The 66,368-nt window shown below is 34.8% G+C and overlaps 1 protein-coding gene across 1 annotated transcript; it reads right to left on the bottom strand.

The window, feature by feature from the left end:
- Window positions 1–6,276: 6,276 nt before the first annotated feature.
- On the bottom strand, window positions 6,277–59,463 carry RIF1 (replication timing regulatory factor 1). The gene is made up of 36 exons (XM_054562661.1): window positions 59,378–59,463; window positions 59,096–59,209; window positions 58,272–58,350; window positions 55,322–55,418; window positions 53,639–53,766; window positions 53,452–53,546; window positions 52,425–52,614; window positions 50,812–50,904; window positions 44,987–45,125; window positions 42,811–42,962; window positions 41,442–41,553; window positions 40,605–40,778; window positions 39,869–39,979; window positions 39,170–39,232; window positions 38,845–38,945; window positions 36,857–36,943; window positions 36,188–36,261; window positions 35,561–35,741; window positions 34,212–34,319; window positions 33,696–33,845; window positions 26,909–27,008; window positions 23,598–23,862; window positions 22,775–22,817; window positions 21,631–21,833; window positions 20,913–21,012; window positions 19,061–19,180; window positions 17,938–18,089; window positions 17,495–17,575; window positions 17,363–17,417; window positions 13,775–17,002; window positions 10,407–10,553; window positions 10,048–10,125; window positions 9,842–9,957; window positions 9,097–9,250; window positions 7,123–7,228; window positions 6,277–6,655 (listed from the first exon to the last, which is right to left on the bottom strand). Exons 1-36 carry the CDS (start codon window positions 59,401–59,403, stop codon window positions 6,441–6,443), a joined length of 7,437 nt encoding a protein of 2,478 aa, XP_054418636.1. The 5' UTR covers window positions 59,404–59,463; the 3' UTR covers window positions 6,277–6,440.
- Window positions 59,464–66,368: the final 6,905 nt, after the last annotated feature.

Here is a 66,368-nt window from a genome sequence, read left to right as displayed (position 1 = left end):
AGATAAAGTCAAAAGGGGGGGCCCTAATCTAGTGGAACTGGTCCCTTTATAAAAGGGAAATTTGGACAAATACAGAGAGCATCATGCAAAGATGAAGGCAGAGCTTGGAGTGACGCATCTGTATGCCAGGAAAGCCATATTGCCACCAAACCAGCAAAAGCTAGGGGAGATTCATGTTAGCCTTCTTCACAGCTTTAAATAACCACCTTTTATCAGAGTTCTGGCCTCCAGAACTGAGACAATAAATTTGTTGTTTAAGACACTTAGTTTTTTGTGGCAATAATAAATATGGTATCTTTCAACATCACCAAGTCTATTTCTTTTTATTATAAAATATGGATTTAAAAGTGTAGAACTCATAAAACTGAGTAAAACAGAAAACCTATAGTTATAAATAGGCTAAAAAGGGAGGCAAGAATGAATAGTTCATGTATTTGCAGTGGGATACAATATTCACTTTAAGTTGGTATTTGGGTTATGCTATTCGTTTCAGGTCTCAGTTAAAAAAAATAAAAAATAAAAACCCAAACCAAGCAAACACGTACCAGAATGGTTTAGTTTTTATAGTTTTATTTCAAATTAAAGTGCATTTCTTTAAAATATTTCAACATCCAGTTTCAATTGGCAAGGGGTAACAGTCAAGTCTCAACAGGTTATGAAAAGTTTTACTGTGAATGTAAGCTTTCCCCTCCCTCAACCCATTAATAATGAACTTGAAAATACACTATTAGTAAAGGGCATCTGCTGCAAACATTGCATAAAGCATCACACAGAGAAAACTGAGTGCACCCTTATTTCTGATCTACTAGTGTAGTTAACTGAGGAATGAACAGGTACTTCTGTGAAGTTTCAACTTATAAATTCTTTGACTCACCAAATGTAAATACTTTCTGAATGCAAAACTAAGCTTAGAAAGTTTATCAAGTCATGAGAGCAAAAATGTTATAGGGCTAATAAATGTCTGATTTGGCTTCTCTTGTCTTTCTCTAAGTGCGTATTAGTCAAGTCTATCCACAGGAGGTAGTGTTCAGATTAAAAGTAATCCAATTACCAACACAGAAAGCAAACTGTGACTTAACCAATTACTGCCAGATGCCTTCCTCTGACACATCAAGGTCCCTTGATATCCATGGCAAACACATTGACTATATTTTAAGAGTTTAAGGAAAAGAAAAAGTGCTCCTAAAAAGTATCTCCTAAAGAGATACTAATATCTCTTTAGAATATGTGTATTTGAGCAATAGTAAGACATAAATAGAATCAGGGGAATTCAATTAATTTTATAAGTAAAATCTGAATAACAGCAACAGAAATTAAGGAATTAAGAAAGCAAAATCCCCTTTCTACCAGATAGAAGCAAGTAACCAAACTGACTACATGCCATGTATGAACGAAACTATGAAACTTCAGGAACCGGCAAACTTTATATAAGGGCCAGAGAGTCAATGTTAGGTAATACAGGCTAGTCTGTCAGACGACTCAACTCACTGTAGCAGGAAAGCCACCAAAGATAATTCATGTAAAAACCACAGCTGTATCCCAATAAAACCTTATTTACAAACACTGTAATTTTAACTTCAAATATTTTCATGTCCCACAAAAATATTCTTCTAATTTTTTTCAGCCACTTAGAAAATGTAAAAACCATTCTTAGCTCCTAAGATTTACTTAAAAAAACAAAACAAAACAAAAAACCAAACAGGTGTCAGGCTGTATTTATCATCATCTGCTCTATAAAAAATGTACTAGATAAGACTGCCATCTTTGTTTTTATATTCAAAACTGATTGCATTCTTAATCCCACTTTTCTATTTCAAAGTTCCCATTCTATAAAAATATTCTTTAGATATTTATTATTCAAAATAACTGTTACACTCTATTCCACGACACTGGTTTGAAGGTGAACTTCCTAGTTACATGCATTTTACCCATTTAAAAAATAATGCGAGTCTTTTCTTGAAAATTTTACCATTTATCAGTGCATCAGTCTCTACCAGCATATAAACTGGTTGTCTAATAAGCTTATTTTTACCCACAATTATAAATCAGTACACTGTGGCCTAAAGATAATGTTTATTCTGCTGTAAGGACAAAAGCTAGGTAGGTTTTTCTTTGCTGTGACATCAATTTAAAATACTGCCTTCAATTGTGCCATGAGATAAACAAAGATTATCTTTCATTCTAACAGTGTATTTCAAGGGAATAAGCATTTACAGCTTGGCACTTCATATTTGGTTTTAACTGTTCTTTGGTGAAAGGTTTGGTATATAAAGGAAAAAATGGTTAGGATCATACTGAAAATGTAACATTCTATTCCAAGAACATAATAAAAACACTCATAATTCTGTCAGACCACCATTCCACCAAATGTCCATACATCTTCAAATCCACGTGACTCAGACTTGAGTGGGTACTTTCAAAAAGCAACATACAAAGCCTGGCATATAACAGGCATATTAATTGGGCCACCAGAAACCACAAAGCCAAGATTTGTTTTGCAGATCAAGCAGTCAATAAATTTTGATTAATACATTACTTAACTTCTGGCTATTTAAAGTGCTTTGGATGAGGGTAGCTCTTACCAAAAAAGAAAAAAGAGTATTTACATATGTAAAGGAAATACAATGTAACAAAATGCAAAGAAAAACTCGCTTTTAGAAAATATAATTATTCAACTGTCTTTCAAACTCCATTTTACAGTGAAATAGGAGTTTCAACCATGTAACAGCAAAGTCACTAGAGGTCTTCAGTACAATGACAAGGTAGTCTGTTACACATGACTTATTTTGGCATTGCTAGCTTTACTGCCAAATTAATCCTAGGGGTAGTCTGTTGTCAATGTTTATGAATAAAATAATGAAGTCCCATAACTTAGAAGGCAAGATTCATTTAGAGACAAAATGTCACAGTATTTTAAAATTTACCTTTATATTAAAAAAAAAAAAACAGAACACAATCCACACATACTCATAAAACTCATTGTCAAAACTGCTTAATAAGGTTCTTTGTAACAGTAAATACTTAACTATCTGCTTACTTCAAAACATAAATCTTCCGTATTAAAAAAAGGCTCAAAATGAGGCAAAGTTCTACCTTTCACTTTTCTTTACAATTTAAACTTTCAATTGAAGTGTTCAAGACCAGTCTACATCTCCAATTCATAAATTTGAAAAAGTTATTTTTTTTTTTAGAAGACTAGCTTTTACTTTTTGTGGCAATAATTCTAAGGACTTAAATCTGCTTGGGCTATCAAAATCTAACTCACAGCTTGAAGCTTCTTCAGTCTACCTACTATAAGTGCAAGTTTGTAGACACCAGTATTTTGTATGGGTCACGTGAAAAGTTTTTAGAAATGAATCATCAGGCTCTGCCACAGGTCTACTGCATCAGAATCACCATTTTCACACATACATGCAACTATGAGAGGTACTGTGTTAAAAGTCAAAACTTTACTGTTCATATAAAAAAAACAAGACCTTTCTAAGGCTTGGGAATAAACTGGACATGGGTTGTACTAATGAGCAAACAGCTCCTCCCTTGAGTATTAGCCTTAACCTAATAATGTTAACAACCGATCCCCCTAAAAAATCAATAATGAAGAATATGAGATGGAACCTAGGCCTTTCTTACTGGATTATCAAGTCAAAATTGGAAGACATGGCATTGAAGGAAAACATGACCCAACCCTCTTAACTCCTTTTCTGTGCAATTTCAACTAAGCCAGCTTTTTAAACAGCACTTATTTTTAGTTTTACTCCTTAAAAATTCTACTTGTATATTTTATTCATATACCTCCCATGCTCCCCTGAATTTTTTGCCCTGCTGCTTTTATTTTAGGCAATATATAATCTAACTTTCTTAGCAGTCATGTGATTCTTTACTATATGACAGAAACCCTGACTACCTTCAAGCAGTAAAAAAAATAAAAATTAAAATAAAAAAAATCCATGGGCAATGCCATGAATTCCCATGCTCCTAGTGCTCAGATTTAAATCTTATTTTTTACCATATTATCCAAAAGCATTATTACTTAACCTGACTAATCCCTTTCTATATGGGATTACAGCAAAAGCCACATACCACTCAACAATGGCTTTCAAACTTGTTCAAACAGCAAAGAATCTTTAATGGGCTCACTGAAATACTAAAAATTTAAATCCACTTATGAACTCCATTTTGGAACATAAAAAGTTATGCTTCTACACGCAACTAGATTCTTTTAATAAATGCACAATAAGAAATCACATCGGAGTGTTAATAATATGTCATTTGTTTTATTAACCATTCGAAAATATTTGAAAAAGCTGATTTCACTTTAATAGTGAAACAACACAATGGAGCTAATCAAGGAACATTAGTGCATTTTGCTATTCAGGAATCATTCAGGGAAAAGTTTGCAGAAAATCTTAAGGCAAGAATATTAAAAGTAAGATTCCTCAAAGATACCTTTATGTCAATGACAAAGACTTAGCTAACAGATTTTTGCCCTCAAATATTTTAAAATATATCCTTGTTGAATCACAACTAAAACGTTTTTTTTAAATTAATACCTGCGCTTGTATCAAATTCAGTGATTAAATAAATGGTAATCATTTTGGTCCTGTTTTCTGCTATACTGTTCACCTCCCCAATACCTTCATTCCACCAGCAAGTAAGTTAGGTTCACACAAACAGTAAAATATGCAGTCATGAAGAAATTCTGACTCCTCTAAACACACACACCCACACCTGTCCACTAAAAACCTGTATGCCTCTTCACTGTCATACATTATTTGTGAAATATTAGACAATATAAGCCACAATTATAATTCTGTTAAAAATATTCTTATTTCTTCAAGCTACAATCCTTAGTTCAGTGGTCCCAGAATTTCTTTTAAAACCATCCTTGGTGTATAATTATCAAAGTTAGATGCAAAAATATTTGCAATGATAATGGATTTGCAGTTACAAAATGCCCTAACTTTTATTGTGGCTGGCTGGTGGTCCCCTTCTGAATATAGAAGCTAATTTAGACACAAGGATTAAACTTTCTATAACTTAAAGAATGTGTGCCTGTTCAAGTAGGGGCTAGTTCTGAATCAAGTGTGAAACTGAAATTGCTCACTCATTCTATTCAGAGAATGAATGAGAGATATTGTCATTATTTAAAAAGTCAAAACAAATGAGGGAAGTCAGGAACTAATGTAATCAGTAAAATTTATGAATGTTTTAATTATATACACCCTATTTTTTAAAACTAGGCAAAACATACATATTTCAAAGGAGTTTTAGATTTCTTCCAAGTTTGCTTTAGGTGCAGGTGAAAAGAGCAGATAAACTCTAGATTTCTTATAGTCCATGTTGTAATGAAAATATTCTAATTCTCCATTAAAAAGAAATGCAATAAGGCATGCTTTCTAGTGGCTCATACCCTCTTCCAAACCAAAAGGGAAAAAAAGTATAGATAGAAATAGCAAAACTGTCATGTAACACTCTCTTATTTCTATAACTTGACTCATTCTGTTTACTTTAGAAAATAAACTCATGTTTTAACTAAGACTATTAACTAAGTACAAAACTATCTGCTGTTTTATTTGTAAATACAGAATCCTACAAACATCTGCAGCAAGTCCATGAAATACTTCTACTGCCCATACTGATATATCAGTACTTAATATATACAAAATATGTCTCTATTAAACAAAACAAAGGTATTCACAAGAAGTTACAGGAAAAAAAAAGCACAATTAATGAATGCTGAAATTTATAAATTAAAACCATTGTAATTTATACAGAATGTACAAATAGTCATGTATTTTAAAATGAATACTATTTCTCATATGAGTACATTTTCACAGGCAAATGCTGCTGTACAAATATTTGCTAACGCAAATAAATGACTATCTTAGTAAATTCGACTCCAATACTTTAACCCAAAAGCTGAAACTTTCGGTATTTTTTTAAAGTTGTCCAAAGTTGACATCTGTGAAAATATTTTAATTCTTTTACATCACATATAAGGTGTTTTACCAAGAACAAGTTTTTAAACCTCAGGCACAACAGATTTAAATTAAAAAAAAAAAAAAAAAAAAACAAGTATAAACGCCTTTTATCAGTTCAGGAAAAGAAAATTCAAGTTTACTTCAACTAAGGTCTACATAAAATGTGTCATCAGAATATGCTCGAGTTTAAGTGAAATAAATGTATTCTTGTTTCTAGTTTTTCACATTTCAGTAAGATTATTTAAATTTTTGAAGAACTATGCATAGCAGCCAAGAAAATACATAATACAGAAATGACCTTACATAATGAATTTACATAAGTCATTGCCCTTCAGGTTCTAAAATGTTACCAATTTTGCAAATGTTGAGTCTGAAATTGTGCTACATTTCAAAACTTATTTTATGAATCAAGAAATTCAGTGATATTAAAAAAAAAGCCTTCAATTTTCTCTTAAAATATTAAATAGCATTATCATGGGCTGGTGACCTCCAGCGTGACTGAAGATTTTTTATTATAGAGTTTGCCATGCTACCAAGTTTCTCGTGCATTTCAAATAACTGGCTTCCTGAGTAATTATGGAGATCCTCTGAATCCAGCTGAAGAGCAAGTGCACTAACCTGTGCCACAAGATTTTTAGATATTGGAGTTTCTAAAGCAACAGGATCAATTAAATCTGAAAGAGGATAAAAAAGCACAATTAGATCTATTTCAGATAAAACTTAAAATGTCTATTATCTCCTTTCAAGTTAATAAAAAGTTTAAGTGCCTAGGATTCAAATTAAAAGTTCAGGCTGAGGTATGCACCTGTTCCTCAAGAAAACAAGCAACAGGAATATCTAACAGCTTGTTCTGTGCCACTGAAGAAATTGCCAGACTACTTCATTTTTATTAAAACCATGACCAGAACACAATATTTAGTGCACACACTTATTTTAGACCTCAATGGAGTTGACAATTAGAAAAAAAGCAACAAGATTTTACTTGAAGTAAAATGAATCATTTCTTCATATAGTTGGTAACTAGCACAAAAAAGAAAAACTTCTGTAATTCACAAGATACGATCTAATTAAAACTAAAAGCATAACAAAGTAATTCAAGAAAATCTTGTAAATAAATTTGTCCCACTTCACTAAAATATACCTGAGGCAAGTCTTTCTTCATCAGAAGAGAGAGGTTTATTTTCAGTTCCATTTGTTTTTTCAGAAATATCAAAAACTGGAATCTCTTCTAATCCACGAGACTTCACCTTGATTATACATTTAGAACAATAAAAAAGAAAATCAACAAATTCAAAGTTACTTTTAATAGGACTAACAATAGTATTAATACTGGAATAGAAATGACAGCTCATCACATTATTATTAGCTTATTATTAGCTAATATTGCCACGAAACTATGTTCTACTTAGAACTACAAAAAACTACATGTGATCCTTTAAAACTATGTTCAGTGAAAGCCAGTCACAACAGACCACAGGTTATATGGCCCCACTTTTATAAAATGTCCACAACAGGCAGATCTTTAGAGGAAAAAGATTAGCAGTTGCCTAGGCGTTGGAAATGAGGATGTTAATAGCTAAGGGTTTCTCTCTGGAGGGATAAAAATGTTCTAAAAGTAGACCACAGTAGTGGTTGTATAACTCTGTAAATATTCTTTAAGAAACATTACTTAATTGTGTGTTGGGGGCGGGGGGGGGCAGTGAAGTTTTACAGTATGTGGATGTCTCAATAAAGCAGCTTTTAAAAATTTAATTCTTAGAGACAATTCGCTGGGCCCATGAACCACCAAATATATTTCAGAAACTATATTCTTGATCTATGAAACTGAAAATTACTAATATAGTTTTTGGGTTTTTTCAAAAACCAAAAATAAATTAATATTAAAACTAGCACTTTCAAGTCTTCAGTAGTTAGCAAACTCCAGTCTCAAAAATTCTAATATACAATGCTGGTTTTCACCTTTAATAGGCCACATTTTTCATTTACTCACAATTTTCCATATTAATGGATCCATAAAGGATCTCTGAATTGGTTTCAGGAGTCTGTGATCTCTTCTGAAATGATATACATTTTCCATATACATTTTTATAAGGGGAAGAATCTTGGCTTTCATGACTATGACACAAAATGTTTATGTGCAGAAAGGTCATAGAAAGAACAATTTAAAAAAATAAAAAATTAAAGTTGTGCTGGATATCAAAATCAAAATACTATTAATTACAAATCTGCAAAATTTTTGTAAATGTTTAGATTTTAACACTGGTGTTTTAAGAAGAGCATGAACAAGAGAAGGTGACAGAATAGAATTCAAGGAGTCAAGAGGTGCACTGCACAAGACTAGTTCAAAATAAATGAGCCAAACTTTTCTGTGGAATTATAAAGTGATCTTTTAACTTACTCCTGACTGTGAAGGAAAAGAATAAAAGGTGCCCTGAAATGGGCTTTTTAAGCATACGTATAGTTTAAGTACAAACTTATGTAATTGTATTATTGCTAGGTCATTTTCAGTCATGCACTTAGCTAACAGGGATACATTCTTAGAAATGCGTTTGACAATTTTGTTGTTGTGAGAACATCAGAGTGCACTCACACACCTAGATGGTACAGCCTACTATACAAGTAAGCTATATGGTTAGTCTATTGCTCCCAAGCTACAAGCCTATACAGCATATTACTGTACTGTAGAAAACAGTAAGATTAAATCAAGCATAAGCAAAATGATGCAACTAAGAGATACAGTCAAGTTAACATGGCAAACTGTTTCACTTTTTTTTTGGCATAAGTAGAAAGTACAGTCTGAAATAACATCAAAGTTTAGTGAAATAAATACATATATTCAATAACAGTTACACATGATCAAATACTATGACTGTACATAACAGCATGTGCTACATTTTTATATGACTGGCAGTGCAGTGTTTGTTCCCACCAGCATCATCAGAAACATGTGAGTAATGCATTTGCACTATTATGTCAATAGGTGATAGGAATTTTTCAGTTCCATTATAATCTTATGGGACCATGATTTATATGCAGTCTGTTGTTGACCACAACACTGATATGTGACATAAGGTTGTATTTATACATGATTTATAGCTGACATCTAAGTTTTTACCTGTTGCTCATGATATACTCTGAGAGCCTTTTTTACATTGGACACTTTTGGAGAACGGATAGGAAGAGTTTTTATTTCAGATGCTGTAAGAGTACTCAAATCACCAATTGTTCTTATATTCTTGGCTCTAATGAGTTGTCCCAGTCCTCTTGCCCTTGGACAGACAATGAGAAAAAGGTAGAATGTCATTGTTGTTTTATATTTATCCTATTTGTGAGGTCTTACCTACTTGGATTTCCTGATTTAAGTTCAATCATAAATCAATTTATATAGGCTTACCTAACCCACTGTGAGTAAAGGCACATGTACATTTAATTCAAAACAAAAAATTTTCATCTGATGTATATGCCTGGTTAAGCAACAGCATTGGAATCAGACTAAGCCTAGTATGTGCCTAATGCTTCACTAACATTATGACTGTGTGACTTCGGTGGATTAAGCTTTGTAAAGTTCATCTTAGAAACTGGAAATACTACTACTCTTATAGGGTTTATATTATGATTAAATAAGGTAATGTATACAAGTACCTGGTGAATAAGCACACAATTTATCTTAGCCATTATGACAAATGCTTCTCTTATTGTTCTAGCTGGCCCATCTTCACACCTGAAATTTTATTTATTTCTAAAATGTGTGTAAAAGTGCATATAAGTCAATCCTAAATATGAGAACCTTCATCATTTAAAAGGTCTTCTTAAATAGGATGCATCTTCAAGAAAAAGCTAGAGTCTAAATTACCACTTACCACATGTTTGATGTAATCTGAGGTAAAATGATGTCAACTGGTGCCATACAGTTCACTAAAGCTGGGTAAATACTTTCTGTTGGGCATGGTATGGATTCTTTAGCCATTTCTGTAATCTTAGAATAAATTTCAAAATCCATTAAATTGAGATTGCCTCACTTAAACATAAAAAGAAAAAGTTGCATGAAAACTAAAGCACTTCTTACTAAACACTTCTTTGAGCTCTTAAATTTAGGGCTACGTGATCCTGGGAACAGAAATCCTTTGCTTGAAGTAGTATTATTCTAGATAGAAGAAAGGAGAGAAAACAAACTCAGAACCCTAGATAACTATAATTTTACAACTTTATTTTCATGACTTAAGACTGTAACAATTTAGTATTTTCAGAAAATCTAAAATGGAATAAAGTACATTATCAATTACTTGCTGGATCACCATTACCTCTTACCACCTATTGTCTGCTTACCAAGTAGCAGACAAAAAAACAATATATCCAAACAAGTTTTCTTAGTTAATTTTAAGACAAACTATGCAATGCAATTCTATGCATACATGTACAGCTTACCTTAGACTGCGCAGTAGGTGAAGTTTTAACACTTTTTACTATGGGAGAACTATTTGAAGAATGAGCCCTAACAACAGAACATCGTCTATCAATGTCATCTGCCAATCCTGCTTGATATATTGGATCTGCAAATGAGACACGGCGAACCTAAAAAAACAGGTCATGTTTTTATTTAACAAAATTAAAGTTTTTAAAGAGAATACCATCAATTCTATTATCAGGTTACCTAAAAATAAAATGTAGGTTTAGAACCTTAATTTATTTCTCTAGAAACCAACTACACATAGCTGTAATTCTTCCCAGTGACTGCTGTCTGTGACAAACTATCTGTGAAAGCAGGTCATTCCAATAATCTATGTTCTAGAACAACAAAGAGTGAAACAGGACAGGAGTAGAAACTTAATGGAAGTGCATGTGGCAGCTAAAATAGTATAATCCAATTCTACTAATTTTATGGGCTTAACTATTAACTACAATGAATATAAAGAATAAGTAAAGAGGTAGACCCAGTATTAACTAGTCTCTGGTATATCTTAATCTCTGTTCGGAATTCTTTGAGGGTTCCACACTCACAGCAATTGGGTGGCAATTTTTGTTTCTTAGCTCCATCTTGAAGTCATTTTAGTCTCTTCTACCTCTTACAATATGTTCACTCATTCAGCCAGTTGATATAAATATGCAACGGAGCACTTAAATTGTTAAATACATATATAAATGTTTCCTAGTCTTGATTCCCCCCAAAGCGGGCAGATTCTGTACGTATCTGCTATAGAAAACTACAATAAGAGCCCTGGCTGGTATAGCTCAGTGGCTCAAGCATGGGCCTGGGAACCAAAGGGTCTCCTCCAGTTTGATTCCCAGTTAGGGGCACGTGAGAGGCAACTATACACTGATGTTTCTCTCCCTCTCTTTCTCCTTTGCTTCCCGTCTCTCAAATACATAAGACAAATGTATTTGAAAAAATAAATTAAAATAAAATTAAAAAAAAAAATTCTCAACAAAAAATAAAATCTTTAAAAAGAGAAAACTACAGTATGTTATATTGTTGCCTAAATAAAAATGAAATATGATACTATCAAACAAAACATAACTAATTTATATTAACAATCTAAAACTCAACAAATCCTCGCTTATACAATCAATCTACGACAAAGGAAATAAGGATATACAATGGGGTAAAAGACAGTCTCTTCAATAAATGATGTTGGAAAAACTAAACAGGTACACATAAAAAAAAGGAAAAGAAATTGGACCACTTTCTTACACCACACACAAAAATAAACTTAAAATAGGTTACAGACTTAAATGCATGAACTGAAACAAAAAATTTCTAGAACTAGAGGCAGTAAACTCTTTGACATCAGTCTTAGCAATACATTTTTGGTCATATCTCCTCTGGCAAATGCAACCACGGCAAAACTAATCAAACAGGACTACATTAAACTAGAAACTTTCTGCATAGTGAAGAAAACCACCAACAAAACAAAAAGACAGCCTACTAAATGGGAGAAGAATAGTTGTACATAATATACCTGATAAGGAGGTCTATATATAAAATATATAAAGGAATTCATGCAATTTAACACTAGAAAAACAAATAATCCAATTAAAAAATGGGCAGAGTCCTGAACAGACATTTCTCCAGAAGGCATTCAGATGGCCAACAGGCTTCTAAGACACTCAACATCACTAATTACTAGGGAAATGAAAGTCAAAACCACAATGTGATAGCACCTCACACCTGCCAGAACGACTACCCCCCCCACTCACCCACACACAAAAGACAAATAACAAGTGCTGGTGGCAGGGAGGCAGGGGAGAGGGATGTGGAGAAAAGGGAACCCTTATAATGCTGTTGGTGGGATTGTAAATTGGTGCAGGCACCATGGATAACAGTACGGAGATTCCTCAAAAAATTAAAATAGAGCTGCCATATAACCCAGCAATTCCACCTTTGGGTATTTCCTGAAGAAAACAAAAACGTTAATCCAAAAGATATATGCACTCTTATGATTACTGTAGCATTATTTACGATGGTCAACACCTAGATGACCATCAACAGAAGAATGGGTAAAAGATGTGATCTACACATAAAATGGAATATACCTTCAACAACATGGATGGATTTGAGGGTATTATGCTAAGTGAGACAGGGAAAGACAAACAGCATATGATTTCACTTATCTGTGAAATCTAAAATAACAAAACAAAAACATACCCATGGTAACAGAGAACAAACTAATGAGTGAGAAAAGGGGGGTGGATGAATAGGAAACTTTAAAAAAATTTTAGTATGAATAAAGAATGTTGGGTACTTTATAGGACTGATAAAAACACCAGTGGGCCCAAGCTTGGGGAAGGCATAGGAAATAAAACAAAGTATAATGAAGACATCAATGTCAATGCACTGCATCTTCATAAACTTGTCAAGAACTTCCATGGCCTATGTAATTAAACTTAAGATACTTTAAAAAAAATAGTAAGTGGTAGGCCACCAAATCAAACCAAACCAAACCAACAAAATACTCAAAAGAGGTTATATCTTTCCAAGGACTAATCTCTGAATTCTTAGTATAAAAATTTTTGGTATGTCCTGGGAATTCTTCACAATATGCTTGCTAAAGGCAAAATTATCAGTATCATTGATCTATATATATGTTTGTATGTATGACCAATTTCTTCTACTGTAAATGATACTCAATTTAAGATGGTGGCGTTTGTAAATGCAGTACTTGCATCCTCCCACAATCACATCAAAAATACTAAATTACAGAACAACCATCATTCAGAACCACCTGAAATCTAGCTGAATGGAAACTCTACAACTAAGAATATAAAGCAAGCACATCAAGACTGGTATTTACGAGTTCAGTGAAGGAGGAAAAATAATTATAAATGAAATTACACCCAAAACTTGATGAATACACAGCCTAATTTTTTTTTTAAATTAGATAAGGTCTGGAAGTTAGTTTATATAAACACCGGAATGTTGAAACACCATAATCTTCTAGTATACACAAGGGCTAACTAAAACTGCTTTTACCAGATTCTAAATCCACTTCTCCAAATACAATGGTATGAGGAGCAAGAAGAAATCATGAGAAATTCTCATCAATTTTGAGAATGGTAAACAATGTTCATAGTTGCATAAAGATATTTAGTATCCTGAAATAATGGAATACCTAAGGACTTCAGTCTCCTTTTCTGAATACTTGTCCTTCTATCTGCTCTTTTCCCTAGCCATTATGGTAAATATTCAAAGCAAGTGGTCATATAAGTCTAATGTTCTGTCATTCACCAGATGGTACTATGTAGCCAAAATATTCCAATTAAACATGGGTTATTAATATTCAGCCTCAAACCCCTACCTTGTGAACAGGCGATGAGATCTCATCTTCTTGGGGTCTTTTTAGTCCTCTCTTTAAAATGCTGCTGGATGGAGATGCCGAAGGAGACCAGAAACAGCGTGTGTGCATGCTACTAGGACTGTTAGTTGCTGACAAAAGTAAAGGATCAAATTCGCTTAATTTCTGAGGAGATGTATTATTGTCTTCTGGTATCAGTTCAGAGATGGCTCTTTCAGATGTCAGAGATTGTGATGTTTCCTTCGCTTTCTCTGTAGTATGGTGAACTTCCTGTAAAATTTCACCATCATTTCCCACTTTCATTTGACTGTCATCTAATTTTGTTTCTTCAGGTTTATTAAGTACAATGTTTGTTTCAATTTTATTAGAGTTAACCTTTCCTTCTTCAGTGCTTGTCTCAAGGGTGTTAGGAACAAAGTTGTCACTTTCTACATTCAATCTGTTTGTTCTGGCTTCTATAGGCTTTGATGTTTCTGAGGTCAAGTCCCTATTCTCCATTTCACTAACATGGTCAGTTTCAGCATTTACCTCACCAACCACTCTTTCTTCACTGTTTTCCATTTCAGCTTTCATTTCTTCAAGTGAGCCCGGATCGGGTTCATCATTTCCTCCATCGGGTCCTCCAACTGCTGTTTGTTCAGAAACCTCTACCTGAGCTCTTGCTTTTACAGGCATGGCACTATCAGGATGACCAATAGCTGGATTAAATTCCTCACTTACTGTTTCTTCAGCATTCAGTACTTCAGCTGCATCTGCTTCAGGTCCATCACTTCTTTTACTCTTTTCCTCTGTTGCCTCTTCCTCAAAAATATCGGTTTTGGCATTCTTTTGTTCACAGATGCTAGTTTCTGATCTATTATCACATTCCACATCCAATTCCATAGCTTCTACTTCTTCTGAACTGAATGCTGCTTTTACTTTACATGCATCTGCTTCAACGTTAACAATGTTTTCTGTACTTATGTCCTTTTCTTTGGTCTCCAAGGTAGAACATTCCAGTGAATCATCTTTGGAATCACCTAAACATGGGTCAACAGTTTTACATTTTTTATTGGATGGCTCTTGGCTTTCAATAGATACTGCTTCCTTGGAATTTGTATCACAGGCTTCTTCTTTAAAACTTATTATTTCAGAAGGAATAGAGTCCTGAATATTATTTTCTTCCAACTCAGTTTCATGTATATTCAATGAATCATTAATAGTATCATTCTCCTCCTTGAGACCCAAATGAAAATTCACACTATGATGCTCATCTAAAAGTTTAGCCTCAGAGTATACATCAGCTTTGTAAGTCTGTGATACAGTCAGGCTTGTTTGCACATCTACCTTTTTGGTTTCACTGACCTTTACATTGTAATTTTCTGTATTAGTTAACCCAAGGGGTGACTTTTCTTGAGGCTGTGATTTTTCTCCACAGCAATCACAACCTTTAGATCTTCTGACCCTCCTACTTCTCTTGTGTCGGCACTCAGGTTTTTGAAAAGTTTTCTCAGAGGCCAAAGAAATGTCTATTGTCCCTATTTTTGAGCATTCCTCTACACTGTTATTTTCTATGGAATCTCGCTTATGTAATCTCTTATTGGCATTTCTAGTCCTTAGATTTAATTCTGATGGAGAATTTGAAAAGGAATGTTCTGCACATTTGTTGGTTTTACTTTTTCCTTCATAAGTATTTGATATATCACAAACTTGCAATAAATCAGAAGGTAGAATAGTATCTTGAAGATCTGTTTTACTTTCCTCTTTTTCACAAATCTGAGATTTTATATTTGTGTCCACCTCAGAATTTGCTTTACAATCATGTGTCTGATTTTCAATTTTTATACATTCCTGTTTTTCCATTTTCTCCTCTTTGTCTTCAATGTCAACACTATCGCTGCTTTTGTTTTTCCATTTTCCAGATCTCTTCTTTCTAGAACCTTCTTCCTTTGCCTCAGAACTATCAGATTCGGAGTTTTCAATGCTGGAAAGTAAGCCCTGGGATGCTCTTCTTGTTTGATACCGTGTTCGTCCCCTTACCGGTTTCTCAAAGGACTTATCTGCAATGTCCTGGGCAACATCTCCCTCAGATTTAATATTCTCAAGGTCTGGCTTTCTTTTATTTTTGTCAATGTCAACATTAGTGCTGGTTTCCCCAAAAGTCTTCTCATGTAAAGTATCTTTCTCAATTAAATTTTCCTGTACAGTTTGTTCAGAAATCAGTTTTTGCTTAGGTAACACATCATCTTTTACATGTAGTGGACTCTTCTGAAGAGTCTTTTCTTCTTCCTTACGTCTTTCCTTTTTTTGGTGATTATTTTCTTTATCTTGGCTATCTGTGGTAGCCTCTGCTATTTCTGAACGTCGCCTTAACGATCGTCTAAGGGTTTTCTGATTCGGAGTTACCTGAACATGACTATCTTCATTTACCATTTGATCTGATGGTATTATGGCTGGGGGTGTATTTTCTTTGGATTCCAAATTACTTCCTAAGGTTTTCTCCCCTACAGTAGTGTTTTCTAATACAGCACTTTCTAGTGTTGTTGGTTTAAGCATTGCATCCTCACGTTCCACTGCTGATTCAGGGACATAAGCCTGATTATCTAACACACTTTCTGTTTGATTAAGCAAACCAGCTGGGTTATTTTCTAAGGCTACCATGCCTTCAATAGATTCCTGAGTATTTTTCTCCTTATCAGATCTCATTAAGAGCTTAGACCTTGCATTCTCTGTTTGTTCAGCTTTACTTGACCTTAGGCCTGTTCGCTTATTTCCATGCACTATTTTTTCACAGTCAGATTTTGAAAGAGCCACTTCTCTTTTCTTTGATTTTAGTGGAATGTCTGTTTTAGTCATGCCTTCCTGGTTATTTTTCACCATAACAGCTGATGACATATTATTCAAGGGGGACAGACTAAAAGGTCTATTTTCTGAACCATCAAACTTTTCCAACGTAATGAAGTTTTGCCTTCGACTTGTAGGCTGTGGCAGAGTTCCAGAAATGGTAGCCTTAGAAACTGAGCTGACACCAAAAGTGTTTTCTGCACTAGATACACATTCAGTTGACATATTCTTTGAGGAAATTAAAGCTTTTTTCCTGGCATCGTTATTACTACTTAGTATTCCTAGACTGGTTTCCTCAACAGAACCACACTCATTATTTGAAAGGGAAGTCTTTTCAAGATGTTCTTCCATACCACACTTTTCTGTAGCATCTTGAGTAATGACAATGTCACTCTTCATTTGTTCCTCCTGCACAGAAATGTATATATATATATAGATTAATCTGCATACAAGTCTGACTTTCTGGGAAAATTTTAGTGAGAAACCTCAGTAATTTAAAAGGCAACCACACACTTTCAATATTTTGCAAATATTCCAAAGGTGGTGGTAGATGTCCATTAATTTGTTTCTAATTGTAAATAGTCAATAAAGCTAAATACATTTAAACACCCTTGCCCCTTTGCCCCCGGCCCAATGACTACAATTCTGCAAACATCTGCTAATAGGAGCTAAAGAGATTAAGCAGTAAATCTTAAAATGAATACAAGAGACTCCATAATGGAAGAAGAGTGATATGAAAAACCCTGAAATATGAAATACCAAATATACCTTAAGTATCATCTTGGAATCTTCCTTTGATTTTTCAGCTAAACCAGGAATTTCCCTGAAATGGATAAATATAAATTAGAATAGTTTTTAAAAACTTTAAAAACCAGTTACTTCAGCTGCTTCCATACTTACATAGATTCTTCCTGACTATACTGAGAAAATAATGCATCTTGTGAAATATCCAAATTATTATACATGGCAGGAATATCACACCTGAAAAAGATTTTATAAGTTCAATATCTGAAATTCTTACAATTAGAAATCAAAACCACAATTCTATATCTAGTTTTGAAGAACAATGAAATATTAAGGCTTAGATGCTTATTTTCCACGAAACTATCTTCATTACCTCCTCCCACACTACGTCAATAGAGGAGTTAAGTTTAGAAACATTTGGTGCATTACTAGGATGACTTATACATAATGAAATATAGTTATGTACAGTGTATCCTCTCAGTATTAAAATATAGTACAGTATACACAGTATCTTTGCTCTAAAGACTAAGTTATAGTTTGCTGCATGACATCCAAGTGTGATTACAAAATACCCAATTCAAGATAACAGGACTACAAACCTCTTCGTTTTGAGTACTTCTTTCTGATGTTCAGTTAGTATTCTTTCCTTTGCTTCTTTTCCTTCTGGAGGTATAAACACAAACTCAGTAGACTTTTCTTCTTCCAAAGGCATTTCACTCCTTGCTTTGGGGGATGAAGATTCTAGTTTCAACTGCAAATTTTAAAAAAGTAAATGTACATTTGAGTTGCCAAATTATTTTTCCAATACTTCAATAAATCTCTCTTCCAACACTTTGTAAGGTTTTTGATAATGAGAAGTTTGAAGTTTAAACCCATACAATAATTCCTGGTTAATAACAATTAGTAATTGTCACTCCCTTTCATTGTACCTCTAACACTCAGAAAATAAAAATTATTACACTTTAAAAAGCAGCCAAGTGTGTGCTTACCAACAAAGCATGGGTAAATGTTTTTCAGGCCAACACAAAGAAATCAAGTTGTTTGACAAGAGTGTATCTGTGGCTCTCAAGGTGAACCATGAACGGAGCCGAGTTTCAGTTGCCAAAATAATATGCCCTACATACTAGTAACAATAGTATTATAATGTTATTTTTACATATTTTCAGCATGGTTATTTTCATTCTACTTTACCATTGCTACAAGACTCCACTGGAATTTTCCTTAAAATAACTTTTACTTTTCCAGGACCATGACCTCAAGATTCTAGAATATCCTTTATTAAGAGGTCATGGAAAAGAGAATTATTGTCCAAAAATCAGTTAAATGGCAACTAGCAAGAAAGTTTTAAGTTTGAGGCTAAAAACAGATTTTTTTTACCTAGGCATTCTGTTCTTACTCAATAACAGAAGTTCCAAAATATTTTTTCTCTTATGTTAACTATGTTATAGTTATTCATACTTACTTTAATTCCATCTCCAAGAGGCTGCTATTTAGTGGATGCTAAGTATTATGCAGACATAATTTTACTAAGAAGAAATCATCTCCCAAAACTTCTAGATTACCATGTCATCCTAGCATTAGGTCTTTTTGGACCAAACTCAGATTCTCCTGCAATCTCATCTTTTATTACACTTTAATAGTTTTCTTCCAGTTAGAAGTTGTGCGTTTTCAAGCTATCACATACTTTAAAAGTTCTATGAAATAAACTTTGGAAAAACCTACATTGGCTGGTGATTTCATCTTTTCCTTTGTACTCTTTGGTTGTGTCAAAAAAGAATCTCTTCTTCCACTTGACTTTCTTTCCATGCCACTTATCTTCACATTTAATTGTGAATTTTCTGTCTGTTTTAGGACAAATAAAACACCATTTCATTAAGTGAAACTGTTCTATTTTATTTATCCATTTATCCAAAATGGATAAATATCCAAAATGGAATGTTTTAAAAATTCCATTTTGATAAAATACTCAATTCAAATTTCTTTTGAAATTATTCAACCCTCGTAAAATCATGTGAAAGAAAGGAATGCACTAATTCAGTAACAGCACACAGGTTTGGTATCTCCATCTTATACAATAGCTGTTTTGCACCACTTAATTTTTATGAATTCTGAAAATAAGATATACCACATAAATACTACAAAAATAAATCTAATTACTAGATTCAAACCCCCTCCTATTGCTGGAAATAGTTCTATAAGAAAAATCAAAGTCATAAAACTTTAGAAATTAAACAATAAGGCATGCAGAACATGATTGACAGGGAATCACACCCTGGCTGCTGTGGCTCAATGGGTTGAGTGCTGGCCTGCAAACCAAAATGTTGCTGTTTTGATTCCCAGTCAGGGCACATGTCTGGGTTGTGGGCCAGGTCCACAGCGGGGGACACACAAGAGGCAACCAACAGTTGTTTCTGTTGCTCATCGATGTTCCTCTCCCTCCCTTTCCCTCTTCTCTAGAAATAAATATACCCTTAAAAAGAAAAGAAAGGAAAATTTACAGGGAATCAGCAATAGAGTGGCTAAAGCTGAGAATCAAATCAGCAATTTGGAACATAAGGAAGCAAAAAACCATCAATCAGAACAGCAATAAGAAAAAAGAATCCAAAAAATGAGGATAATGTAAGGATACTCTGGGACAACTTCAAGCATATCACATTCGCATCATTGGGGTGCAGGAAGGAGAAGAAAAAGAGCAAGAAATGGGAAACCTATTTGGAAAAAATAACGGAAAACTTCCCTAACTTGGTGAAGGAAATAGACATACAAGCCCAGGAAGCAGAGTCCCAAACAAGATGAACCCAAAGAGGCCCATACCAAGAAACATCATAATTAAAATGCCAAAGGTTACATAAAATGAGAGATCTTAAAAGCATCAAGAAAAAAGCAGTCTGTCACCTACAAGGGAGCTGTCATACGATTGTCAGCTTATTTCTCAAAAGAAACTTCGCAGGTGAGAAAGGATTGGCAAGTAATATTCAAAGTGATGAAAAGCAAGGACCTACCACCTATATTACTCTACCCAGCAAAGCTATCATTTAGAATCTAAGGACAGACAAAGAGCTTCCCAGACAAGAAAAGAGTTCATCACCACCAAACCAGCATTATGTGAAATGTTAAGAGTTTTCTTTAAGATCAAAAATATGAACAATAAAATGGCAATATATATCTATCAAAACAAAATAAACAAGCAAAACAGAAACAGAATCACAGATACAGAGAGAGTTTTGATGGTTGCCAGATGGGCGGGGGATTAGGGGATGAGTGAAAAAGGTGAAGCAATTAGTAAGTACAAATTAGTAGTTATAGAATAGTCATGGGGATATAAAATACAGAATAGGGAATGGAGTAGCTAAGGGACACATATATATTTACCCAGGGACAGGGACAATAGTGGGGGGATTGCCTGAGGGAGTGCGGAGCCTCGGTGGAGGGGGACAAAGGGGGAAAACTGGGACAACTGTAATAGCATAAATCACAACATGTAATTTAAAAAAACTGTATCAAAACCCAATAAACAAACTAATCAAACATCATTCAAAAGTAAAACAAAAAACACCAAACTTACTGAACTTACTGTATCTGAATATGGTCCACTGGATTCCTCCAAAATTTCAACATTTTCCAAACCAGGCAACAAAAGCAAAATTTTTTGTTTGGTTTGTCTTAATACTGGTCTTAAAAAAAAAAACAAATACAAAACCCCATAAATATAGACAGACAGACAGACAGACAGCCACACACACACACCCCCCACCCCCCCCTTGAGTCAAGTAGTACAGCTAAGTATAGATTATGTTAACAAGAACACTTTAATTATAATCTTAAAGTGGCAAATTATATCCAGCTTAAAGACTACTTCTTACTCTACAAATTGGGAGAAATTGCTAGCAATATTTACACTTTTTGCTAAATACTTCAATTTCCAAATTTTCTTTTTAAAAAGCTTTTTAAAATTTCCAAACTTTTATTGTAGAAAATGTCAAACAAATATATATTACGTTAGGAACCCATGTGCACATCACCTAGATTTAATAGCTATCAATTTCTTGCCTTTTGTCTTTTTTTTGTTAAGTATAATTTCAAATTAGTTTTCATGTTCCTAAAACCAACAGATTATGACTCTAAAAACCAAACAGTCTAATGTTTAATAATTTCCATGTATTCCACAAAACAATTTTTTTACTAAGGAATCTCCTGCATTAATTCCTCATAAAACATTTATGTTTAAACCAAAAAATGAATTTACATGATCACAACAGAGTAACTATATAAGAGTTTTGTGGTTAGCATACTTTAACTCTTCAGGATAAATCAACATCGTCGCTTTAGCAAATGTGGCATTCCAAAACTGAGCACTCTGTTTTCGAATCTGTTTATTCTTGTGCAAAAACATTATGCATAATAATGGGGAGATCTGTTCAAGAAGTTCACTGTCGTAAGTTCCAGTGTAGCTGAAGTGTAGACAAGTAATAATTTCTCCCAGTAGCTTTTCTAACTGGGAGAAAGAGAAAGTTTATTAGGGTAATGCCTGGCAATGTTACATTTAAAACAAAAGAAAAAAAACCATGAAGTATACTAAATATAAAAACTCACAAAACATATGACTGTTTCAATTTTTAAAATTCAAACGGCTTTAAAAAACTCCCATCCATCACCTTAAATGTGCTCATTATAAGGTGATAAATTATCATGTGAGTTTGCTTTGATTATTAATAGCATAACCTTATTTCAAAGCTTATTTTCCATTAACAGAAATAAATTTTCACATCATTTAAAATAGATTAATAGTGTATATACAGTTGTACATATAGAGCATTGAAACCCATTACCCATATATAAAGAGACTAAGATAGGAGTGGATGACTTATACAAACTTAAAGCAACATTATTAAAATCCTTCTTTAAAATAACTATCCTTTGAAAAAAGTAAAAATTTTTTTGTGAACCAGCACTAAGACAAAGTGGTTGAGAGGATACAGATCAGTGCTTCTCAAACTATGGTCCTTGGATCAGCAGCAACAACATGACTTGGGAACTTGTAACACAAATTCCCAGGCACCAATCAACACCTGGGCTAAAGCCTAGAATTTGTGTTTTAACAAGCCTTCCAGTTAGTTCTGGAACAGGTGCAAGTTTGAAGGCCACTGGGAGAAAGCATATGGATTTCAGAGCTGGGAAAGAAGTCCAGAGAGCCTGAATTCTGGCAGGCCCAGGTTCTTCATTTGCAAACTCTGTGAAAATAGCATATTTTAAGCAAACAAAAATAAACTATCTTTGGACTGTTTCTATGTCATGTTATTCAATGTGCATTAAAGTTGAAGTATAATAATAATCCCCTTTAAAATAAGCAGAATTATATTTAAGGAAGACAATTATTTAAACTCTAACACTTTTCTCACCATAAAAGCATGTTTATGGATAATTGTTGATTTTTACCTTATTGTTCATACAACTATACACTTTAGGAACTTCATCAAGCCTGTGAAGAAAAAAAGCACGCAATATCATTTATGTTTCAGAAAAGTTAAACCTAGAAGTATCATAATGCAGCCATAAATATGAGACATGCCTGTACAGTGATAAAGTTTGCTATAAAGAATACTGATGAATCTTTAAAACTGCTTTTAAAAAGTGTATTATTTATGATTTTTAGTTTTTAGGCATTATTTCAATTAAATGTAAATTAATACAAATTTGGAATTTTACCTCCCAAAATTCCAAATAATTTCACTTCTATGATCTTGTTCTGCAGAAATATTGGCAATGTTTTTTTGTACAAATATGTTCAACTGCCAGAAAAGGCTAAAAAAAAAACCATGTATGCCCACCAACAGGTATATGGGTAAAGTTTCATAAAACCCTATGCAACAGACATTAAAAAGAATGAGATTCTTAGGTGTATGGTGCAGGCAAGATGCATATAATATACTGAGTACACAACACATACTTCACTGCAAAGTAGCATGTCAAATATGCCTTCAGATACATCATACATTTAATAGGTATGCTTGTTTGTATTAACAAATCTAAAAAGATACGCACTAAATCAAAAAGGGGTTTGGACATGTAATATAAAAGGACTACTACCTCCTATCTATGTATGATTTCAACTATTTTTTTAAACAAACGCAAGGTTTAATGTTATTCTCTCCACAAGACCGCAAAAAATTATTAAAAAGCTCATAGAAAAATAACAAGTTTGCTACTTAGATCTAAATGATATACATATATTTCAAAGCCATTAAGCCCAAATACTTACTTTGAGTTTTTGTAAAATAATGCCAGAGGCCTTGTTAAAGTTGCAAATATTTTTCGAATCATAGAGGGCAAAGAAATATGTCCAAGTACATTGGAAAGAATGCCAGTGATTGAGTTGCCAACAGCGACGAGAGTATCAGAATGTACTTCCTTGAGGCTCAGAGTGTGAAAAGAATAGATGACTCTCACAATAAGTTTAATTAAAGAAGCCAATTTTCCCAGAGGCTCCTTCTTCTTTTTGGACCAATCCAAAGGTCTCTTCAGTGCTAAGATAAAATAGAATTAAAAACTGAAGCACTTTTAAAAGTGTCACTGTCCCTCTTTACATCAAACATTTAAATGACAGATACATCTAGTATACTTGCTTCTGAAGTAATATCCACAAATCTTTAAATTATATATATACCAGTAACAGATAAATACCACTACAACACCACCTTTAAAAGAAAATTAACAGATAAAAGGAAACGGGGCAGGTCTGTAATAAAAATTCTGGAAAAAAATGCATCTTTTTTCTCTTAGACATTATAAAATGCATTTCAAATTTTAATTTATAGTCTCAGAATTTCAACAACTAATTTGAAAGAAAGTACTAAATTATATGATAGGTCCCAAAATTTGAAGTCATTTTGGAAAATAAACAAAATTTTCCTTAGAAATTGTTTTCTGGCTTACTTACAATAGTATACACTGAACTAACACTGAACAAATTAGAGATCCAAATTCTCAAAAGAATTTTTAAAAAGGCCCAGATTTAAAGAAAAAAATGTTGTCTTAAAAGCACTATCCAACTTTCCTTAGTAGCCTTAGACTACATTCCTCTTAATGTACCTAACCTAGATGGATAAACTTGTCAAGGAAATCAAACTCATTCAAAAATTACCTTGTTTCCCTCAAAGAATCCATTCTTTAAAGGTAAGATATATTAGAGATTTAAGGGAAAACTAATTCAGTGTTTGTTAATTAAAATATCATGAAAAAACAAGTGCTGCTACTAAAAGGAAGTCAATATTCCTCCCCTAAAAACTACTTCCCAGATATAAATATAAATTGGAAAGGCTACCCAAGAATTCTTGGACAGGATACTGAGGCTGAGCAGAAAGCCTGTGAGTCAGGAGGCTGGTTACATACAAGAAACTGATTAAACAGTAAATATATTGAAGGTGATAGAGGTCAGAATTCTATTAGAGAAGGGAGGTAAATAAATAAAAGGGCAAGATTGAAATAAACCATTAGATACTTGACAGTAACTGAAAGTATATCAAGAGAAACAGGTAATTAGTGCGTGGTTCACAAACACACCTTATTTCTTCCACTTCTGTCTAGTGAGAAGATTCAGAAGCAGTGAACTTTAGTAGCAATAAACAGAGTTCCTAAATGTCATTCTCAGCTAAAAGGAACCATGTTCCTTGGAGAATATAAACTCTCACTTTGGGAATTATCATAGTGTTTCAGGCAAAAAGTATCAATGAATGATAAACTTATGGCTGTAAGTTTGCTGAGGAACAGGATATTTACCTATCTTAAAGATCTGCCACAAACATTTATTTACTATTTTTATAATGGAAAACCTGGCAGATGCCATCTTAACCAAATAGTAAATGTTCACATTAACAGTAATGGGACAAACTAGGATTGTGTGCCTGCCATAATGCACTGGAAAAAACTACAGCATTACACTTGCGTTGTATCCCAGTGAAGAAATGAATGACACTAGAATCTAATCTTGAGGAAATAGTGACAAACCCAGACTGAGGAATTCTCATGAAGTAAACAGCCACTGCTCTTCACTTTTGAAGGTCATGAAAGACAAGACACAGTAATTGTTTCACATTGAGAACTTGTCTACAACTACTTTGAAATGGTTCAAGTGGAAAAAAAAAAAAAAAAGAATGAATAAAACGTATACATGGGGAAAAACAGGAAAAAAACACACAATCAACTGTAGACTAAGGAGTCTAAGTGCCAGTGTATAATTCTTGTATAAAACAAATTAATACAAAACAAGTTATCAAAAACCAAAAATGATCCTGACACATCCATGAATATTCTCTTTCAACTATTTTTACTCCTCCCTCCACCCCCGCCAGCCACATCTTCTGCTGGCAGATTTTAGAAATCGCCTCCAGTTTCCATGTATTTAATAAATAGCAAGAACACCTCTTTCATGACAAGTGAAAAAGACGAACTTGTAATGTGGATTTAATTCTACCTTTTCAGAATTAACAAAATACATAAAATTGTGTCCACATGGGGATTACCATCATGGCCTTATCAAACGCCAGTGGCTTAAAAAATAATGTCGGATATTTGTTATACAATCTTTTAATAGTTATGGTATTGAGACACAGTTTTATTTTTGTAACACACTGAGATAATCAATTAGGTCCTGTTCAGCCCAAGAGGAGTGCTGAAACAAAAAATTTAAGTACATCTATAACCTGTTTCTGTGGCACTCAGGCTGAAATGCTATGACTTATACTTTAGACACTTACCATGTTTCTCTATATTGCTATTTATTAAAAACTGAAACATCAAAAAAATTCTAAAAATATTCTATATTCTAAAGCTATTCACATTAATTCATCAGGGATAGATCTTATTAAAGAAAAATTCTGTTCCCCATCTTTAGTCAAGAAAAGTAGTATCTTTATAAACATCACTGGAAGGTTATTTTCTATATAGTATGCACATACACATTGGTGGAAACATTTAATTTCAAAGAATCAATTATGTTAAAACAGCTCAGTATTTATTACAACATGATTTAGGATTGACCAACGTATGCTGTTTGAAAAAGCATAACACTAAGTCAATTGTCCAACTCTAACTAAAATGTAAAAACTAAGCTAAATTTTTAGAATCATTTTAATTTTTCCATAAACCATAACCAATTAACCACTGCCATGCTTTCTACTCAATTTAATGTCAGCTCAATGACTATTTCCAATCAAGCTACCACATAGGAACATTTTAAACAAATATCAAAGTTTCTTGTCCAGAACAGTCCTAGTACCCAATGGAGTAAGTAAAATCACTTGTATTATTAGGCAACGTCTAAACAACATATTTATCTTTCTGAGTTATAAAAAGGAGTAAAGACATTGTGCGTGTGCGTGAGAGAGAGAGAGAGAGAGAGGAAAAAACATAATGAGTGCACTTTTCAGCTCCTAGCACAGGAACTGATGTGGTTATAAAATGTCAAAAGTAGATAAATGAAGGGAAAAAAACATTAAGATTTGCCATAACAGTTGAGACAGGCATGTTTACAAAATAGTTGGGTGAGCAAATAAAGGTAAAGAAAATACTTACATTTAACTCTGGATTGAATTTTAATATCATACGGTGAGAAGTCGATGCAATCAACCATTACAGTAATAATATGAATGGTTCTATCCAAAAATAATAAATTCTAGGGAAGAATATTTAAAAAGTATTATATTAGAATGTTTCAATTATTGGCATAGTTTTCAAAATAGTAAGCATCAAAAAAATATATAAAAGACTTTTACTCCCATCTATATTTAATAACACAAAATGTGGCTGATACCATATAATCTACCTTAAGATTATTATTATGAATATTTCCAAGTTAACTGTTACGTCAAATACTATACTTTTGTTTCCCAATATACAGAGAAAATAATTTAGCTTTAAGATGCCCATAAAACTCAGCATGCGAACTAATAAATTGAGAATGGAAGAGCTACCTTCATAATTAGATTCTTTATCAAATTCCTTTTGAAAATTATGTCTTCACTAAACCCAGAAAAACAAAACAAAACAAAGTTCAGAAAGTTGTTAAGCTTCCTCATATCCTTTCCACATCTTCCTCCTCCTCTAATTCAAATGAATTAAAAATAAACCTATAAGCCTTGGCTGGTGTGGCTCAGTAGACTGCCAGCCTGCGAATCAAAGGGTTGTTAGGTCAGTTCCCAGTCTAAGGCACATAACTCGGTTGTGGGCCAGGTTCCTGGGGGGCTGAGGGGAGGGGGTGGCACACAACCATACACTGATGTTTCTCTCTTTCTTCCCTCCCCTCTCTAAAAATAAGTAAAATCTTTTTAAAAAATTAAAGTAAAAAAAGTAAACAAACAAAAAAACAAAACCAAAAACCCCCCAAAACACCCCCCCATAAAAGTATCAGAGAATTTTGTGGATATTTATTTAAAGGCACGGGTCAAGTGAGGATGTGGGGACTGGTTTTAGGGGAAGGCTAAAAACAGAAGGAAATCTCAGTACTGTAAATCAACAAACACCTCAAAAATAGCTTTCCTAGCAGAACGTGAATAATGGAAGACACCCTGAGGGCTCAGTGAAAAAACAAAACAAAACAAATAACCTAGCTATTAAAAACACAAATGGTTGCCCTGGCTGGGTGGCTCAGTCAGCTGCACCATCGTCCTAAACATGAAAAAGCTTGCAAGGTCGATCCCTGGTCCAGGCATATTCCTAGGTTGTGGGTGTGATCCCCCATCGGGACATATATGGGTGGCAACCAGTCAATGATTCTCTCTCACATCGATGTTTCTAGCTCTCTCCCCTTTCCTTTCTCTCTAAAATCAGAAAATATATCCTTGGATGAGGATAAAAAAAACAAAAACAAACCCCATAAACCCCACAAATGGTTAATTAAAAGACTACTAAAATTAAAAATCTATAAAACAGTTTATTCTTCCTTTATTTCTCCATTACCTTCCACTAGTCTATTTCACTGGACTAATTCACATGTCTGCCCTCAAAGATATCTTCCCCCAATGGTTGTTAAGGGACAGGAGGAGAAAGACAGTGCCCAATTACCCTGTGAAAACCATGTGGAATATCAGTCCAAATGACAATTTACACACTTATATAGAAAAGGTGCTTCCTTTCTTGTTCACAGTGACAAGGTAAAGAATGTCTGTAGCTATAATTTGCTATCAAAGCCAGAAAACAGAGGCTCTCTCTTGGATTAGAAAACACACTGAAACTACCAACATTATTCAATATTAATACTCCTATTGACGAATATGCAAAATCATGACAAACAGTCCTGAAAGGAATGTTAAATACCAACAGAACTAACCATTAAGAAAAGGGCTAAGATGAGAAAGAGGAAACTAATATCCCCCAAAGTCAGAGGAAATCCTATTTACTTAAAAACATTAAATGTAAAACAAAAACATTATAAAATGTCTGAACATTTAAGTTGCAAAGGAAGGAATACACGGAGATCAAGCTCCCAAAAAGCAGTACCAAAAGCAAAACACAAACACATGTAGAAAAAGAAAAGGGATAGAAGATAAACCCAAAAGGTCTAAAAACCACATAAAATGGTATTCAAAAGGAAGGACTGAGGAGTACCACTAAAGCAAGACTTTCCCGAGATGACACAGCTCTTAAGATAAGAAGGGCCAGGAAGACCCAGGCTGGCAGGGGACTAAGTGGAAGGTATACTAACTACTTCCCAGGACCAATTTGGAATTACAACTAAGCTGCATAGAAACCATCCAGAATAACCAACTTGAACACTAGTTGGAAAGAAGCCTTATAGCCAAGGATAGACAGAAGAAACCACTTCACAACAACATGATTGGTATTGAGTGTAGAGGAGGCAGGAGAGGGCTTGCTGGGCTCCCATGGGCAGCAGATGGAGATCCAGAGGATATTTCAGCCACTGCAGGATTCCCCTGAGAAGTGTGGGGTCTAAATCCAAAGCTGGGCTCCCCAGCCTGCACCACCAGAGCCAAAAAGGAACCTAGCTAACACTGAGCTATGAAAAGCAGCGGGGTTTCTGTCCAACAAAGACAGACACGTGGAGATGCAGAGAGCCTCTTAAAGGGCCAATCCACAAAATTTCGTTTGTAGCCACTACCCTGGCTCAGGCACAGGGAGGGCAAAGTGGACCAGAGACCCAAGAGGAGAGTCTGGGACTGGTAGCTCTGGGGGGAAAACTGAAGGAACAGTTGCCAGGATCCCTATGCTGAGCCATTCCTCATACTGCAGGGGCCATCTCTCTCAGGCAGAGGACTCCTCTCCAAGTGGCATCAGCCTGAGGGGAAGCAGTAACTCCACCTGCAGGAATTACTCTGCCCTACCCTGTGGCGCTTAAGCTGGACTGCTGATTACATCTTGATTAGTTCAGAGACTGATCAGTTTAGCTAGTGATACGTTTAACAGCTAAGGTGGAAACCACAAAGTAGCAGCTAAAATGCAAAGACAAACAGACCTTCAAGTGAAAGAACAAGAGAATCATTCAGAAGAGCTAGATGAATGTAAAGGTAAGCAATTTATCAGAGTTTAGAGTAATCATTATAAGAATACCCAAAAGCATGAAAAAAGACACAGAAACCATAAAAAGGACCAGTCAGAAAAAAATAATACAATATCTGAAATAAATAATACACTGGAAGGAATAAACAGTAGGTTAGATGAAGCAGAGGACCACATCAGTGATTTGGGAGACAAAGTAGAAAAAAACATCTAGGCAGAGAAGCAAAATGAAAAAATTAAAAGAGAGCTTAAGAAATATTTGGGATACGATGAAGCATAACAACATGTGCACCATAGGAATACCAGGAGAGAGCGTGTAAGAGATCAAGAAGCTATTTCAAGAAATAATGATCAAAACCTTCCCTAATCTGATGAAGGGAAAAAGACACACAAGCCCAGGGCTCTCAGAGAGTCCCAAACAAGTTGGACCCAAAGATGCCTACTTCAGGCCATATTATAATTAAAATGACATGGTTTAAAGACAAGGGAAAGAATCCTAAAAGCTGCAAAAGAAAAGCAGGGAGTTACTTACAAGGTAGCACAAATTATAGTGCCATCTGGTTAACTCAACAGAAACATTTCAGGCCAAAAGGGAGTGATGTGAAATATTCAAGGTGATGAAAAGGACCTACAACCAAGGTTACTTTACCCAGCAAGGCTATCTTTTAAAATCAAAGGAAAAATAAAGAGGTTCCCAGACAAGAGAAAGCTAAAGCAGTTTAACACCAAACAAGTACAGCAACAAAATATTAAAGCAGGGGTGTCCAATCTTTTGGTAACTCTGGACCACACTGGAAGAAGAGTTGTCTTGGGCCATACATTAAATACAGAAAAACAGTAACGAAAGGTGAGGAGTGTAAAATAGGTTCATGCGTGATTTTTGTGGTATCTGCCACCACAGATAAGCAAAAAAGTCCTCACATAATACCCTAATTACACAGCGGCCCTTTCGATAATCTTCTAAATTGTCAAGCAGGTCCCAAGTTGTGATCAATATAGAAAATATGCATATCTAAGTGATAAAACTAAGTAATGTTTTAAGCAAATTTATGACTTGGTGTTGGGCCACATTCATAGCTATCCAGGGCCACATGAAGCCCACACACCGCGGGATGGACACCTCTGTGTTAATTGACTTGGTTTAAGAAGAAAAAGTGAAAGAAAAAAGACCAGAGGAAGGAAATAAAGATCCGAGCAGAAATAAATGAAATAGTCTAAAAAAAAGATTCAAAAGATCAATGCATCCAAGAGTTGGTTCTTTGAAAAAAATAAAGATTGACAAAACTTTAACCAGACTCATCAAGAAGAAATGAGACAGGACCCAAATAAATAAAATCAGAAATGAAAGAGGAGGAATACCAACACCAAAGAAATAAAAAGGACTGTAAGAAAATATGAACAATTATATGCCAACAAACTGGACAACCTGGATGAAATGGATGAATTCCTAGAAACATACACTCTTCCAAAACTCAATCAGGAAGAATCAGAGAATATGAATGAATAAAGAAACTTCATACAGTGAAACTGTAGCAGTAATCAATAAACTCCCCCAAAACAAAAGCCTTGAACCAGATGGCTTCACAGGGGAATTTTAACAAACATTAAGAGAAGAACTCTGCTTCTCACACTATTTCCTAAAATTCCAGAGGAGGAAAAGTTCCAAACTCATTTACAAGGCTAGCAGTATCCTAATTCCAAAACTAGATAAACACAATAAAGAAAGAAAATTATAGACCAATATCTCTGATGAACATAGACGCTAAATGTTTAGCAAATCAAATACAGTTATGCATCAAGAAGATCATACACCATGATCAAGTGAGATTTATTCTGGGAATGCAAGGTTGGTATATCATTTGCAAATCAATAAATGTGATTCACCACATAAACAAAATGCAGATAAAGCATTTGATAAAATCCAGCACCCATTTATGATAACTCTCAGCAAAGTGGGAGTAGAAGGGGCACCCCTAAACATAATAAAGGCCATATATGACAAAACTTACTGCCAGCATCATACTGAATGGGCAAAAACTATGAACATTTCCGTTAAGACCAAGAACAAGACAGTGATATCCACATTAATCTCTTATTCATTATAGTACTGGAAGTCCCAGACACAGCAATCAGACAAGAAATAAAAGGCATCCAAATTGGAAATAAAGTAGTAAAACCGTCTTTATTTGCCAATGACATGATTCTGTACATAGAGAGCCCCAAAGATCACCAAGACTATTAGAACTGGCATATGAATTCAAACCATCCCATTCACGATTGCTTCAAAAAGAATACAATATCTAGGAATAAACCTAACCAAGAACATAAAAGACCTGTACTTGGAAAATTATAAGACACTGAAGAAAAACATTGAAGATACAAGTAAGTGGAAACACATACCATGTTCATGGATAGGAAGAATTAACATCATTAAAAATGTCCATACTACCCAAAGCAATCTATAGATGTAACGCAATTCCTATCAAGATTTCAATGACATATTTCACAGAACTCGGAAAAATATTTCAAAAATTTATATGGAACTACAAAAAGCCATGCATAGCAAAGCGATCCTGAGAAAGATCAACGAAGTTGGAGGAATTGTGCTACCTAATAACCAACTGTACTATAAAAGGCCATAGTAATCAAAATAACAGAATAGAGTCCAGAAATAAACCCACACCTATAGTTAATTAATATTGGAAAGAGGATGTAAATACTACAATTGGTAGAAGACAGTTTATCCAGTAAATGGTGATGGGAAAATTGAACAGATATATGCAGAGAAATGAAACTAGACCACCTTTTTACTGAACACAGAATAAATTAAAAATGTATCAAAGACTTGAATGTTAGACCTGAAACCATAAAAATCCTGGAAGAAAACACAGGCAGCAAAATCTCGCGTATTGCTCATAGAAATTTTTTATCTGATATATCTCCTTAGACAAGAGAAAAAGGGAAAAAATAAACAAATGGGACTACATCAATCTGAAAAGTTTTTGCACAGCAAAGGAAGTTGTCAATACAATAAAAGACAACCCCGAGAATAGGAGAACAAATTCACTGATACATCTAATAAGGTGTTAATATCCAAAATTTACAAGGTACTTCCAAAACTCAACACCAAGAAAAAAAACCAAACCACCCCAATTAAAAAATGGGCAAAGAACCTGAGTAAACACTTCTCTGAAGAGGACATACGGATGGTCAATAGACATATGAAAAGATGCTCAATGTCACTAATCATCAGAGAAATGCAAATTAAAACCACAATGAGACACCATCTCACAGCTATCAGAATGGCTATCATCAATAAGTCAACAAACAAGAAGCACTGGAGAGGATGTGGAGACAGGGGAACCTTCTTGCACTCCTGGTGGGAATGCAGGCTGGTGTAGCCAGCATGGAAAACCGTGTGCAGATACCTCAAAAAATTAAAAATGGATCTTCCCTTTGACCCTGCAATCCCACTTCTGGGAATATATCCAAAGGAACTCAAAAATCTAATTCAAAAGAACATAAGCACCCCTCTGTTCACTGCAGTGTTATTTATAATCACCAAGACACAGAAGCAGCCCAGTGTCCATCAATAGATAGGTAGATAAAACAACTATGGGGCATTTACACAATGGAATACTACTTGGCTTTAAAAAAGAAAATTTTACCCTTTGCAACGGCATGGATGCACCTGCAGAACATTATGCTCAGTAAATAAGCCAATAAGAGAAAGAAAAACACCATATGATTTCACCCGTATGAGGAATTTAATGAACAAATGAACCAGCCATTTACGTGAAAATAATCCTTTAAATTCAAAAATAGGTCAGTATCAGGATAAACTCACTGAACGGTCTTCATCTTCCAAACAGGCCATTATCTTGGAAGAAAGCTCCTCACAGCACAAATTCTCTTCTGCAGTTGCCACTAAAGCAGCACAGCGGGCAAACGCTCTATACAATTCTGACCAAGTTCTAAGCAAGATCTTCATGGTGGCCTAACAATAATAGTAAAGTAAGTAAGTAAGTAAGTAAGTAAATAAATAAAGTATTTACATGTCAGACACCTAATAGAATACATCTGTAACATTTTAAAAAGCACTAACATTAAAGTGTCATGAAAGAAACTAGTGCATAGTAATAAGTTTGCCCCCCCACAGTGTTCTAATAGAAGAATTGTAATAATGCTACAATACCAGCAACTATGAAGGGTTAAAAGGAACTCTCTTCACCATTTTCCTTTCCCCTATATTGTCATGAGAAAGTCTTATTTTAGGAAAAATTACTGGAGAAGTTCATTATAATGTGTGACATGTTTTCAGAAAAATGCAAATTCCTTAAATAAAAATTTGACATTGTCTTACCACTGGAAATTTCTGTACTGAAAAAATATGGTTTATTGGTAAAGTCAATGCACCATAGATGGCACTAAAATTATGTTCTAAGGCATCACCTTGATTTACTTCATTGGTCTGAAACAAGAAAAATTACAAAGAAGTTAGACAAATTATCACCTAATACTAGTGTCATAAGTAATAGAATTGTGTCCCCCAATGTTGAGACGTTCAAGAGACGATAAACTAACACCTAATCAAATAACTGGTGATTTTGTAAGGGGAATTTTACATAGAGAAGGTGTAAGAGTGCCATGTGAAGTTGAAGCCTGAGATTGGAGTAAGGATTATACAAGCAATGAAACACCAAGAATTGCCAGTGACCAACAGAAGCTGAGAGATGCATGAACAGATTCTCCCTTAAGAGATCCAGAGCAACAAACCCTATTGTCACCAGCTTTACTTTGAATTTCCGGCCTTCAGAGCTTTAAGGGAATAAATTCATTCTGTTTTACACCACCAGTTTGTAGCAATTTGTTACAGCAACTCTGGGAAACAATGCACTGTGTTTCATGTCATAAAAAAGAAGCCCAGAGTTGACTTCAAAATCTTTTCCTATACACTAAAGGTAGCATTTCAGGCAACGACTTAAAAAAAAAAGAGCCTGGCTACTTCCCAAGGAATGGGAAACTAAGAATGTAAACTATTTTCTTTGAGAAGACTATGTTTAATGATGTCCTGGCTTGAGTTGAGTAGCCAAAATAAAGGCTATCGCACTATCACATAATGAATTCTATGCAGTCATTACTTGAGAGCTATGGTGAAATATTTCCTGGAGAATACTTCCATTTAAATATTGATAAAGCAGCTGACAAACCAACAGTAATGATAAAACTTGAGCTCCATGCCTTGCCAATACTGCCACATATTTAAATAGAAGGGTTAATCAACTCCCAACAGATTATGGATTTAGGTACAACTATATGGCTTCATCAACATGGCTTGATCATGGAAATCCTAATATAGTCAAGATGACCATTATTATTCCCCATAATACAAATACTGAAAGAATCCAAGATACAAATAGAAAACTTGTTATGTATCATATGTAAGTTTTCTGGCTTCGTAACATCCACTGAAGAAAACAGATCTTATTAGTCCCCCTTAAATTATACATCCTTGAACAAGAAAGCAGAAATGCAATGAGAAGAAATCAACTAATCCAAAGAGTAGAAAATGAACCAAATCCACAGGAAGAACTATTTAATACTTTGTATTCAAATTCAAGTTTCTATTCATTTCCACGTATGTTCTAACTGGAAAAAAAAGTTCCTTACATTTTAGGGAAAATATAAATATGTAGCAGACTAATATCATACCTGATTAATCAATTCAGTTAATGGGGTGACTATAATACTCCACATTCTCCAGAGATGCTCCTTGTTTTCCAACTGCTTTGCATTTTGATCAATAACATTTAAAACAGAATCACTGAAAGCTAGTGGTGAGGTTGGACCAGAGAGAACACAACCTACAAGTATTTCCAGATTAAGAAAAAACCTGAAGAAAAAATTTTGAACCATGAATTAACCTGTACTTTTTGCCAAAACACATGAATTACACTGCGACAAAATTCTAAAAATCACTGACAAAGAAATAAGAAGTGAATTCCAAATCTTATTTTTGGTTTTTTAAAAAATTTATGATATAGTATATTAACTCAAAAGAATCTAATTCATCACATAACCACCTTTCCAAGATAAACATAAAGAATATTTTTAGCCCTGGCCCTGTGGCTCAGTTGGTGAAAGCACTGTCCATATATGCCAAGGTTGCAGGTTCAATTCCCAATCAGGGAGCATGCAAGAATCAACCAATGAATGTATAAATAAGTGGAACAAAAAATCGATGTTTCTCTTTCTCCCTTTCCTCTCTTTAGAACCAAAACCACCACCAAAACCCAAAAACACTAACTTAAAAACAAGAATATTTTCAGTTTAAATTACCTTTCATCTTCTACACCATATCCCAAGAGATTATTGTTGAAAATTAACTGAATTAAAAACAAAGCAGGAGTTCCCTGAAGAGAGATGGGAGATTGCAGTCAATCTTCTTGTTACACTTGTTTTCTACAATCAATTAAGTGAAACATGATACTGTTGAGAAATTTAACTTTTCACATGACTTAGGGTATGACAAAAAAGATAACAAATGCATTTGAGTAAACTACCCAAGCACTTCATATTTTTACCACAGCTGTTCCATCTACACTGAGAAATGGTTAGCGATTCCAGATATAAAAAGAATGTAAACTTAAAACTTGCTGGGCCAACAATACCTACATTCTGCAGATATTAAGTACATTTCACAATTTAGTCCATTTTCACTAAAAACTTCCAAAATTTGTAACAGTGACCAGCACTATTACTATGTACAAGCAAATAGAAAACTTTCCTTCTGAAACCTTTTTATAATACCAGAAAATAGTTCCATTAACAGTGCCTTATCTAATAATTTACATTAATTTATTAGTCTATCAATTTTTTCTTTAACATGTTCAGCAAATCCAACTCTCAAAATTTTAAAATCTAAGTCTCACTATTTTAAGAAAAGGAAATCACAGAACTTTTATTTTTGGCTAATGTTAATCATATAATTATATTTAAGATACTTGCATTAAGAATGTCCATATTAGCAACCTGATATGCTGGTGAACCTAATACTTTCTGAGGAAGTCCTTTAATTGTAATTTCCATGAGGACCTAAGAAAGACAAAAGGTTTTATTATAAGTCATCCACAAAAATTAGTACTTTACATAGTAAAAATCTAGTAATATTAGCTATATTTTTAACTGTTGTTTTCATTAAATATATTATCAGCTGAAAAACTCCAAATAATGTTTATCTATTAATGTGAATACATTTATATTAGTTTAGAAAGTTTAAATAACAGAAGTATAAAAAAAACAAACAACAGAGTCCTTATTTCCAGGGAAGGTTAATACAAGTTTAGAGTTTATTTTTCTAGACCATTTGAATTTCCATACATGTAACTATACTAAGAAACATATTCTTGCCCTAGCTGGTGTGGCTCAGTGGATTGAGTCCTGGCTTGTGAACCAAAGGGTTGCTGGCTGGTTAGATTCCTAGTCAGGGCAGATGCCTGGGTTGGGGGCCAGGTCCCCAGTAGGGGGTGCTTAAGAGGCAACCACACATTGATGTTTCTCTCCCTCTCTTGCCCTTTCTCTAAAAAATACTTAAAAAAAAAGAAACATTCTTCCCACATATGGCTGTCATATTATGTTATACCATTAGTGACATACAATGAAACTGACCTTCATCTGACTGTTGTGATTTCATATCAATGTATGTAGACATGCTATTTATGCAAACATTTTCTCTTAATGGTTCTTGAGGCTATTTCTGTATTTTTATTATTAGAAAAAATTCTTCAATGAATTATGTACTCACTAATACTGGAAACATATTTATATTTTAAATATTTTGTTTATTTTTATAGAGAAGGGAAGTTAGATTGAAGAGAGGGAGAGAAACACTGATGTGAGAAACATCAATTGGTTGCTTTTCGTAAGTGTCCTGCTCAGGGACCCAACCTGCAACCCAGGTGTGGGCCCTGACAGAGAATCCAACCCACAACCTCTCACTTTGAGGAATGATGCCTAACCAACTAAGACATACCAGTCAGGGCCAAAAGCCAGCATTTCTAAGGACTGCTAACTAAAAGCTGAATCTAAGACACGCCTCTCAAATGTGAAAGAGCCTAGCAAACTGCTGTCCCAAAATGTTACTTAACCTGAACTATTTAACTACAGTGACATATATAACAAAAAGCCTTAAATTAGTAAAAATATGCTTCACATATATTCATTTGAAGCCGATACTAATGAAAATAAGAGCATTTGCAAACTCATTTATTTTGTTCCTGGCCCATAGTGCTCTGCATTTATCAACCCATTTAGTTAGAACACTGCATTCTCTTTACAGAGGTAAGAGAGTAAGTAGATAAATTGCCCAATTTTACTCAGCTAATAAATAGGCTGAGATGAAATATGTTCAGCTCCAGAACTCTTGCTCTGCTGCCATAGTAGATACTGAAATAATACATAAAGGAAAGGGAACAGACTCGGAATTTATGTAACGGTGTCATTTGCTCCAGCTACAGATTATTTTAGGAGATTCACTCTTATAAAGTGTATCTAATTAGCTTTTTCCTTCTCTACTACATAGGATAAAAGAAATGTTTAATAGAAACATCATTACATTGGTTAGTTCATTTAAAGCACAAAAGCTCTGTAACATTATTACCAGATGTATACAAAGAAATAACTAATGGAGTGTCAGTCTTGTCATAAAATTAGTGTTGATTCCAGTGTCTTCAGTTCAAGTTTCATGTCCTTCATCATTTACTTAGTGTAGCTTATCCTTTTTCTTATCACAATGAAAGATTTTTAAAGCTGCCATTTTAGCCATTTGCTTTACTAGTTTCAAATGAGTAAAAGTCAATGGAGTAGCATTTATTTATAGGGTCAAACTCCTGATTTGATTAATATTTGATGTTTTCCCAAATCCTGATCTGTGCAAGTATCTTCAAAAGAAAATTCAGTGTGGTTTTTAAATTCTGGCATATAGGTATTATACTTACCAGTGTTTTCGATATAGGAAATACTTCTGATTTCACTATGGTTTCCAAAGATTTTAATAAAAGGGTCAAAACCTCAGAACCTGGTCTCTCTTTTTTGTTACCTATCAACAAGCAAAAAGGAGGGATATGGTTCTAAGCATGCATGTATTTTTAGGGGTAAAAATATACATTTAAGAGACTGAAAACTGGTTTTTATTAAATCCACAAAGTGTTTTAAACTTCTGAAAGCTATACTTCAAAAAATTATTTAAAAATAAATTTATATAAAAGCCAAATAATTTACTGAATGCTGTAAAATTCATCTGATCAGTATTATGGCGCTTACCTGATTCAATAACTGACTTCACTAAGTTAATTAGCTCCTTCCAAATAGCACTGACAACTGCATCTGTCAAAATAAAATGTAAAGGACTATAATGGCACCCTTTTTCATCCTTAAACTAAAATAAATTGAGCAATACTTAAGAATATGATTCTCCTTGTAACACTGAACTTAGTAATCAGTTTATAAAACACTATCACCTCATTTTTACTTAGCAAGAAATGTGTTTTTTTAAAAAGGACTGTAGCATATTAACATTGGGTCATGTAACTATGGTTAATTATTTTCTTTGTTCCATCACCTGTATTTTCTGTATTGAAAATATTTAATCTCTGAAATAAGGAAAAACAAAGATCATGATATCTGAAAACCACAAGAAAAAAAATTCCCAAGCCAATTAAATAGCAAACTATTTTATGAAATTTCTTCTCATTTGATAGGCTTTTGAACATAGGAGTTTAGGTGTAACAAGCCTGGGTTTGTTTGAATCATGGCTCTACCTCTTACTATGTGACTTTGCAAAAGTTATTTACTTCTCAGAACAATAAAATATCCTCATCTGCAAAACTGACTAACACAAAAGGTTACTATGAGGATTAAACGAATCACGTATTGCTCTTACAGTGCAATCTAGCTAATAGGTGATACTATATAAATATTAATTTTTTAACAAATAATTTTAAAAACCTCTTAAATATTTACCAGAAGCATCTTTTCCAACTGCAACAAAGCTATCATGAACAGCAGTGATAAGTGTATTTGCGTATTTGGAAAAAAAAGAAGAGTTGCTGATTAACGGATGTTCAAGTGGCTCTAGAAGAAGAAAAGAAATAATTATGTTGCATCAAAAGTTTTACAAAATAAACTTCTCAATATAAAATTTTATGTGGTCTGACATGTTTGTTATTTTAAAAACTTATTTCATAAATAATTACAAAATATTTTTATTAAACAATATTTGCCCTACATGCATATCTATAATAATTTCAGTCCTACACTCCAAATTATACACAAATAATTTTTGCAAATAACACTACCTGAGTTGTAATCATTGGTAGACTCATTTTAGGCTTTTTGAAAAATACCTTAAACCTTGGTTGGTGTGGCTCAGTGGATTGAATATCATCCTGCAAACCACAAGGTTACCAGTTCAATTCCCAGTCAGGGCACATGCCTGGACTGTGGGCCAGGTCACAGTTGGGGGTGTGCGAGGGGGAACCAATCAATGTTTTTCTCCCTCTTTCTCTCTCCCCCTCTCTCTGAAAACAAAATCTTTAAAAATAAATATAAAAAACACATACTAAAAAAAAATATGAACTAAGAAAACTTCAAGCTCATTTCTAAAATCATTCCAGTACCAGTCAAATTCCCCTAGTCCTAGTGTACTGTGTTCTGAATTGTTTTAGTAACTGAAATTATTTTTAAAACAATTAAATACCTAAGCTCAGTACAAGTTTGTTTTGCTTAGCAAAACTCAAAGCTTCTGGACCCAAAAAAAAATGAAGTAACATTTCAAGTCCTAAAAGTTGAATGGAGGGGATTGTGGCCATTACACCAAAATTCGAACTCAAGTTCATCCGGGGGGTTACGGAGGCTCCATATGGGGAAGCACCTTAAAAAAAAAAAAAAAAAAGACGTTATAGAAGCTTTAAATTATCCGCCAAAATGAATATATTTTATTTATTCCTTTTAAATGAAATGCACCAATAGATGTTAAATACCGCGTTTCACTAATTAAAGTTTTCATTTAAAACCCACAATACTGTTCCAATTATATAATCTTACTAAGAACATGATTAGTGTTACACACCATTTAAATCTATATAATTCTTACTGGTATTAATCCACACCCTGAATTATTAAAATGCTGGTGGTGTTCCTTAAACTTAAATATAAAAATTTGGCTCAGAATAATTAATAGAAAATAATAATGGCAAATCATTATCTTCCAATGGTGGACACACTAAGCCACATTTCTTATATCTTGTTAAGATCTGTTGTTTTTAAAGGCAACCATAAGATTCTGGTTCTGAAACACAACAGTCTGTAATGAACTTCACATGTGCTAAAGAAGATGGATCTTTCCAACTACAACAATGCAATTATAGCAGGAAACATTTAACACATACAAAAAACAATGAAGAATATGTAATGAACTTTGTGATGGGGGGACCAAAATTATGAAGTGCTTCATTTTATGTGAATAACACTGAATAAAACCTTCAGTCAAAGCAATTCTTAAAAAGGAAGTAAAACTAGCATGTCTGTTTCTTACCTTTATGTTGAGGAGTCATAGGACTTAAGCTTGGAGAAGTAGCTACACGAGATGAATGAGGTGACGCATTAGTATCCATGCTTATTGTGCTCTGAATTAGAGGCACACAAACCTATTGGGGTAATAATAAAAAAGAGGTATTGGTAAATTGCGTAACTTTCATATTTTTAAAAAGCCTTGCATAATACAGTTAATTTCTTTATTTTTCCAGTTAATTCCTTTAAAAAGCAGTCTAAACTATTTTAGTATGTTGAATTTTATGGGCTGTTTCAATGCACAGGTTTAAAACTGAAATTTGGAAAAGTGAGCATTTTTATTAAACTGTTATTTGCTCTAAATATGTACTCTCTGTAAATTTCACTTGTAAATTCCAAAGTGTACACAAGTAATTTTTGCAAATAACATCTACCTGAGTTTTAATGCAATTGGCAGACTCACTTTAAGCTTTTTAAAAACATATGTTAAAAATGTACTGAGACAACTTCTAGGTCATTTCTAAAATTCTTTCTAGTACCAGTCAATCCAGCCAATGAATTATGCCAATGAACGTGCGGGACAACTGATACAATTAGCTTAGAAGAACCCTATAATGGTAGAATTTGGAAAAATTATGATCTCAATTACATATTACTATCAATGTCCAATTTTAATTAGTTCATCTTCTACCAAATTTAAAAAGCTTAATACATTAAAAATGTTTTAAACTTGCTAAAATTTTCATGTTCCTTTTTAATAATACGCTCCCCACTTATGTTATTTACATAGACTAGAAGGCAAGGACTACAGACCCAAAAGTATAATTTCCTTGAAAATTGAAGATAAGCATTAAAGAAATTTTAAAATGGTATCAGACCTATCCTTTTTTACTTCACTTTTAAAAATTCAGAAATGAAGGATAAGATTAATTACAAAAACAAAGAGGTATATATAAGATTAAGTCTGTGTCTAAATGTCCAGAATGATATCAAAATCTAAAGGAATTTGTAAATCATATGCATCAATACTGAAAAGCTATAATAGGATTTAAATAATTGGTTATTACTATGTAGCCTATAAAAAGGAGATACAAATAATAAGAATCAATCCAATTTTGTTATCAACCCAGTGCAGCACTTGACTTCTATTTAAAAAATACTCAGTCTACTCTCAATTACATTCTAAACCCCATGGAATTCCTTTTTTAAAATCTTCATAATGTCCCTAAAAAACTTAGAATATCCTTTGAGGGAAAGGAACTCAAGTGTGTGTTAAGAAAAAAAGATCTCTCATGTCATGGTCTACTAACACATAGCAAAAGTAACACTGAAAAATTAAAGAACACATTAATTAAAAAAAATACACAATGTTATAGTCAAATTTGTAATGTTACCTGTTCAAAATTAGCAGGAAGATGAGGTCCAAGTCTCATTAGCAAATACCACCAGACTTCTAGTTTGGTTAGTGCTAATGCTTCTGTTCTCACGTGGATGGAACTCAAAGGCTGCATTAACAACTTCAGTCTTTTTGCACTACATAGTATTTCTTAAAGAGAATGAAATAAGTACCCAGTTAAAAAGAAGAAAACATTAAGAGCTAAAGAGCAGATTTTAAGAATGAGTATGCAATAGTCTCCTTTTACCACAGAAAGAGAATAAATTTAAAAATAATTTAATCAAGAGCGAGCCCTTCCTGTTTCACCCCAAAATCTCCCGACAAACTCCAATTAGCCTAGAAAACAACACTTAAGAAGGCAGCAATAAAAAATAAGTACTATTTATTATATACTGTGTGCAAGGGATGATTTTGCAATTAAGAGACATTTGGCAATGTTCACAATATTTTTGATTGTTACAACTTGAGAGGCAAGGGTATGGAGAATGCTACTGGCATCTAGTGAGTGGGCTGCATCCTGGGATGCTATTAAAAACAGGAAGCAGTCCTCCACAACAAACAGTCTAGCCCAACATGCCAAACATTGAGAAACTGTCCAAGCTGCTTTAATATTTTCATTATCCTTACTTAACAGGTAAAAAATAAAGGCATATTTTTTACATTCTGTCAAAAATGGTTATTTTTAAACTTTACTAGTAATTTATTTCACCAAGCACTGTACCTGTTGTTGCCATTAGATTTTGGAAATCTAAATAGATTTATTTACATTCAGATGTACTCTACATTAACAATAATCAGACTGAAATTCAGAATAAAAATTAAATCCAATTCTTTAAACATTATTTTTATCAGAAATACGTAGTATGTGATATGTGAGTGTAACTAGGAGTATATAAAAAAAGACAGTCTGTGTTTAGGTAACTTATTAAAAAGACAAGTTAGAAATAAGTATAAAGCCACAATAAGTGTAAAACAATGTTTTCTTAAAACTCTTGTGCCATTTAGCTTTTAGTTAACCTTTCCATTAAAAAGTAAAGTCAGACCACTGTGAGAACAAATGTTCTAATTCTTTAACTAATTCTGAGAGGAGCTCCACAGTAAAATCCTCACAGCATGACTTCAGTTCCCGTACAATAATCCATTCATTCTCTTTTAGTTACAAGGCTTGCTTTCACTCGTGACAGCGATGGGTGCCCAATTTTGACTTATCTAGTCTCCTGTTTAGCCATTCTACTCAGTGAGGCTTAAGTGGCAGTGTATGCAGAATTTCTAGAATGCACATTATACAGAGCTGACTCAGCTAAGTTCATTTCAGCTCTCTGTCTTCCCTCCTTCCTATGGAGTGCGACTAAGGCACACTAAAGATGACAGAATAGAAAGTCAGGCATCTGATTCCTTAATGACTTCCTGGATCCATAATACCAGTCACAAACTTTCTAGCTCTGGACTTACATTATCTTCTTTAAGCCCCTCCTATTTTATGCTGTAACACTCAACACATTTAGTTCTAAACATTATCTCATGCTGACAGTTCATAAACAACAACAAAAAAAAGGTGATATTTCCAATTAAAACTGGAGCCTGGCAATGTGCTTTTACCAATATTTTCAATAAAAGCAATTATGGTTAATGCAAATAATCACCTTATAAAACACGTTAAAAGAAAAACAAAAAGGTTAATGGTCTTTGGCAGAAAAAAATTATAGAATTAAGTCAACATTACTTAGCAGACCTGGTAAATATACAGCATCAATTATACCTAAGACTAAATTATCCAGTTAAGTCGGTACTAATACTGACTCACTTCTGGGTTAAATATTCTTTCTTATATACATATCAAACACCTTCACTAATAGGAAGTTAAGGTCAAGGTAAATCAAAAGGAATCACATATATATTAATGTAAACCTACTACTAACTCCATCACTCACTGATATGTTTGTTACATAAAAATCACAATTGTTTCCTTTTTGGCCATGTGACCTTTGGTAAATTACTTAATCTCTCCAAAATGGTAACAATATTTACTATTTCAGGTCCATTGTGATGATTAAAAGAGAAATAGGCAAAGTAGTCAACTAAACTGTTGGCATGTATTATGAAAGCCACAATGGTATTTGTCACTTTGTTCATTTTTTGACCAAAAATATTCAAAGTTTTAAAATATTACTTACCTGGATTTAATGCAAAATTATCTATTAAACTCTTCCAAGCAATAAAAGCTATTTTTTTAATTATGGGTGCTCCACTACGAAATCCCAGTTCTTCCAGCTGTAATAGGGAATTAATGAAACTCCCGCTTCGATGCAAGGTCTAAAAAGGAAAAATCATTCAAAAGTTATTTACCTGATGGAAACAATACATAAGGCACTAGTATCATTCTTCAATCAGTTTCAACTATGTAAAAGTCTTAGGAATTTAAAGTTTAAATAGAACCAAATTCTGTATGTACATTCAAAATTCAAGATCACAGAATACAAAGCTCCATGAAGTATGTACCATGTAACACAAAGCATTTCTAAAATATTAGAGAAAATCAGGAAGTACCAATTTTACCAACATAATACCAAAAAGGGAGTATATCTATATGAAAAAATAAGAAATGTTAAACCCTGAAACTAATAAGAACAAACTTTTCAAATAGAGTAAAATAGGCAAGAAAAATGGTTAAGGGAAAAATGGATAAAGGACATGTTAACATGTACCCTAAGAGAAAATACATAAAAAGATAAAACACTGCCCTGGCCACCATGGTTCAGTTGGGCATCATCCCACAAACCAAAGGGTGAGAGATCTGATCCTTCAGTCAGGGCACATGCCTAGGCTGCAGGTTCGGTCCCTGGATGGGGCACCTACGAAAAGCAACCAATCGATGTTTCTCTCACATCCATGTTTCTCTCCCTGTCTTTCTCCCTCCCTTTCCTAAAATCAATTAAGTATGTCCTTGGATGAGGATTTAAAAAAAAGATAAAATATGAACAGTCAAAAGTGCCTATAAACTACATATACTCAGAACAGATTATCAATAATAACAGAAAAAAACCTGGCTTAGACAATCACAAGGAATTCACAAGAAAGCCCCTAGAGCTGATGAAATTAGTTCAACAATGTCTCAAGAGTACAAGGTTAACACCTGAAAGTCAGTTGTAGTTCTACATATCAGCAACAATCTGAAGAGGAAGTTAGGAAAGCGATTCGGTCTATAATGGCACCTAAAAGAATTAAATACTTAATAAATCTAATCAAGATAAAGACTTGTACACTAAAAGCTACAAAGCATTGTTGAAAGAAATTTAGACTTAAATATGTAGAAAACCATCCCACGCTCAAAGGTAGGAAGATCTACTATCATTAAAATATCAATACTACTCAAAGAAATGTAGATTCAACTCAATCTCTATCAAAATTCCAACAGCCTTTTACGGGGAGGTACGAAGGGCACAAAGCAAACCAATCCTTAAATTCAATATGGAATTGCAAAGAACCACAAATAGCCAAAACAATTTTGAAAAACAAAGTTGGAGGGCTGGCTAGTGTGGCTCAGTGGATTGAGCCTAGCCAGCGAACCAAGAGGCCGCCAGTTTGATTCCCAGTCACGGCACATGCCTGGGTTGCAGGCCAGGTCCCCAATGGGGGGGCATGTGAGGGGCAACCAATCAATGTTTCTCTCACATATCAATGTTTCTCTCCCTCTTACTCCCTGCCTTCACCTCTAAAAGTAAAAAGAAAAAAAAAAGTTGGAGAACTCACACTTGACTTCTAAACTTACTATAAAACTATAGTAATTAAAACATGGTAGTGCCCTAGCTGTTAGCTCAGTTGGTTAGAACAATGTCCTAATACACCTAGGTTACAAGTTTGATCCCTGGTCAGGGCCATTCAAGAAGCAACCAATAAATGTATAAATGAGCAAAACAATAAATGGATGCCCCTCTCTCTCTTAAATCAATTAAAAAAAAAGGTAGTGGCACAAGAACAAACAGAGTAATGGAACAGAAGCCCCCAAATAAACCCTTCCATATACTGTCAATTGGTTTCACAAGTATGCCTAGACCTTCTGGTAAGAAAAAGTTTATTCAACAAATAGTGCTGGGAAAATTCAATATCCACATGAAAACTGAAGCTGGACCCTTGTTTTATATACAAAAATTCAAAATGGATCAAAGATCAAAATATACAAACTAAAACTATAAAGCTCATAGAAGAAAACACAGGGGAAAAGATTAATGCACTGGATTTGGCAACAACTTCATGGATATAACACAAAAAGCACAAGTAACAGCTATTTATTATCTAGATTACATGCATTTCATCACATTGACCTTTTATGCATCAAAGGATCCTATCAAGAAAGCAAAGCCAAACTACTGAATGGGAATATTTGCAAATCATGTATCTGATAAAAGTTTAATATCCAGAAAATAGAACTACAACTTAACATAAACGAAATCACCAATTTAAAAGTGGGCAAAGGCTGGGCATGTAAAGTACAGCATAGGGAATATAGTTGATCACCCTGTAATAAAGATGTATGGTCCAGGTGCCAGGTCGCAAGGGTGGGGACAACACGGGACAGGATCACTTTATAAAGTATATGGTTGTCTTAACAATTATGTTGTACACCTGGAACTAATACAAAATACTGAATGTCAAACCGTAATTGAAAAATAAAATTTAAAAAATAAATACTACTTTCACAGGAAAATCTATATAAATTAAAAATTTAAAAATAATATAAATAAAAAATAAGAATGGACAAACGCTTTCCTGTCATCTGAGTTGTGTGGAGTTGGCTCTTGGATCTCTGAGATTCAAAAACTTAAGGCTTCTTTGCCAAGCAAGTGGGCTGTCCTCACCATGCCACAAAATGAACATACTGAGCTACCACCATAAACGCTACAGATATTACTCAGATTACCATGAGAAAAAGAGAAAGAAAAATTGAGTTTCATCAATGTTCCAAGAGATCATACATGACTGGTATGAAGGCTAAGCTCTACTATAAATGGCATTATGTTAAGAAAATAAGACTATTAAGATGCATGAAAAGAGAAACACCAAACAAAAGAATGATAAAAAGACCACAGGAAACAGTACCTCCCCTGTCCTGCTGGACACAGCGGGACAGTCCCAAGCTTATTTCGAGTACTTTCAAAATAAAAGTGAAAAGAGAAAGAAAGACCATCTGCCCAAGGTTCAAACCCATGGAGAAACAGAAATATTAAGTTACTGGAACAGGAAAGAGAAAGGAAAATGTATGAAGGAGGCTGGCTATTAAATTCTGCTGTCTGCTACTGAAAATGGCTATATCTGAAAACCATCTAAATATAAAAGATTCCTTAAGCCAATGGACTTATAATTTCAGTAAGACCCACATCATATGGAAGTCATAAGCGAAAGTCATCTTTTGCTTGTCAATACATAGTGTGCAGAGAAATCCCTCATCCCCGCTATATATACAAGTTAGGGATTACTACCACAACTGAAGTGAAATGTGGGCAATTTGGGCCTTGTGACATGAGGCAGTTATTCAGGGGAAATATGCCCCAAATAATCCTGAAAACGATGGACACATAAATCAATTACACTGACTTGACAGCTGTTTCACACAAGAAACTCCTCATAATTATTGAAGACTACAAACAAGTCCGAAAAATCACCATTACTATGTTTCTGAATTGTACCCAAAAGTCTTGTACGTCCACAATTATCGAGAGAACTATTATCATATTGTAAGACATTAAAATGGTCCAGTTAAAAAGGAAAAAAGCTATTATCCAAAAGTGGAAAAATAAGTTTTGACAAGGATGTGGAGAAATTTGAACCCTTGTACATTATTGGTAGGAGTGTACAAGGGTGCGGCCACTGAGGAGTTTGGAGGTTTCTCTAACTAGTTCAACATAGAATTATCGTTATGACCCAGCATCCACTCCTATACACATATCCGAAAGAACCGTAAACAGAGAATCCAACAGATACCTGCACACCAACTTTCATAATCACCAAAAGGTGAAAAGAGGCCTATATCCATCAACAAATTAGTGTATAAACAAAATGAAGTACATACACACACATAATTATTCTGCCTTAAAAATGAATGAAATTTTAATGTACTATATGGCTGGACCTTGAAAAAATGATGATTAGCAAAATAACACAGAAGGGCAAATACTATAGAATTGCACTTTTATCAAGTACCTAGAATTGGCAAAACCATACAGACAGAAAGTAGAAGTTACCAGGGGATGGTACAGGAAATGCACAGGGAATAATTAACATAGTAGTCTTTGTTGGGGATAATGAAAAAGTTTTGGGTATAAATAGCAGTGATATTACACAACTTGTGAATGTATCTAATACCACTCAACTGTACACTTAGGATGGTCTTAAGTATTATATTGATCACAATAAAGAAAAACATATACCCTGTTCTCAAGGAAACCTGGCTCATAGACAGAGCATATAGTTAATTCTCATTATTCAAGATAGCTATGCTTTAAGTCATTTCGAATACTCTGTTAAGGAATACTGAGCCTAGGAAAAGTGCAGTTAGGTTCCTGAGAGCCTCTGGTCACCTTTGTTTCAACCAATCAGTACACAACCCTGTTTTATGTTTATTTTTTAAGAGACACCTTACTTAATATACAATCATACAATGCTTAAAAGGGGTATGTTCTAAGAAATACATCAGGCCATTTTGTCATTGTGTGAACATTACAGAGCGCACTCACAGAAACCTAGATGGTACAATGACTATACACTTAGGCTATATGGTACAGTCAATTTCTTGACTACAGACCTGTACACAGCATGCTACTGCATAAAACATGAAGTTAAATCAAGCACAAGAGAAAATGATGCAATCAAGAGATGAGGTAAGCCCAAGATGTATGAGGCTGCTGTCAGGGTAATATGGCATACTATTTTACAGCAACCTTTTCTTAAACAAGTAGAAAGGATACATTCTAAAATGATGATTAGTATAATACTTACACCAGTGATCATCATTTATTATTATCATCAAATATTATGTACCATACATAGTTTTATGTGATATACTTTTATGTGACTGGCAGAGCAGGTTTGTTGATACCAATATCACCACAAACACGTGACTGTGATCAGGCAATAGGAATTCTCAGCTCCAGTATAATTTTATGGGACTACTATCATATATGCAGTCCACTGTCAATCCTGTTAATGCAGAGTGCATCACTGTTTCACTAACACTGAACTCCTGGCCAGGAGCATTGTAACTGATGCCTGAATAAAGCTTATCTAACACCCCTATTTTCTCCATAAGGCACAGCCGTCTTCCTGTACTTAGGAACCACAGACAGCTCTTCAACACTACACTTGGGGGCCATTAAAAGATGCAATCATCACCTTGGCTGAGTGGCTCAGTTGGTTAAAGTGTTCTGCCATACATCATAAGGTCTTGGGTTCAATTCCCAGTCAGGGCACATACCTAGGCTGCAGGTTTAATCCCTAGTCGAGGCATATGCAAGAGGCAACAGATCCAATGTTTCTCTCTCGCTCTTCCTCCACTCTACCTCCCTTCTCCTACTCTCTCCCCCTTTCTCTAAAATCAATAAATAAGCATGTCCTCAGGTGAGGACCAAAAAATTCCATGATCAGGAAAAAGGTCAAAATGCAAAAAATGTGGCATTAAATGGATTATGAAAAGGGACATTTAAAGGATATATAGAGAGCTCAAACAAAAAGGCAAAGCATAACCTTTCCTATTCAAGGTCAGCTGGGAACAAATGCACTGGGGAACTCAAATTTTTTTGCCATTCTGCATGTCTGTTATACACACTGGTAATAACTTTAGGAAATGATATAGCATAGTACTGATGTTGGGTTTATAAATAAATTTTAGTTGGCCGATGTATTTGCATATATGGTATGATAATGAGGATTGACTCTACCATGTAAATAAAGAAATGAAAGTGACTGGCATGTAAAACTGTGCACTGTTCTTTAAACACAGACTTACCTTCCCAAGAAGTTTGACAAACAAAGGCCATAATTTTAAAACATAAGTCTCATTTTTACTCATAAATAACTTTTGGAGTTCTGAAAGTAATTTCTGCAAACAAAAGAAAAAATATTTACCAAAAGGATTCTTGGAAAAGAAAAAAATACGCAGTATCAAATTGGCTGATTGTCTCAGCTAAATAACTTTACCCAGTTTTATCAGGAAAACTTTCATACACATAGCAAAGCTGAGAGTTTTACAATAACCATACAAATATAAATAACCATTAACATTTTACTATGTTTGTCTTATCAATCTGGCCATTCTCGCTTCCATTAATCCAGTTTAATTTTTGTCTACCAATATTCTTTCCCCTAAAAACTTCAGCATGCGTATCATTAATAAAAGTTCAAATGACAATGTTTCAACTTCTTACTCTAACTTTAAAAATACATCAACAGCTTCATGGATAATGGACATCTGAGAAAATTTTAGTTCAAATACATAAAGAATTTTGTATTTGCTCTTAAAAATCAACTTATTAGAATAAAAAATTGCAAAGACAAGTGATACGTTGAGACTCCAAACATTACTATGAAGCAACTTTTAAAAGTGAACAAACAACACCCCAGTATTTAGAATGTGGAAGGCTCCCTCACTGTCTGGATTAATGCAGAACATCTAACCAATAGTTTCTCCACTCCTACTCAATTCCCTGTAGTCTATTCTCAACGCAGGCAAAGGGATCCCTTTAAACCCAAGTCAGTACATACACCATTCCTAGATCAAAAATCTTCAAACACGGTTTTCAGTAGAACCCAGAGTCTCATAACGACCCCCAAAGTCCTGTGTGATTTGGCCCTGTGTATCTAAAATCATCTCCTACTCCTCACTCTTATGAACTCTGCTATCATACTGCCTAGTGTTCACTGAACACAACCAACAGAGCAGGGCCTTTTGCTCTCATGGTTCCTCCCAAGAGCTAACTCTTGTATCACCTTGAAATCACTGTTCAAATATCCCATTATTTTTCTACCCTGCCCACCTCACCTTTCCTCTCCAATGACACTCCCTTCACCCCTGCTATTCTCCATTAACATTCTTTACTTAGTTCACTATATACTTTATTATCTCTATCACTAGAAAAATAAGCTTCCCAAGTTCCTTTTGTTCACTGGTACATTCGGTGCCTAAAACACTCACTATATAATAGGTGCTCAATAAATATTTGTTTCAAGAAAAAGGACTGAAAAACCTAATGCCTGAGGGAAATAACTTTAGAAAATGATACACAGTAGATGTATTTATGTGTATTAAATTTGGGATTATGCTAAAACAACCCAAATAGCACTGAATTAGTTAATATTCTCCCTTTTCCCAAAATGCAATCTCTTCTAATCAACATTCACTGGGGATGGAGTAAAATGCCTGGATCACAGTAATACTGAATAGACAGCTCCCCTCATTGCAATGCAGGATCAGTACGCCTACACTAACTTAAGCAATTCTTTGTTTTAATTCAAAGAGGAATTTCCTAGATCATAGTACAATTATACCAATGTAAGCCCTAAGCTTGGTGCAGAACCTTACAATGCAGTATTCAAAAAATCCTTACACAGAATAATACTTACAGTAGTCATAAGCTGCTCTGTGATGGATGCTATTTCTTGTTGTTTCTGAAGCAACAATGGCATTCCCATCTCTAAGGCAGTCGCTCCGCGCAAATGTACCTTTTGGGCTGAATGAACAACTAAAGGTATGACCAGTTTTGCCCACCTGACTGACTCTTCTCCCATTTGAACTGGGGCTTGTTCAATTAGCCTATAATACAGAAATCAACAATAATTTAGTTTGACCTCACCATTTATGCCTTAACTACCAGAAAAATAAGCAACACACAGAATAATAGTATAGTCTGTTAGTTTTAGATTATGTACATATATGCACACACACAAAAAGGTCTAATTTTTACTTGCCAATTTTTAGATTTCAGTATTATTCTTATAAATTTTAAAAATAAGAACATATTTTTTCTTTAAAAAATTTTAAACACTAATTATTTTTATGTAATTCAACTCAACATTCTTATAGGACAGGCAGAGAACTGTGATATGTGAGCATCGATCAGGGCATCAGAACACTTCAGTGGTTAGAGCAAATAGCTCAATTATTAAAAAAACAAACTTTAAAACGGAGATAAGACAAAGCTTATCAACAAAGTCTGTGCTGATAACATGTCCATTACAAAGAGAAGAGCAGGGACAGGTAGGAAGAAAGCAGGGTATTTTCTTGTTCTCCCATCTCCTGCTAGGCACTGTTAATGACATTCTAAATACCCTCTATACCTCGCTTGGGAGTCTACATTATGTTTTAAACTCTTGCAAAAGCTTTAACAGAAATAATTTTTAAACCCAAAATTATGTTATTAGCAATGGCAGCCCAACCAAGACTTTATTTTTAAGACTATCTCAGTAAAAACAAAGAAATCTACTGAAGCACATCTACTTCCTTCTTCTTTCTGTTACCTTTTTTTCTTGAAACTTTTAGTCTAGAGGCCATTGCCTTCTTTTAATGTCTAACTCAAATTCAAGTCCCTTTAAGTAAATTCTAAGTTTCCTGAAACTATTCTTCCAATTTGCAGAGCATCCAAATTCATACCTTATGATGACATTTAATGCTTCATAATCAACAACTGCAGAATGCATCTCTCCTCTATTAAATACTACTTCTAATGAATCGATTATACTGGATACCTAAAAGATAGAGCAAAATAAATACAAATGAAGTTAAGTGTGAATTTTTAAAATGGCATATAGTTAAGAAGACATATAAAAACTATACTCACTACTTTGCCAACAACTTCGGTGGGAAACGTCTGCTTGGATATCACCCAAAGTGCCCTAGTACATACATTTTTGTCTGAACTCATAACAAAATCATTCAATTTTGAAAGCAGTTCTTGAATATTTTTCTCTGAAAAAACAAGCAGTTTTAATTATGTGGAATAGTTTTCATCCTTTAAAATGTCAAATACAAAAAGAGAAAAATATATTCTTTGGTTAATAAATTAAATCCATATCCAAAGAGAAGGACCAGAGAAACAATACTGATATCAAACTTTCCTTCCCAAAACACAAAAATAAGTAAGATGGGAGGGCATATGTAGAGAAAACAGTAGATTCTAAATCAGACTAATTTTTGCAATTAAAATAACTTTATAGGTGTCACTAGTAGATGTGAACATACAAGATAATTTTTGACAAGATGTTAGTAACTGTACATCTGTGCTCCAAAATGAACAATCCCTACTTTGCTTTGCTAATGTTTCTACACGGTGTGGGCCAAAATTAGGTTTACAGTTATGAGCATGTGAAAAGTTTATTATTTATTACTATATTATTTTTCTTACAAACTGTAAACCTACTTTTGCCCTGTCCTGTATATAAAATAGGGCAGAAACTTTTCCTCAGAAAACAGATGATAACAACTTTCTAATGTCTTCCTTCCCTATTCCTGATTTCCCTTCTCTGAAGATCATCTCCTACATTTCCTTTACCATGGGAAACTACTAACTTTAGAGCAACGATTGAGATTAGTTGAAAACTTAGAAAGCATCAGGTCAATCTTATGTTTCATTACCACTTTTAGTTCTAAATCATCCCACTTACCACTATGTAAAAACTTTTTAATTAAGCATATCCTTTACTGTATATGCTTTTAGAAAATAAATGACTATCTAAATTAACAACTCCCGCCCTGGCTGGTATGGTTCAGTGGGTTCAGAGTAATAATACAAACCAAAAGGGTGCCAGTTTGATTCCTGGTCAGGGCACATGCCTGGGTTGGGGGGTGTACGAGAGGCAACCAATGGATGTTTCTCTCACATATCAGTGTTTCTCTCACTCTTTCCCCCTCTCTCTAGAAATAATAAAGTTTTACTTTTTTAAAGTTTTTTTTTAAGATTTTATTTATTTTTAGAGAGAGGGGAAGGGAGGGAGAAAGAGAGAGAGAAGCATCAGTGTGGTTGTCTCTCGCATGCCCCATACCTGTGACCTGGCCCACAGCCCCGGCATGTGCCCAGACTGGGAATAGAACCTTTGGTTTGCGGGCTACCCTCTGGTTTGCAGGCTGATGCTCAATCTACTAAGCTATACCAGCCAGGTCAGGAGTTAATAATTTAGATGGTCATTTATTTCAGCTAGGACAAAATAAATAAAAGTTTAAAAAAAATGTTTTCTTTATTAACTTCTTACATTATTAACTTCCAAAGCAGATAACTGTTTTAGAAAGGAGAATGTTCAGTTCCCATAGCAAGTATTATAAATAGGCTTATTTTCTTTTAGAGCAAATTTTACCATTATCAAAAGGCTATGTCTAAGAAAAAGAAACTTTCCAATGATAATCTAAACATTTCTCAAAAGCAAAGTCTAAACTATGTTATATATCTAACAGAGATAACAGTATTTGTAATAATGTCAAAAGCATATACTTATAAACTTCAAAATATTGTCATAATAAATTTAACTACCTGATAGTCCTGAGGTAATTTTGGGATTATATAAGCAAAATCCCAAGGCCTGTAGAGCAGCACAACTAAGCTCTGAATTTTGACTGGAAATGTGAGCCTACAAAAACAAACAAATAAAAAAAAACACAAAATACTTGTTACAAGTGAGTACAACTGTGAATCAATGTTTAGAGAGCAAAATTTGACTGAAAAGCAAAATCACATTTTAATACAATCAACAAATCTTTGAAAGTAGATGAAATAAGATCCAGAGGCCATGTATACAGCATAGCAAAGATAAAGGTAAAGTAGTTAAGATCAACTAAAAAAGAACATTTTTCTTAAAAGATAAAGAACATCTCTGCACACCTGAAAGTGAAGAAAGAAATGCTAAAGCCACTGGACGAGAAATAAATAGGAGCAAGGCCCTTCTACAAAGGGAAAGCAAAAGACTCAAACACAAAAGCTGAAATCCTAGCATTAAAGAGGAGCTGCACCTCTAAGAGGAGGGAGGGGTTGAAGTGTAGCACTTACTGCTAGGAGTTTTAAACATTTCAATCTTAAAAAAAAAATCCCTACACTTTAAAGTCAGAATTTGAATCCATATCCACCTGGAATTCAAAGCCCAACCCATATTATGTATGTAAAAGCTATGAAATCCCAAACTTGTCAAATATATTCTCCAACCCTATTAATTGAAACCCTGTCTTTCTTGGTACTTTCCTATTCCAAAGTGATTTATGTTCAAATCCCCCCATTTCTTTGAATCAGGTATCCTAGGAGTCTTCTGCTATTTGTTACTCTTGAGCAGGAAGAATAAATGTTAGTAGTAAATATATCAACAGGCACTTCCCTGGGATATCCATTTATAATTAATCAAACAAAATGACACAAAAACCAAAGCCTTGGGCATAAGGGATATTAAAGACATCTATTCAGTCAACTACAAATACACAAAGGCTAATACACCTAAGACTTTGAGAGCTACTTCTACATCTCCTGGATAATAGTTGGCATGTGTCTGCAATAAACTTTTATTAAACACATATTGACTGAAAGGGTTTCTTAGAAGTGGTATGTCTCATCTTCAAGAATGTTGTCGGTTCATGAAAATACTAGCAGAATTCTAAATAGCACATTTCACTCAGTATGATTCCTGTTCTGAAGGAACTCAAATATATTTTAGTGCTTAGTAATTCACACACAAACCTGTTGATTGTAATCACTCAGGTACTTCTACAGAGAGTTAAGTTTTAGAGGAGTCAGAAGTCATATTTTTTTTCTGCAAGGGGGAAGGCGTTGGTACCTCTAACCTCTGCATTGTTAAAGTCAACTGTTAATTGTTCATCAGGCATTTTAGTTATAAAACCTATCTACAAACATTGCACTTTTACTCAAAACGCATGCAATTCAGTTCCTGACCCTCTACGCTGTCAAATACCAAATACATGAAGAGGCATGTTTTCATACCAAATACATTGTCTCATGCCACTTAACAGCGATATGTTGTGAAATGCAACATATGCACCATTAGACAACTCTGTCATTGTGCGAACAACATAGAGTATACTTACACAAACCTAGATGGTGTAGCCTAATACATGCCTAGGCTATGTGGTACAGCCTATTGTGCTCCTAGGCTTAAAAGCCTCTACAGTATGTTACCATATGAAACCTGAGATTAAATCAAGCACAAAAGAAGATGATGCAATCAAGAGACGTGGTTAACTACAAGATCTATAAGGCTGCTGCCAGGATAAGTTTTATACCAAACTTTTTTTATTAAGTAGAAAAAGTATGCCCCAAAATAATGATAAAAAGTATAGTAAATACATATACCAGTAACATAGTCATTTATTATCAAGTAGTATGTACTGTGCATAATTGTATGTACTATTCTTTCCTACAACAGGCAGCACAGATTTGTTTATAACACGAGAATAACGCATTGAGCTGTTACGCTGAGGCCTACAATGTCACTAGGCAATCTGAAGCAATAGGAATTCTTCAGTTCCATTATAATCTTATGGAACCACTGCTGTATATCCTTTTGGTGTAAGCTGTTGACCAAAATATCATTATGCAGAGCATGATTATACTGCTGGAATGTGGTACGTGACAATGAAGGAAAATGGGTTAATAAATAATATTACTACACTAATACTAGTAATGTATTGAACTAATTACTCCACAATAAAAGTTAAGTTCTTGCTTACATGAACAGCACCAATGACTATATTGGAACGTTCAAAAGGTAGGCGATAGATACCTCAAATGCCTCAACGTTCAGCCAGAAATCATGCTAAAATACACCATGAATATCTTGATAGGATATTTCTATTTAAAAACACAAAAACAGGATAAAATTAAGAACTCAAAGGAACTTTGGAGATTGAGTTCAACCTCTTAATTCTAAAGACAAGAAAATTAAAAGTTAAAGTGTTAGGAAGGTCACAAAACCAGTGTATTCAAATGAGGACAAGGACATAGGCCCTCAGTTTGTGGTTAAACTATACCACCTTCCTATAATCAAGCAATAATGATAACCTTAATAATTGTGTTTAATCAGGCAAGAGTAGCAAAAATTAAGGATGTGAGAAGATAAAAAATTGACCAAAAACAAAATGACAGAATCATTTATGAGTACATTCCTACAAAACAGAGGTTAAGACAGATAAAATAATCTGATCACTGCTTTTAAGAGCAAAGGTTTTTGGATTCAAATGGCCTTGGGCAACTTTAGGCAAATTAAACCAATTTCTTCCGCAAAGTAGGGATTAAAGAGTAACCTCACTGGGACAGGAGTTAGATTACATTAGAGAAAACTGTAAGGTAATTAGGTACTTGATACACTGTAAATCTCAAGTAGTGCTATAATCTGCTTTTATTTAAATTCAAAGTTTTTATGAGTAAATTTGCAAAACTTTTCTCCCACAAATAAAAAGCTATTTAATAAACAACAGACACATACCTGTAAAACTTCGTATAGCCGAGGAAGTTTGTTCTCAATTTCTATAACGACTTCTTTTCCATCTTCTCCAGTAATACGACTTAAAAGCAGAAATAACACAAGTTTATGCTAATAGTAGGCATAAAAAAAGTATAACCACTCCCTAAAATACCTGTATAATCTTTTCAAAGTTTGTTAGAATTCTAGCAAATTAACTTGACCTACTGCTTAAGCTACTTAAGGACGGAATGCACTATACATCTGAAGCGCAAAAAAAAAAAAAAAATCCTCAGATTTACTTTTGCATCGACAATAAACAAGTTTGGACAGAGAAACCTATCCCCACTTACAAACTTACTAAATCTTTATCGTTCTGTACCTTTTTTTTATCCTCTCCACGCAATTTCCCAGTCACTACAGAAAACTCAATGTTTTGCAGGGGCAAAATATTATTAAGCGTTTGCAATTAAAATAAAACTCGGGTTACTGCTCTCGATTAAAAAACCAATTCTGGGTTGCCACACTGTCCCAATACATAAGCGACTTACACTGAAAACCACTCCTCCAGCCTGCCCACTTCCAACCAAACTTTTTTTAATTCTTCGATTGCAAGACACCGGAGCGGGCTTCCTCATTCCGAACGCACACCTCCGGCACTGCGGCAGCAGCCGGGAACGCCGCCCAGCAAGCACACACTCCCACCCTCCGCGTTCGCCCGCGAGCCCGCCGTCCTCACAGCTGCCAGACTTCTAGAGTACACGAACCCGTTTGGCCTGCCCCCCGCAACGATGTTCTCCTCCCCAGGAACCACCCGAACGCCCCTCCCCACTCCCAAAGAGCTTCACCTTGTCAGAGTAAGGTAAGCGTCGGTCTGCTCTCCATAGGAGGCAGAGTGATCTTCCAAAGTCTCCAAGAGCGGCGCGAGGAGACTCTCATCCGAGGCCGTCATTTTGGCCATCCTGAAGCACCGACCGGAAAAAAGAGAAAATCCAGTGACTGATGGAAGCAGCCCCGCGCCGGCCCAGCGTGGTTTCGGGCCCCAGACCCCCGCGCTGGCTCTGGGTCTCACAGTCCCACCGACCACGTCCATACCCCTGGCACCGGGCGCGCTGACCCTAGCCCCTAACCTCCTCCTGCGCCTTGCAACCCGCATCCAGGCCCACGGCGCTCGGGCCCAGGCCCTCTCCCGCCACCACTTTCCCGGGCAGCTTTCAACAGGGGGAGGAGACCGGCGTGGGGCGGGAGAAGCTGTGTATCAGAGGCGTCACACCGCGAGGGGGCGGAGGTGGCGCCCGACTGAGGATTCAGCGCGGCCTAGCACGGTGACCCCTATATTTACCCCCACGTATGAAAATCAGAACTGCGTCCTCTCCGCCGCTGTCCTGCACCTCCCGGACGCGGCCAAGCCTCGACTTTCCCGTCTGGGACTGTTTACTCACGCGTGCAGCCCGCACCTTCCTAGACTAAGATGGCGGGAGGGGCGGGCCCAGGAGCGCGCGAGAGTCGGCAGGCCTGGCGGGAGAAGGTCGAACAGACCCAACTGGCAGCGGCGCGCCGAAGTCATCGATCGCTACCTTACCCGCCTGCTGCCCCACCCCGCTGTTTGGGTCACACCTTGCGGGGCGGGAGGTATTTCGGCCTGAATTTAATCAGAGAGGGACTTGAAATTCAAAATGTTAGTGAATCTCCCTAATTCACCAGACTAAATTTAACGGACCTTCCGACTGTTTTCAAACTCCGATTTAATGCTTGTTGAAGTATTAGCAACAAATCATTTAGCAAGAGGAGCTCATTGTACTGCGATGTTTACGACTAAGACAGACCTGCGTCTAGATTGGTGTAGATTCCAGTCCTCGTTCAGTGTGACCTTAGCAAGTTCATCAAACTTTCCATGGCTCAATTTCCGCCTCCGTAAAATAGGGGTGGTAATAGTACCTACTTCAAGTAAAAAAGAAAACTAGGTGAGAGGCCAAGGTTCTCGAGTTTTAGTTGTACATAACAATGGCCTGAAGATATTCCTTGACTAACCTGCTGATTTCTGAGCCCCGCCCTTAGACATTGTGATTCAGTAGATCAAGGCGGCTCCCGAGGATCTGCATCCTATTAAGCCCCAGGTGTGCAAGGGTGGGGTCTTCGCCGGGAATTTACAGGGGAGAAATGAAGTAAACTTTTAATGAAAGTCAGTTCTCACCATTAACATGTCGCTCCCCTTTTCATTGCCTTCTGAGCACACTCCACAGCACACAGGATGGTGGTCACTTTAAAACAGGCACCTTAAGGCCCCCGCAGCCTTGCACTCTGGCCTCCCGGTTCCAGGCGTGGGGCTTACCCCGAGGCAGTACAACTATCAGTGCCGTAGTTCTGGGCTGTGTTTTGTTCTCTGCGTTATCTGCACCTAGCAAAGGGTCTGCCACACCAAGCACTGGATACAGAACGTGTTTCTTCAACGAAAAAAATGAAGGGAGGCGGAAGGAGCCAAGCTGTGAACGTTCCCTGGGCGCTGCTGAAGCAGCACTTACGGTGTGTTTGGAATGAGGAAGCCTGCACATGGTCAACCTTATTTCCTGCCTTACCTCGACTGCAGCTAGGTTCTGAACAGTCTGTCAGAATCTCTAACTTTCCTGTGTCTTGGAAGGTCTATGTTGTTCCCTTGTTTGTTTAGAACAGATACTCAGTTTTGCAAGTGAGAAACAGAGTCAAATAAATTCACAGCTTGTAACGAAATCCTTCCCTCTACTGTCCCCCCCCATGGAGAATAAATGCCTCCACCTCCACCTCCACCTGAGGTAGCTCTCGGTACAAAGATCCGTAAAAACAAGTATCTCGTTAATTTACTATTGTTTGGCTACATACCTCTGCTGTGCCTGAGTTGAGGGTTAGCGGGAGGGGAATTAGTTCCAGCCACAATCTCAATCAATGCTCCTCCCAGTTCTTTGGTATTTTCTGAATCTGATCTAAAGTTCTAAGAAATTGCACAGTCAAAACAAATCCTCTTCCCTTCCCTGACCCTTCTCCACCCATTATTCTAACCAGATTGCTACACCCAAGCTTCATTTTAATAGAAATTCTAGAGCCACCATCATGGATCTGCTTGCACTGCAATAAATCCATAATATTTGGCACTCAGATAGATTTTGAATTAATTTGTTTATGTACTAATTCATCTATCTTTTCATCTATCTTCTTTGCCTTGCCAAATCTTATATTTCTTTTTTTCCTTAGGATGTCTCCTCAGGAGTAAAAGGCTCACACTCTTAATCCAACACTTCCTTCTAACCTCCCCATTTTGTCTTTAAACACACATCAAATATCACACAGCAAATATCAAGTCTATAATCTTATACCTGTCAATGACTTCTTTCTCCTACTTGCCCTGAATGGTCCTAATGATTCTTCCTACCTAATAATTCTTGGGTCTGTCCACTCAGTATATACCTAGAATCCCAATTTATGACCTAAACATAAAATTTCACTATTATAACATTTTTAACTACTTTTTATTGAGTAGTAGATGCTTTCTATACATTATCTCCTTTATTCCTAAATAATTACTGAAGATGAAAAAGTACTTTTCCCAGATGTACAGATAAGCATGTGAAGCTTAAAGAGTAAACTAGAGAATTTCAATGTAGTCATGTGTAACTCAAAAACTAATCTATTTAAGCTACATTACTTATCAACATTAATGAGCTCTGCTCTGCATTAAAGGACTGTAGTGGTATAGGTTTCATGGTAGATTTACTCCTGACCATTGTAAGAAAATTCAACGTAAGGAGTCCTATGGAAGCTAACTACTTAAAGGACTCATAATACTTAGTAAAGTAAAGTATTCATCTGTAATCCAGATTACTAATGTTAATGCAATGAGCCCAGCTTTGGAGTCAAATGAGGAATCAAATACCGGATGCCACTGTGCAAAACTTGAGATCTTCCAGAAAAACACTTAGCTTCACCATGTCTTCATTAATAAAATGAGAAGAAATATACTAGCGTCAACATTCAATAAATGGTCATTTTTATTACCCAGTACCTATCACAAATCCTGGCATGTAGTGGGTATTTTAAAAGTGTTTATTACATGAATGAATAAACTATATTAATTGAAAAAATATTCTTAAATATATAAATTAGTTTAATGTTTGTCATTTAGAAATTGTGGAGTATAAGAGTTCTGAGGAAATTTGTAACATTACCCAACATGATAATTATTTAAAGAGCACCATGCTTTGAGATATTTTTTTTAGCTTTTAAATTCTGTATTGCTAAAAAATCCCATGATGAACTTTTCAACAATTAATAGATGGGAAAAAAATTTTAAGATTATTTCGTCTCATCAGTAGTTCATATCAATAGATATACACAGCTAGTAACATGCCCCATACTAACATGAAATCTGCTACCCTTACATTCAGACCTATTCCACAATGTTATCAAATTGTATTCACTAAGAGATACTTTATTTCTTCAACAGACCAAAAGTCTTATCTGGGCAAATAGTTTTACTCTTTCCACTGATCTACTGCAGAGAGTGCCTACTATTAATGACCAAACCAATTCATTTTTAGATGAGAAAATTGAAACCCTTCAAGTTCGCATGAAAAGACAGAGACAACATAGTATAATGGCTAAACCTGGAGCCTGAATGATAAGGTTTGAATCCTGTCTACAAACTTGTTTTTTTTTTTGTAAAGGTTTTATTTATTTATTTTTAGAGAGTGGGAGAGGAGGGAGAAAGAAACAGAGAGAAACAGCAATGTGTGGGGCCTGACCCAAAACCCAGTCATGTGCCCTAACCAGGAATCGAAACTGTGACCTTCACTTGTGGGATAACCCCCGTCTCCCTGAGCCACATCAGTCAGGGCCTATCTACAAACTCCACAGCTGTGTGACTGGCAAGTTATGCAATCTCTTGTGCCTCAGTTTCCTTTTCTGTAAAATAGAAATAACTGCATTTACCTAGTGAGGTATACGTAACTTAATATATGGGAATTGCTTAAACAGTCAGTGGCTACATGATATAATATTCAGAAAATATCAGCCATAGAAACACTGATTTCTCAGGTTCAAGAAAAACAACACATATATAAATGATGAATTTTTAAAAAAAAAATACCACTTTTTCATTGTCATGGATTTCCTAGACCACAATAAAATTATGCTACTATAGTCAATCAACAATACTTTAATATTATATTTCTCAAAGTTCAGTTCCAGGATCTTTGTATCAGAATCACCAGGGAGCTTCTTTATATAAAAATATTTGGTCCATACCTGTCAGACCTACTGAACCAGAAGTTCAAGGGCAAATCCAGTGATCTGAAATTTCAGTATGCACCCCAAAAGATTATTTTCTGTCCCAAAGTTTGAGATTCCTACAGTGCTCAAAGTACGAATTTTCTTTAACATTAAAGGATAGCTCTTAACTATTAACTTTATCCATAATTGGAATACAAATATCTATTTTTGAAATAACCACCTGTGTATAGCCGAAACCTATATCTCGAAACATGGAGAGAAAAGTCTTTTAGAAGCTCCAGAGCTAGAAACATAATTTAGACTGACAGCCTTGAGGAGCAGAAAGAGAAAGTGACTCATTGTTACCCTTCAGGACTTTGTGGAAAAAGAATGTAATCACAAATTTAGAAAATTAAAATTTCAGTTTGAATTCATCATCAGGCCTACCCATGGGCAGGATTAAATGCCCTATTTTTCTTGATCACTGAGTTAAGAAAAAAAAATTTTAAAGTGCCTATTCTAGTAAACTAATGTAATTGAAAAATTTAAATCCTCTAAATGTATTGTGGATAAAATGGAATTTTGACCTAAATTTGTAAGCTTTGTAGTCTGCCTTTCATATGATGCTCGTGGAAGTATAAATCGGTACAGCCTCTAAAAAGGACATGTTGCAGTATTTATCGAAGTTAAAAATTCTCAAAGACTTTGATGCAAAAATTTCCCTTTTATATGATTCTACAACTATACTCATTCACGTACAAAGTAAAGTATGGAGACTGTTAACTTAAAAATAAATAGCCCTTTCAAAGTGAGAGGCAAACAAGCATTTATTTGACATCAATAAAAATAGCTACTCAGGAATCATTACTTCAGGCAGAAGCCCATATAGTGTTCCATTAGGAGACAAAGACAAAGGGTATTCATGAGAAAAGGAAGGGGAACAATTACATCAATAGAGGAAGACATTTCTTTTGGTACAGATACTATAATATAGAGCCACTAATTCTAAAAGATATTTTTAATTTTTAGTCTGATAGTCATTTCTCCAGTGGTCATAACTGCTTGTTATCTTTGCAAACAGTTCCTTGGGACACAATCTTGCGGTAGGGCCAGCCCAAAGAGTTCTTTTGCCCTGTTTTAGCATTCCAGAGGTTTGAGACATAAGATGTGCCAGGCAATTCCACTGGCAGCTCCATTTTAAAGTGGCTACATTTGTATTATTTTGACAAGACTTTTGTTCATTGTATAATTGTTTGTAAAAAATAAGATGAAAAACAATTAATGAGGACATGTTAAACAGATTATGGTACATCTATATTGTAAAACACTATGCATATGAAATAATATATAGTGATAAGCAAAATACATTTAATGGGGAAAATATTTTTACTAAAAAGAACCAGATTTCCTTAGAGAAATGACTAATTCCAGGGCCGAGGCTGAGAAAGTATCAGAAAAGCCTGGAATATCTTTTTGTGCCAGAAAATAAACAAGTGCTTAAAAAAATGGTGGGAATATGTTAAAAGGACTCAGGACCTTGCCCAAAGGGCTCTGACTGACTGAATCTGGAACAATGGATTATGACTCGTTGACTAGAAGAAGAATCCATGAGCCTGTATGGGTACTAAAATATAAATGAATAAAAGGAGGAAAAAGAGTGACAGATTTAGGAAATCACCATTTTGCAACTATGATAGTAATAAGTGATTCAATAAATCAACAGGTGCTAAATCAGTAGGTACAAAAACCATTGAAAAAAGGCTGAAGTGAGGGGGGCACAGTCTCATAGTATGTATCTCTCCATAAGATACTTATCAAACAAGAAGAGATAAATAGTAACTTTACAGTGGAGACATGTATGAAAAGTGCCATTCATGTATGAATGGTGCAAACTGATATCATTGCGATTCTGTGATATCCAGTGAGATCCAGATTCACTGGAGAAATAGTATCATTTCTTGCAGTAAGCTGGTCAAAAATTCAGAACCTAAATCTATCCATGAGGAAAGAATCAGAAAAATCCATATTGAAGGATGTTTTATAAAAAGAAAACAAAACCAAAAGACAAAAATCAAACAAAAAAAAAACTGGCCTATATTCCTCAAACTGCAACATCATGAGAAATAAAGGAAAGCAGATAAACTGTTTCAAAATGAAGACAATTCGAGAGACATGGCAGCTAAATACAATGTGTGATCATGGATCAGTACGTCTTGTAAATTATAAATTTTGCTTTAAAAGAACAAGGAAATTTTAAAAAAGACTAAGTTTTCTATATTTTATAACTACTGTGGTTATATAAGAAAATCAGAATAAGAAATTCTCCCAAATTTAGAAAAAGATTGTTCTGTAGACACAGAACCAAGTCACAACCAGAGCCATTTTTAAATATAGTCAGTTGATTAATTCAACTCACTTCAGTAAAACTGCTATTGCAAGTCAGCCAATTCAGCCTCTCACTTGTTAAAATCAGCTGATCAGGGATAAAGTCACTCCAAAAAATATGTTTCATAGTACCAACCAATCCACAATAGTCACTTGATTCCTGACTGGTGTGGCTCAGTAGGTTGGGCACTGTCCTACAAACCAAAACATTGCTGGTTCAATTCCCGGTCAGGGCACATGCCTGGGCTGAAGGGCAGGTTCCCCATTGGAGGTGAGTGAGAAGCAACCGGTCATGTTTTTCTTGTGCACTGATGTTTTCTCTCTCCCTTCTCCTTCCCTAAAAATAAATAAATAGATAGATAAATAAAATCCTTTTTAAAAAAGTCACTCAAGCAACCCAGCTTTTAAGGATCATGCCAAACCACGTAATCCTCTGAAAGCCCACCCATCCTGAACTCCACACTCCCCACTGAGCCCAGCAGACTGCTTTTCTAAAAC

Source organism: Pteronotus mesoamericanus, unplaced genomic scaffold (assembly GCF_021234165.1).
Source record: "Pteronotus mesoamericanus isolate MK-2021 breed Mesoamerican mustached bat unplaced genomic scaffold, CSHL_Meso_final scaffold_651, whole genome shotgun sequence".
NCBI lineage: Eukaryota > Metazoa > Chordata > Mammalia > Chiroptera > Mormoopidae > Pteronotus > Pteronotus mesoamericanus.
This window is presented reverse-complemented; position numbering and strand designations above follow the sequence as displayed.

Excerpts from the sequence above, each read along its gene's own strand:
- RIF1 (XM_054562661.1), bottom strand. The coding sequence starts at position 59,403 with ATGCGGGTTGCAAGGCGCAGGAGGAG. Across the intron at positions 42,963-44,986 it reads TAATTTTGCATTAAATCCAG|AAATACTATGTAGTGCAAAA; the intron begins GTAAGTAATATT and ends ATTCTCTTTAAG. Across the intron at positions 18,090-19,060 it reads AGATGAAATCACCAGCCAAT|TTGAAACTAGAATCTTCATC; the intron begins GTAGGTTTTTCC and ends TAAAATTTGCAG.